At 38.6% G+C, this 60,948-nt stretch overlaps 1 protein-coding gene and 1 pseudogene across 2 annotated transcripts; one reads left to right on the plus strand and one right to left on the minus strand.

Annotated features, from left to right (window-relative positions):
* The first annotated feature begins 21,692 nt into the window (after nt 1-21,692).
* Nucleotides 21,693-60,562, plus strand: UBXN2B (UBX domain protein 2B). Of its 2 annotated transcripts, XM_008000701.3 has the most exons (8): nt 21,695-21,821; nt 27,195-27,298; nt 40,806-40,956; nt 43,418-43,501; nt 44,632-44,741; nt 49,868-50,005; nt 55,007-55,168; nt 56,459-60,562. In XM_008000701.3, exons 1-8 carry the CDS (start codon nt 21,738-21,740, stop codon nt 56,619-56,621), a joined length of 996 nt encoding a protein of 331 aa, XP_007998892.3. In that variant the 5' UTR covers nt 21,695-21,737; the 3' UTR covers nt 56,622-60,562. The 2 variants fall into 2 exon arrangements, with proteins under 2 accessions (XP_037856400.1, XP_007998892.3); XM_038000472.2 differs by lacking the exons at nt 49,868-50,005; nt 55,007-55,168; nt 56,459-60,562 and adding an exon at nt 45,092-49,855 and having other exon boundaries at nt 21,693-21,821.
* Nucleotides 33,632-39,594, minus strand: LOC103237667 (tyrosine-protein phosphatase non-receptor type 11-like; annotated as a pseudogene).
* Nucleotides 60,563-60,948: the final 386 nt, after the last annotated feature.

Genomic DNA, 60,948 nt, shown 5'->3' on the forward strand with positions numbered 1-60,948 from the left:
AAGTTGGTTTTCCCATAAATACTATTATATTGATAGCTTTCCCATTATTCTTTTACTGCCTCATTTTATCTTAGAATAATTAAGAAATAAATTTTTATTAAGTTCTTATGTCTTCTCATATAGATGATGATTGATTGAATTATTTAGTGCAAGCAAGTTTATGTTTCTCATAATATCTCTTCATTTTCTGGCCCATACTTAAAGAAAGAAAGAAAGAAAGAAAGAAAGAAAGAAAGAAAGAAAGAAAGAAAGAAAGAAAGAAAGAAAGAAAGAAAGGAAGAAGTTAGCATTTTTCAACTTTCTGATAGACAACTTAAGACTGTTGGCAATGGTGTGGGAAAAGAAGCTCCCTCATAAACTGTGAGAGAGTAAATTAGTGCTAAAGTTCACTAGTAATTTGATAGTCTCTAACAAAAATTTAAATCACACAGCATTTGGCATGGCAATTCCAGTGTTGGAATCCAGGCTACAGATACTTTTGCACAAATATTTATTGCAGTATTATTGGTAATAGCAGAGACAAATCTGGAAACAATCTGCATATTATTAATATAAGACTGACAAATTATAAGATAACAATATAGAATACTATACAAAATACTATGCTGCCATTTTTTAAAATAACATAGTACTGTGCATACTTAAAAGATAATTAAAGTTATTTAAGGAAAGGAGCCAACCTTTGCTTTATATGTGTACTGTCATTTCACGTGTGTAAAAATATGGAACTTTATAAAAATTATATTTATTTATAAAATTAAATCCCATAATGTCATGTATTAATATACTTTGTATTTATTATATTATAAATAAATGTTTGTGTATATAGATGCTCCTTGGCTTAAGATGGGGTTACATCCTGATAAACCCATTGTAAGTTGAAAATATCATTAAGTAAAAATGCATTTACGACACCATAGCTTAGCGTATCCTACCCTAAATGTGATCAACTTACATTTGCCAAAAGTTAGGCAAAATCATCTGGCAACATTGCACAGGGCAGAGCACCAGTCCTTCGCTCTTATGATAGTATGGTTGACTGGGAGCTGTGGCTTGCTACTGCTACTCAGCATACACCACATATCACTAGCCCAGGAAAACATTAAAGTTTAAAATCAAAGTACAGTTTCTATTGAATGCCTATGGTTTTTGCACCATTGTAAAGTCCAAAACTTGTTAAGCCAAACCATGGTAAGTTAGGGACTGTCTATGTGTGTATGCATATACGCAAACAAATATGCACATTTGTTTATGCACAGAAAGGTCCCTAACATAATGCTTTACACCTTGCTCAGGTTACAACTCATGTACCAAAATAATTATCCCAAACTCTGAGGGTAAACTAGAGGGGATGTAAAGGTATCGATATGAAGCTTGGTATTTTTAAAAATCATGATATTCTCTTTATATTACAAAATTATGATTAAAACCACATAGTATTTGGGAAGATACTAAATACTGATTTAAACTTCTGAAAAGTTGTTTTTAAATATTGATGTATTTCTAAGTTTGCTATCTCCAATATAATTTTTTAGTGGGCGATTTTATTCTACAAATGGCTACATGCAATTTCTGGTCAAAACTCTTCCAAAATGATTTAATTGAAGCTAGGCACAAAAAGATAAATATCAAATGTTCTCACACATATGTCGGAGTTAACAAAGTTAATCAAATGGAGGTAGAGAATAGAATGGTGGTCACCAGAGGCTGGGAAGAGCAGCAGGGAGAAAGGGATAAGGAAGAGATGGCTAATGGGTACAAAAATGTACTTTGATAGAAGGAATAAGATCCAGTGTTCAGTAGCACAATAGGATGATTACTATTAGCAATAAGTTATTGTACATTTCAATATAACTAAAAGAGTTGAACTGGAATACTCCTAACACAAAGAAATTGTAAATGTTTAAGGTAATGGATGTCCCAATTACCCTGATTTGATCATTAAACATTGTATGCTTGTATTGAAACATCACAGGTACCCCATAAATATGTACATCTATCAAGTATCCATTTAACTTAAAAATAAATAAAAATGTTCTTAAAAAGAATTTAGCCTAATTCTTCATGGCCTCCATTGATGCAAAACTTTAATTTGCACTTTTATATAAATTAAAATGTTAATTAACTTACAACTTGCAAAAATTGTAATATAGCTGAAAGTCTGTTTTTTAATTGAATGTCTTTTCTTTCATTGATAAATGTAATGTTAAGCTGTATTAAATGAGTTGAATATATTTCCAACATAATCAAACATTTTCATACCAAGGGTTTCACAATCTAACAAATCTCTAATTTTCTAAAAGGAATTTGCCTTTTTATAGCAGTCATCCTCAAAGTAGTCTGGATGCCCCTAAAAGGGCACATCATCCCCAAAGAGACATGATATTTATGATATAGTGTACTGGGTTAAATAGTGTCCCCATTCCCAAATTCGGGTCCTCCTGGAACCTCAGAACGTGACTTTATTTGTAATATGGATCTTTACAGATGTAACAAGGTGAAAGTGTGAGATGAGATCATCTTGAATTAGGGTGGATCCTGAATCCCATGAGTGTTCTTATAGAGTCAGAAAAGGAGAAACCACCGGGACACAAAGAAGGCAATGTGAACACAGGCAGGGACTGCAGCGACGTGTCTACAGGGGAAGGGGTGCCAAGGATGGCCGGTGACACCTGAAGCTCAGAGAGAGCCATGGAATGACTCACACTCAGGGATGTCAGAGGGGACCAACCCTGCCCATGCCTCAGCTTTAGATTTCCGGCCTCCAGAACCATGTCAATAAGTTTCCCAGTTTGCAGTAATTCGTCATGGCAGCCCTAAAACATGAATACATATGGAGACAAAAATTGGAGGGCCCAGCATACGCCAACAGCCTTGTCGCCTTCTTCCCCCAAAGCTTCTCAGGTATTTGAATCTGGAGCTTTGGGCTTCTGGAAGCTCCATGGGCCCAGGCCCACCAGGGAGTTGGAGGCCTATCTGCAGAAGCCAGTGCCAGGACCACAGAGGTCTCAGTCATGCTGCCCTCCTGCTCCTCTTCATCTTCTCTGGGCCTGCACCAGACCCCGCCATGGTCAGATGTCTCCAAAATGCCCCAGCCTGGAGGTTGCAACTTGGGAGCCTCGGGTGCCCCTTGCACTGAGGGAACAGGGACCTGTAGGGCCCTGTGACTCTTCTGTGACACTCGGTAGTTATTTATGGCATGTGGGCTTGGTGTGCCCTGCACAGAGAGAGAGAGGATCCTATTTTTACTTTATTCAGTCTTATACTGATTGAATAGTTTTAACCATCACCATGTATTTCATAGCTTGAAAAAACTAGTTTATATATAATATAAAAAATTAAAAAGATATGTCACATTTCAAGGGGGAAAAATGTCTCTTTCTTCTGTATTCTCGTGTCCCCATTCCCTGACTTCCCTGGATGTCCCACACCATCCCTGCTCTCCCCTTCCTCCTGGATCCCTTGGGCTGCTGGCCCTTCCACAGCAGAGAAGCTAAGCTAGAGGATGTGCTGTACTAGCAGTTTACAGTGTGGAGAAAACGGCAAGGAGTTTTGGCCAGTCTGTCTCTTTCACGCAACTATATGGCCAACCTTGGCCAACACTCCACTGCTCTAAGCACGTTTCCAAGTGTGGACATCGTGGGGATGATGCTACTCACCTTACAACGATGCTGTGAGAATCTGATGGCACGACGCATGCACATGTGCCTGCCACAAAGGGACAGGCAGGGACTGGAACTCGCAAGTGGAAAGATGTCAGAAAGTAGAAGGTGCTGTGACTACACCTCTGCTTCTCCCTGGAGGTCTGCTCCCTTTATCTCTCTCTGTCCAGCAGTCCTTTGGGACTCCATGTCTCCGTGGCAGAAAATGTCTGCCTCATGGCTTGCATGTTCCCATTCCAGCTTCTGAGACATTGTCTACCTGACGCATCTGAATCTTAACTCCATATTCTGGGAGAGAGAACCAGACTGGCCAAGCTTGGGTGACAACCACCAACTCATTGATCCGTATTCAGGAGGCAGGGTCCTATGCATGTTTGCCATAACCTATCTCCAGGTGGGATGCAATCCTTGGGAAGGGGAGATGGTTTATGAACTAGGAGGCACCCCAAAACTGAGCTCTGTTACTGTGCTATCTGGTGCATGCCTAATCTATCTGTTTTTTCCTCAGCTGTTACATAAAAGAATTGCACTATGATTGCTGAAGTTTCTTTCAATTCTAAAATTCTATGGCCCGATGATTCAACCAGAGGAATTTTAGGAAGCACAGGTGATCAACAGAGGCTGAAGGTTGGGAGAATAGAGATGCTAAGACCTAGCATTCTTTGAATGACACAATAGCCACCCTATGAATGACAAAGTAGCCATCCTATTCTATCTGAACATAAAATCAGTCTCTCCTGAAGAAAAACAAGCCAACGCACATTTGCTCAAGGATCCAAATAGCCTTAAGAAATACGTAGATATGTATCCCCAAGGTACTTCAGGGGTTGGAGCTTAGCATCTCTCAATCAACCAAATATCCATGATGTCTATTCGTGTGTGCTTAGGACTGGGCTAGGGGTAGTGATTCAAAAGTAATTTAATTTCTATAATATAAAAATATTTACACAGTATCACTTCTTTAATAGCACTTATATTTCTAAAAACTTGCACAAATCAATCTTTATAAATATGTTTATATTATATATAAACATGCTATACAATGTTTCTAATTTATAAGGCCCATAGAAAATATCCTTTTGAAAGTAAAAGATCCTCCTGAAATTATACATAATTATTTCCTTATTCATCTCTTTTGTTTGTATGGACTTTAGTACTTAAGTATCCTTAAAGCAAAGAACCCTTAGAATATGTTTTTTGGAATGAATTACTACCTCCTGATCTCTCTGGGTGATACTCACAGTAACCAGTGATGCTCTTTGAAAATCTAGGACTTGTGACTGGGCCGAAACAAAGGGAAATAGCCGTGACTGCCACTTCATAATACATCCACTTACAACCGGCCATATTTAGTTAATTACTTGTCTGCCTAAGGCTGTTACCCCATAGGGTGGCCACGGTGCATATATCATTATGCTTTGTATGAAGGCACTCACTGATGCCTCTGCTGATGGCTAGTGAACAATGGGAGGCTGAAACCTAATTGATATCAAATTAATTCATATTTACCTGGAAAAAATGAAAGAGAAACACTTAAGAAATCAGAAAAAGTTTCTTCCTTTTTTTCTGTACTATCAAAATCAAAGAAATATAGACAGGAATAATGTTGAGGCTGTTTAACCTTGGACATAGTTTTTCTTGGCTAAAGTCAGAGTCAAATGGCAGCAGGCCCAAGCCAGTTTCATCCAATTTCAAAGGCCAGATATATCATTATAATTAAGAATCAAATTAAGGCAAGTATCTCATTATTCACTCAAACATGGCCTGTTTTTGTTTTTGTTTTTGTTTTTGTTTAATTTTACAAGACTAATGCTTCACTTGGACAATGACGAGTAAACTCTTGGGTTCTGTGAAATGTGCATTCAGCTGTAAGGCTCACTTCTCTAGGCAGGGGAGCCCTGGCGTAAGAGTAGGGACTCGGGGTACAACTTCATTTGTTGCATTCTTGTTGTTCCTATTCACTGCCCTGCCTCTGGCTGGTCCTTACTTCTGAGGACAGTGAGTGGCTGTCTTTGTATTGAGGCTGAGGAAGAGGAGTGACGGGTGGAAATTGAGGGGGCCCTGGGAAAAGGGAGAATCAAAAAGTCAGACATTCATTATACCACCAGCGTTTCTACAAAGAGATGAAGATGTAAAGAATCATCTGCCTACAATTTTCCATCAAATCACTTAATAAAATCAAAATCCAATTATGCTAGGTTCTTTAAAGATTGCTTTTAAATGTTGTTTCCTAGGCTGTTAGAAAATGAATGAAAACAGCAGCCAGAATTTCACATCAGCAGTCATTCTCTCTCTCTCTCTGTCTCTCTCTCTCTCTCTCTGCCAAATTCAACTTTACATTTCTACATAACAGCAGTCACAGTCATGTAGTCAATCCTCTACTAATGTATATTTTAGATAATACTGTATTTCTGAGGATTTCATCTTCTAGTGCCCAATAAAGATTAAAAGGAACCTGGGACTGGGACTGAATTCTCAGGGCACATTACACTGGAACTCTGTGGCCTGCTGCTCCCTCTGGTGGAAATTTGCCACTTTGCAAATTTCCTTCTTTCTTTTTCTTTTTCTTTTTTTCTTTTTTTTTTAGTTGCGAGAGCATTTCATGGCCCAAGAAATATCTCGCAAAGCCAAGAACAATCAGGAAGTAATTTCAAAACATCTCTGCCTGGTCAAAAATGTATGTTTTTAATGACACTGAGTTGATTGTATTCACCAGAATTCTAAGAGAATCTGTGAAGGAAAAAATGACTTCATAAAGCTGCAGGAAATGGCTCGTTTATAATAGTTGATTTTTAAAAAGATTGTTCTACATGGACACGTGCAGGGGAACAACAAACACTGGAGCCCAGCGACAGGAGGGAGAGGATCAGGAAAATAAGTAACGGATACTAGGCTTAATACCTGGGTACTGAAATAATCTGTACATCAAACCCCCATGGCACATGTTTATCGCTGTAACAAACCTGCACCTCCTGCACATGTGCCCCTGAACTTAAAATAAACGTTAAAAGTAAATAAATAAATACAGTGTTAGTTCTGGTTCATAGAGGATGGGGAATTTAGATTTGAGAGTTGGGGAGGAAGAAATTTCAACCTTACCTTGGGACAGTATAGCGCAGAACAGTAGGAACCACAGAGAAAATATATGTTGAAGAGAGAATATTCTAGTGAAATGCTTTGTGCAGTCTAACATGTTGAGCAGTCCCTGGCACCTTACAAGTCTTCAACAGGTATGTGTAGGTCCTACCACGGAAAATGGCAGAGGCTTAATTCTATGTCTCGTGTAATTTGAGGGGTTGCAATGTTCTGACCTGTGTTCTCCCAATACGCGTAAATTCAACATAAGAATCCCTAATCCCAAAGGTGATGGTATTGGGAAGTGGGGTCTTTGGGAGGTAATTATGTTGTGAGAGTAGGGTCCTCATGATGGGATTAATGCCCTTATAAGAAGAGGCACCACCTCTCTCTCTCTCTCTCTCCCTCTCCACCATGTAAGGGCACAGCAAAAAGGCAGCCATCAGCAAGCCAGGAAAAGGACCCTCACCCAACCCAACCATGCTGGCTGGCATCTTAATCTGGGACTTCCGGCCTCCAGAACCCTCAGTAAATCTTGCAGCTGTTAAAGCCACCCAGTGTGTGGTACTTTGCTGTGGCGGCGGACTTAGCCAGGGGCTGAAAAGGGTTGGCTGAAACACAGATCCAAAGGCTGAAAGGACAGGTGAATGCAGGAGACCAGTGTTACCATACAAAGCACCATAGTCCTTCATCGGAGGGATTTCAGAATCCAGAAAGCTTAAATATCTCTGGATCTGCACTATGGAAGCCGCTGAGAAAAGGCAAAAGCAATGCTATAGGTCACTGTTAAGCAATCTTTTTCACAAGAAGGTAACCACAGGAAATGACATGTATGCGGCTCGCTGACAGAAGTAATGTTAATAGCGTCTGGCCACCCTGTCCTTGCACTGCGTCTTAAGCACTGAGAGGCGACACATCAGCACAACCGCGGCCGACTCCAGGCACACCAACAGGAGGTCCTGCAGTAGGTGGGCTGTGTGGGACTGGAGTGAGAGGAGCAGCAGTAAGCCTCTGGGAAGCAGCCGGGTCTCAGGAGTGCGCCTGGCCTTGCTCATCTTCTAAAATCCTCCTGTCTGAGCTCTCCTGTTCTGTACCATCCTGTCATACTGGAATCTAGTCCTGCATTGCCCTCTGCCTGGCTAATTTTCACAGGGCTTTTAAATTCCTTCAATGGCTCTATACTTAGATAGTGATGAATAGAAACGCTGCCATTCTGATGTCTGTTACTCTTTCTTTGTTTTTATCCCCGCTCTATCTGGTAATTTTTCTATGTCTGAACACTTCACTGACACAGACAAAGACAGTAACACATTACACAACTGAGAACTGGGAAGTAAGCAAAAAGGGAAGAAAAATGCCTCTGAACAGCCAAACTAGATATTGCAAAGTCCATGTGTAAGATTGATGTGATGTTTGTATAACTCTGAAGCTGGGAACTGAGAACAATTCTAACTCCTTTTACTGGTATGACAGAAGGAAGACGTTAGTGGTGTTAGAGATAAAAACAACAGTTTTCTGGGAATCTTTTAGGTATTACTACTCCCAATTTTGTAAGTATGGACTGTCCCCAACTTACCATGTTTCACTTTCAACTTTACAACGTTATAATGCTACTTATACAACCATTCTGCTTTTCACTTTCAGTACAGTAGTCAATAAATTCCATGAGATATCCAACAACTTATTGTAAAATAGGCTTTGTGTTACATAATTTTGCCCAACTGCAGTCTAATTTAACTGTTCTGAGCTGGTCTAAGCTGTAATGTTCAGTAGACTAAGGGCATTCAATGCATATTTGACTTAAAATATTTTCATCTGATGATGGGTTTATAGGAACATAGCCCTGTTGTAAGTCCCAGAGCATCTGTAGTTTTTTCTTAGGTGCATTTTCTAGTCGGCCATGTAGTATCCTTGTTACAACTTCAGAGTAAGATGAAGTCCCAGGACCAGTGCTTCAGGACCACTGCAGGAAAAACTTTTAACATTCCCCTGTTCTCAATGTGTAGATTACACTGAAATCATTGTTGGTGCTACTAACTGACATTTCCCATTCTACCTTCAAGAGTCCTTGGGAGGGTTGCACTTCCCTAATTCCATGATTATTAGGTATGCCCATGTGACTTGCTCTGGTCAAAGAAATAAGAATGGAAGTAATGTGTCCCTTCCAGTCAAAAACGTCAAGGCCTCAGCATAATTTGCCAAATTTCACCCCCGTGTGGCATCAGGGATTGTCCCTGGAGGGTGTAAGTGGTATCAGTCTCCATCTCTGAGTGAAGACAACATGGGACAGAGCTTCCCATCAATGTATCAGCATCTCTGTTGCTTATAAGACACTGAGATTCATGGATTATTTGTTACCATACTATGCTTTCCTTACTGATACATATGCACACCCTAATTGCACATGGAGAAGAACTCCAATATCACTCCTCAAAGGGTGTCTTATCTTCACATGGTCATGCAAACCTAGATTATCTAATACACAAAATTCAGTAAATTATAAGGCCCTTACTTCTGTAGGTAGATCTACTACATATCTTAAAAGAAAACAGCTGATGGCCAAAATGAATTTATATAAACTATAACAGAAGGGAAATAAATTATATCTATCAGGTTATTTATCAGAAGCCCACAGACCTACATACCTTAGTGGACTCTAACATTATCCACGATTTTGGTGCACTGGTCTTGAACCATCCAACCCCCCAAATTTTCCCCAGTCAAATTTCTAATGGAAGTGGTTTTACCTTGTATTCCTTTATGCCAATAATGAAATTTCAGATTGAAGAATATGTAAATATCTAATCATGTTTTTGGAGATACTTTTTAAAAGATAATTCCACATGTTAGGGGTAGAAAGGGAAGCAAATCAAATGACAGGAAAATAGCAGTCTTTGCATTAATCCTAAAGTATATGTAATAAACATAAACCTAGAACTTACATCTGCACTCTTCTGACATTTTTGAATATGTAGGAGGTGAGGTGCAAGTAAAAGAAGATGATGGCATTTGCTTTGGCATGAAGTCATGGTGGAGTTTTGAGAAAATATTTTTGTATTTCTGCAGAGTTGAGGCTTTCTGAATAAATTTTACTCAAAAATTTGGATCCCAAGTGTATTAATCCGTTCCCATGCTGCTATAAAGAACTGCCCAAGACTGAATAATTTATAGAGAAAAGAGCTTTAATTGACTCACAGTTCTGCCACACTGGGGAGACCTCAGGAAACTTAAAATAATGGTGGAGGGGAAGCAAATACATTCTTCTTCACATGGTGGCAGGAAGGAGAAGAATGAGTGCTGAGTGAAGAGGGAAGCCCCTTATAAAACCATCAGATCTCATGAGAACTCACTCACTGTCATGAGAACAGCATGGGCAGCATGAGGGTAACCACCCTGTGATTAAATTACCTCCCACTAGGTTATTCCCATGACATGTGGGGATTATGGGGACTACAATTCTAGATTAAATTTGGGTGGGAACATAGCCAAACCATATCACTGAGCTAACAGTAAGTCTTGAGAAGTTAATTTATAACTCTGTAGTGAGAGGACTCCAGAGATTCTCATGGAATGTGTTTACATTTCAAGGGAAAGTGAGACCCAAGACCCTGGAGCCATCTCTAGGTCATGACAGAGACACCAGGGCTCCTGAGGCCCCTGAGAGATGTCTTTCTAGTCCAAAAGGTTAAAGTGAGAGCCCAGGACCCTTCCATCCCTTCTCCAGGGAACAAACATTTCTCTCCCTCCTTTCAAGATGGAAACAGGAGGTCCTGTACATAAGCAAAGAAAATCCATTTCCCCATCCCTCACCTATGGGGCATCTTGGGCCATCGGACATCTCAGGAGTAAGCACTGGTGTGTGCAGGGGAGAGGCTGGCACAATTATCATAATATAAGAAATAATAACTATTCTGCCTCTGATACAGAACACTCCATATGTGGGTTCAGGATAAAATTATGAACGGATATGAAAAACCCAACACTCATCCTAGCAAAGCTAAGGCAAAATGTACCCAAATGCCATGCAGGGTTACCTGAGTGCTTAAGATCCTGATATGAGTGGCTGCAAATGTCCTAAACTCCTTTGGAAAGTCAAATGTTCTTTTCAAGAGTTTGTGAACTGCCTGGGTGGGACGTGGAGACAAACGTGGGTTATGTTCTCAGGGTGTCACTTGGCATGGGTTCCAGGCTCTACTGAAATTGTTTTCTACTCTACATACTACAGTTCTTGCTTTGTCTCCACTCTAACTTTTGCTCACATGTGAAACTGAGTCCCTACATTTTTTTATGATGTAATTTGGTTGTATTTCACTAGATAAAAATATCTTTGATGGCTGAAATGAAATACAACTGTATTTCTCTTTCACATAAGATCTGAAGCAGGACCATTCTTAGAAGGAAACTTATAGCCTTAAATGCATATAGGAGAAATGAAGAATGGCTGAAAAGTCAATAAATTAAGCATCTTTCTTAAGTTAGAAAATAGTAAACTAAATGCAAAGAACATAGAAGGAAGAAAAAAGCAAAAATTAATGAAACAAAAAGTAAACATAAAATGGAGAGAATAAAAAAAGTCAAAATTTGATTCCTTAAAAATAAATAATATTTATATAATTCTGGCAAAGCTAATATAGGGAAAAAGAAAGAAGACAGAATTAACCAAAATTGAGAATGAAAATGGGGTATCATTATGGTTCTTACAGATAACATAAAGTCATAAGAGGATATTGCACCCATCTTATGAAAATAACACTTTCTAATACCCTGAAGCTGAATCTAATATTGTTTCAGAGGTAATCTTATATTCTAATAATTTTAAGATTTCCTATGTACTACTTATAATTTTTCTAATGTAAAACTTATAAAAATGTGTTTTAACAAATTCAGCTTAGCTTAAAAGCATCTACTGTGGGGTCACAAACCATGTTTGCTCATTCGAGTATAAGCAATAAAACAAAATTACTATAGGAACTATTGTTGGAGGTTGTGTTTACAAAAGTTACTCCTTCACCCATAAACAACAAAGACCATCTCAATATCCTGTCACCGACCTATAGGTGACTGTCCAGAGTGCTAGCTCAAGTATCTCCCAACCTAGAAAGAGCTTAACAACAAAATGTAAATTATACATAGAAGAGAATAAAATGATGATTAATAGGCAATTTATGGGGATAAAATAATTTCAGTGGATTAAATTCTGGTACAAGGAAACAGAATGCATAGGTTTCATGATTAACCAAGCAAAGCATTTGAGTCAGGGGTGGATAATAATGCAGACGGGCTTAACTATAAACACAAGAGATACAATTTGAGATTTAAAGAGAATATTCACAGATCCAAAGATAGAAAATATCATCCTGCTAATAATTTAGGAGTAAACCTGGCACAATTCAACTAAAGCCCCGAATCCATGTGTCCCCCTCCATTCTCACTGTCACTGATCTTGTTTATGGCCTCATAGCTTTTACCCAGAAGTTGCCTCAGAATGTTCCACTGGCATCCACTGACTTCCAGTCTCCTACTCCCCTACTCCATCTGACATACCAAGTGCAATTGCTAAAATAAGCAGATAATATTTTCTTTGCATCAAAAATATTTTTCACAATGTCTAGAAATGAAGGCCAAACTCCTTAGCATTGCATTTATGACCTGTCTTGATCAGTCCAAGTCCTTTTTCCACTGCATGGATCCTCCACTGAAGCCGAATCTTTTTACCATTCCCCAAACATGCTCCACACATTCTCCTCTTTGGAACTTTGCTATTGTCCCCTGTGCCTAGAAGGCCCTCATGTCATCTTCGTCTATTGAAATGTCCCAATCCTTTAATGGTCAGTTCAGATGCCTCCATCTCTACTACCAACTCTCAATCAGAATTTCTCCCTGTTCATTTCTATAGTCCTTTTCTTAATAGTATCAAATTTAACTTTAGATTTTTACAAGCATTATTTCTATACAATGAGATTAGGAGTGTGAGAACAAATGCTAGATTATTTAATTTTGAATCTCCCCACAGCACAAAACACATTTATTTAGGTAGATGAGTAATAAAGATTATTGCAGCTAAAATTTAGAAGTTTTCATACTTAATGAAATTTCACACAGTAAACTTCTAATCAGATAATAGAGCCTATCCTTCTGACTCAAGTATAAGTGCCCTACAGACTCTTTCTGCCCAGGAGACTTGAGAGGAATAATTTCATTTAACCAGAAAGAGCCCATTCCTGCTTAGGCACCACAATTAGTGAACATGCTGCTGGTAAATTTCACCAGAATTTAGGCCTATTAATAACAACCTGTATCCTGTGCATCTTGAAGTTGGAAATAGATAACCAAGTGGATTTGAGAAAAAAATAAGAAATTTATGTTTAAAATTTAAACTTACATATACTAAACATTGAAAATAAGCATACCCAACTAATTGCATTTGAGTGTGTGTTATTTATTCAGTACATATTATCAAGCCTCTATTATAAGCCAACCACTGGAGATACAGAGGGAATTAAACATAATCCTTGCTCTTTGAAAACTTCATAGTGTAGAGACACCAGACAACAAAACATACACTGAAAAACTGTCTCACAAAAACTGTGTGGAAGTTCTGCAGTTACATAGGCAAGTTGCCTCAGGAAGGTGGTAAAGATTTGACAAAATATCACATTAGAATTCATGATCATGAAAGATGAATACACGCTTACTGGGTATAAAGAGGACAAGAAAGTTCCATGCAAAGGAAACAGTAATGAAGTGTAAAATGACATGGCATATTTGCAAATCCATCAGTGGCTTCGAACAGCTAAAGCACATGGGAAGGGAATGAGGTAAAGGTGGTAAAACAAAAAGTGTACAGATTAAGAAGAGCTTTATGTTCCATAACCAAGGAGTTGGTTTTTATCCTCCTCCAACTGGTGGGGTTATGGTCAGAGCAGCAACATCATAGTCTTTGTGCTTTTAAAAAATAGTTCTGAGAGCGATACAGAGGGCAGAACGAAAGCAGAGGCCCCAGCTGGGAGGCAGGGTGACAACCAAAGCACGAAGTCTGAAGATCGTAAACTGTGCCAGGGGAGGCAAGAATGAAGAGGAGAGTACAGATCGAACAGAGATTTTGGATGAAAAATGGAAGATTTGGTAAACAATAAACTGTAAGGTTAAAGGCAAAAGAGGAATTTAAAATGACCCTGATTTCTAGCTGAAGCTAGGTGTTGATCTAATAAATTATAGACTGAAAAAGAAGTGGGTTTGTAGGACAAAAACAGAGGATTAGTTGGAGACACAAATGTTTTTGAGACATCCAAATGAAAATATCAGTTGAAAAGACAATTGGAAATGTAGATGTGGGGTAACAGAGGGACCTGGGTATTGGAAGAAGAGATTTGGGAATCTTAGATACAGTCCATTCTCATTATTCACAGATTCCATATTTGCATATTCACCTACTCACAAAATGTATTTGTAACCCCCAAACCAACACTTGCAGTGCTTTGTGATCAAGCCCAGACACAAAGGAGCAAAATATTTCTGTTGCCCTGTGAGCACATTCCCAGCTGAGCTCAAACAAGGTGACACTCTGCCTTTTTATTCCAGCTTTTAAACTTTAAATAAGTGTCCTTGCACAGGCTATTTATCACCATGTTTTTCACATGTTTGTGCTTTTTGTTGGTGATTTTGCTGTTTGAGATGGCCCCCAAGGGTAGTGCTGAAGTACTGTCTGGTGTTCCTAAGTACAAGAGGCTGTGATGTGCCTTATGGAGAAAATGCATGTGTTAGATAAACTTCCTTCAAGCAGGAGTTATAGTGTTTGGTGGCTGTGAGTTCAATGTGAGTGGATCAATGATCATATTAAACATGGGGTCTTCAACAGAAATAGACATAAAACAAGGTTATACATTGATCAGTTGATGAAAATGTAGGAAGTTCACAGGAACCTACCCTCTATTTCCCCTAGCAGCAATGATTCAGTATTCAATAACTCAGTGTTCTTGAAGACTTTAAAGAACATAACTACTGTAAACAATGAGAATTGACCATGTGTAAATAGTAGGTATGAGAGCAGAAGATATTGAATAGCGAAGGCATATACACAGCGAGCAAATAAGAGTGGCAAAGGCAGAGCCCTAAAGAACATCATTATTTAGAGGATGGATAGAAGATAAAATGTTAGGAGAAGCTCAAAAGGAATGGTCAGGTAGGTAAGAAGAGCAATATTAAGAAGTATCATGAGGAAATTTCAGGAAAGGTACAATCACAGGAGTCAGAGGCTGCAAAAAGCTCCCAGGAGACACATAGATGGTATGTTTTAACCAAAAAAAAACAAAAAACAAAACAAAATGAAACAAAAAAAGCATATGCTTTTGAGTGTAATGCACCTGAATTTAGAATTTAGTTCTGCTACTTAATAGCTGAGTGACATAAGGAAATCCATCTTATTTCTCTGGTCCTCAACTACTTCTGTAAGATGGAGACAATACCTATCCCAGAAAGTTGTTGTAGATTACATGAAATAATGTGCAATCCATGAAAATTACCAACTGTAAATATTCTATTTCTAGTTTTAGAATGAGATAAAAATGTTTTAAAGGATGAAACAAGGCCATTATGTATTACAGTGACCACTGATCTTGGTCTCAGTGATGTCCAGCATATGTAAAATTATACAAATGTGAGTTTCATTCAGGTTGTGAAGTCAGAGTTGGATGTGGTTTAGAAGTGCAAAATAAATAGGCCTGCATTTTATACTGTCTGTCCTGTCTGTATCTAATTAAGATATCTATTGATAGATCTTATTTCTTGACTTTCCATGAATGGAAAATAGGCTTTGGAGATAGTCAAATATGGTTTGAGTTATGGATCTGAAGTAGTTTGGATCTGTGCCCCTACCCAAATCTCAGGTTGAAATGTAATCACCAGTGCTAGAGGTGGGCCCTGGTGGGAGGTGATTGGACAACAGGGGCTGTTTCTAATGGTTAAGCACCATCTCCCCAGTGCTGTTCTTGTGATAGAGTTCTCACAAGATCTGACTGTTTAAAAGTGTATAGTACCTCCCCGCACTTCCTCCTGCTCCAGACATGTAAGATGTACCTATCTGCTTCTCTTCCCCTTTGCCTTCTGCCATAATTATAACTTTCCTGAGGCCTCTAGAAGCCAAGCAGAAGCTGCTGTGCTTCCTCTATAGCCTGCAGAATGATGAGCCAATTAAACCCGTTTTCTTTATAAATTATCCAGTCTCAGGTATTTCTTTAAAGCAGCGCAAAAACGGACCAATACAGGATCCCTACCACTTTCATTCATTCACTTATGCAAATAGTTATTAAAAGTACATATTATGGTTCCAGGTTCTATGTTAAGGCACTAGAGATGAAGTCCTTGCCCACATACTCCATGAACTTAGTCTAATGGAAGGAGAAAATAAGTATAATAAAATGCTTAACATTAAGTTTCCAGTTTAAGCACCCCATAATATATATGATAGGTCAAAATGGGTGTGAAAAAGATGCTCCTGGAGAATGTTTCACAGACGATGAATATCATGATTTTTGAACCTCATCACCCACTTTGAGAATAGAAAACAGAGAATCAAGGAGAGTGAGGTATGTGGTCATAGTTTTTTGAAGAAGAATGGGGAAAGATGTCACTTTCATCATAAGCCAAAAGAAAGGAGACTTCAAGGGGACCACTTGAATGTTTGTTGATATTTTTGTTCACATTAACAAGATACACATAAGATGCAAGTGAAACACAAACATCCACAGTAACTCAACGACGTGAGCAACTTCTTCCAGAATCAGCTAGTAATTTTCAAATAGCAGAGGAAAATTCACATTTTTTTAATTAATTTATTTTATTTTTTTGCTATTCACAGCATAACAGCTGCAGGCACAGCATACTTTTAAGTCTTATCTGCCTTGTAAACATTTTCTCTAACAGATCCTTAAATCTACAGTGGACAATCAACAAAACAAGAAATTGCACTTTTATTTATAGCACTTACCAATTTCTGAGGTGGGAATACTTACACCATGGTAGACTTCAAGCTACTAACATGTTGTCACTGAATGTGAATTGGAAAGAAGTGTGCAATAGCATCTCCACCATATAAATCCAGTAGATGCAAATCCCCTCAGGAGCATAGATAATAGCAAAATGTATTCAAATAACTAGGAAATGATGAGATTTGAATATTTATTGCATGAGTTTTTAGTATAATTTAGTTGTAAATTTACATTATTTAATTTTTAATAATCCCTGTTTAACAACTGCCTTGCAAAATTCCTAAAAATTTCACATTAGGCTCTCATAATGCAGTGCACGGCAACTTCTGCACACCATTGACATTAAGTTCATTGAATATGTAGCCTTCACTGTCCTATTTGTCACTCTGAAACTAGTAAAATATGGATTTTCTTCACGAACTATGAAATTGGTGGTAACTTTTGGGACAGCATCTCCTTTTCCTTTAATCCAGTGGATACTTTTTAGTCCTAATCTTTCTTGATTATCTGTAGTAAATGACATCATTGGTCTTCCTGTTGAAACTGCCTCATCACGAGTTTTTCCAGTCTCTTGTGTTCCTCTCACCTCTCTATTACTCAGGGCTACATTGAAAGCTTTCCTTTTTCCACTGAGTTCTTCGATGTTGGTGTTTCTGAGAGTTCTTAATCCTCATATCTTCTCACATTTCACGCTGCTCCTGCGAAGCCTTATCTACTCTGCTATCATTTACATACAGTCAACACCCAAATCTGTATCTCCAAACCAAAATTCTTGCCTAATCTTCTAATCTTTAGACCTACATTTGCAATTGCTCCATGATGCATTTTCACCAGAGTGTTTCACATACATTTTGAACTCAAAATGTCCATAACAAACTTGTTTATTTCCTTTGAAATTTGCTTTCCCCTTTCAACTCAATAATTTACAAGTAGCACCATTTACCAAATCACCTAGCCAAATCCCCAGATGTCATTTTTTATTCCTCTTTTTTTCATGTATTCCACATTGAAGACTGCAGTTCCTGTTGGTTCCGATGTTAATATTTCTACCAAGTATTGCTGCTTTCTGTTCTCACTCCCACTGATAAAACTTGAGTCCTAATTACTTCTCATTGTTGTAATAATCTATTCCCTAACTTCGACTAATCATACACATTGATGCACCTGTAATCTTTGTAAATCACAAATCCTTTAATGGCTCCCAGTTGCCTTAGAGCAGTGGCTCTCAAACATAGCTGCACAACAGAATCAGCTGAGCAAGGATTTTGTTCAATCAAGTTTATACATGAATAATTTACATGTAATAAAATGCATGCATTTTAAGTGATACAGTGTGTTTTTAACAAATGTATTAATATATACCTGTGTAACTACCACCACAATCAAGTTATAAAACACTTCTGTCACCTCAAAAAGTTCCTACATGTCCTACAATTGGGGAATTGAATCCTTACCCCAAAAGACAGTCAGCCCCAAGCTACCACCAGTTTTTAGTCCTTAAAGGTGTTGCCTGTTCTAAAATTTCATATAAATTGAATCAGACAATATTTACTCTTTTGCACCTGGCTTTTTTTTTTTTTACCCAAGATAGTATCTTTGAGATTCATTCAAGACATGTGAATCCATAATTTCTTCCTTTTTACTACTGAGTAGTATTCCATTGTATGAATTTTCAAAATTGTATCCATTCATTGGCTGATGGACATTTGGATTGTTTCCCATTTGCAGGCTATTATGGATAAAGCTTCTAAGAACATTTGGGTAGAAATACTTTATAAATGTATACTTTCATCCCTCTTGGGTCAATATTTAGAATTGCTGGTTCTTATGATAACGGAATACTTAACACTAGAAGAAACTGACAACCTGTTTTCCAAAGTGGCTGTACCATTCTAGGACCCACTAGCAGTGTATGAGAGTTCCATGCAGAAAGCCAGGGCAACAGCTACTCGGCAGGCTGAGGTGGGAGGATTGCTCAAACTAGAGAGGCTGAGGCTGCAGTGAGTTGTGATTGCACCACTGTACTTCAGCCTGGGCAACAGAGAGAAACCCTGCTTCAAAAAATAAATAAATAAAAATAAAGAGCCTGGGTAAACAGAGTCACCTTGTTAGTTTTCTCTGTTTCAGATATCAAAGACCTGTACTGCCTGTTGCTCAATGCCTTAAAACTGTTGTTTTTAGTTGTTAAGAGTGTGAGGACAAGTCCAATACCAGGTATACTGTCATTGCCAGCAGCAAAATCCACTTTGTGAACATCTTAAGAAACATGATGCTTCAGTCTCACTCTGTACCAATTATTAATAAATCTGAGTACCTGGAGATGAGAGAGAAGAAGTGATCCTAAAGCACAAGAATGTTAGAGAATCACTGGTTCACAGGATTCCATCCCCAACCTAAGGCAAGATCTTTCAGAATCTGTCTCAAGCCTCCAGTCTAGATCTGTCTCCTCCCCACCATTCCATAACCATCTTTTGTCATTTCTAAGTTGCAACCATATAGCAGTTTGCTGACATGAATATAATATTTCAAATTTCAGTGCCTTTGTAAATATCTTTGCCTTTACCAAGATTCTTTCTGGTCCAATACTTCTACTGGAAGTACTTTCCTTCAAAACTCAGCTAAAACGTCTTTGGCTCTATGAAGCATTTCTTGCTAAAGAGCCAGAGATTTCTAGGGCAGAATCTGGTGCTAGAAGAGCATTAGGTGCTAAAAGAGTTTGATGCCTGGCACTGCCATTTACTACAGGGTGAAGTTAGTCTTTATCATCTGGTTTCCTCAGGTATAACAAGATAATATAACTACCTAGTAGAGGGATAAATGAAATTACACAGGGAATGCACAGCTAGGGGGAGAAAAATTTCTCCTTTACTCTCTCAGAGTCTCCAGCTGGGTCTAAGAATTAAACGGACACAAAACAAATTAACAGGGAAAAAGCATACAAATTTTATTTAATAAAACTTTACATATAAGTGGGTGTCTACACAGGAAAATAAAGACCCAAAGAAGTGGCTAGGCCTAAGTGCTTATATACTGGGTTGAACAAAGAGAGGCAATCGTGGAAGAGTATCTAGGAAGATATCGGTTAGTTTAACAATATCTGTACAGATGTCTCTCTGCCTCCACTCCCCTTGTCTGGTGATGAGTATCTTTCCTCTTGGTATAGAGAGGGCATCTACCACACGGTAGTTTCTTTTCCTGCTCTCAGGAAGAAAAGGTCACAGTGCTCTTCTTGCAGCTGCTGTTTATCAAATGCCTGTTTTGTTTTGTTTTGTTTTTTCAAGATGGAGTCTCTCTGCTATACCCAGGTTGAAGTGTAACGGTGCATCTCTGCTCACTGCAACCTCCGCTTCCCGGGTTCAAGCGATTCTCCTGTCTCAGCGTCCCAAGTAGCTGGGACTACAGGCACGCACCACCACTCCAGGCTAATTTTTGTATGTTTAGTAAAGACAGGGTTTCACCATGTTGGCCAGGCTGGTCTGGAACTCCTGACTTCAAGTGATCCGTCTGCCTCGGCCTCCCAAAAAGCTAGGATTACAGGCGTCAGCCACCGCGCCCAGCCTCAAATGCCTTTATATATCAAAACGATCAGTATGCCAAAGCTCGGGTGGCAAGCTGTCAACTCCAGCACCTAGCATGGTGCACACAGCGGACACCAACCGAGTATATCCCCTCACGTGGCTCACATTTCCTTTGTAACTCTCCCAGCAAAGCTCTACTGCAGGCTATATCTTACCCGTTTACATTTCTCTTTTCCTCCCTTGACTGAGTTTCATAATCACTGGGACTGTTTCTTTTTACTTTTGCATCCCTTGGGCATAAAATTGCCTAGGAAGCAGGGCGCGGTGGCTCACGCCTGTAATCCCAGCACTTCGGGAGGCTGAGGTGGGCAGATCATGAGGTCAGGAGATCAAGACCATCCTGGCCAACATGGTGAAACTCGGTCTTTACTAAAAATACAAAAATTAGCCGGGAGTGGCGGCGCGCGCCTGTAGTCCCAGCTACTCGGGCGGCTGAGGCAGAATTGCTTGAACCCGGGAGGTGGAGGCTGCATTGAGCCGAAATCACGCCACTGCACTCCAGCCTGGGCGACAGAGCGAGACTCTGTCTCAAAAAAAAAAAAAAAAAAAAAAGAAAGTGCCTAGGATAAGAAGACCCGAGTCTAAATCAATCTCAGTTGAATGACGAGGGCTTAATAGTCTCGAGTTCTGCGGGTTTTTTTGTGTGTGTGGTTTTTTTTTGAGACGGAGTCTCCCACTGTCGCCAGGATGGAGTGCAGTGGCGCTATCTCCGCTCACTGCAGCCTCCGACTCCCTGGTTCAAGCGATTCTCCTGCCTCAGCCTCCCAAGTAGCTGGGACTACAGGCACGCGCCGCCACGCCCAGCTAATTTCCGTATTTTTTTTTTTTTCTTTAGTAGTGACGAGATTTCACCACGTTGGCCAGGATGGTCTCGATCTCCTGACCTCATCCGCCTCGGCCTCCCAAAGTACTGGGATTACACGCATGAGCCACCGCGCCCGGCAGAGTTCTGCTTTTAACAAATTATTCCAGGCACTTTTTACGGTGTTTTTTACTCTCAATGCCAATTCACGCTGTGGTGACGATGTACCATCCAATCCTTGATAGGAAAGATGAGAGAATCTGACCAAGACTAGAAGGAGAGGTTGCAATTTTTCATCAGATGAAAAATCCAGAGGATGTTTTCATTGTTGAGCTGAATGAACCTGCAAGTCTACGCTGCCCTCTAGGGCGGCCTACAGTGCCTTTAGGCGGGTAGCAGGAGCAACACAAAACTTAATAGAGGTTTCCCTGCGGAGAAATTCCCCGGTCCAACTTACTTTAATGGAAAAAGGGAAACCCGACGGGTGGGTCAGCACCGGATATGGGGGCGCGGGTTCGGGTAGCGAGGACGCGCACGCACCTTGCACGTTTCCGCCCCTCCGGCGGTTGCCAGGCAACCAGCTCCGGAAGTTGCGGGAGGTGCGTCCGCTGCGGGCGCCGCTAGCCAGCGGAAGATGGCGGAGGGCGGCGGCCCTGACCCCGGCGAGAAGGAAAGGAGGTCTTCCGGACCGCGGCCTCCGAGCGCGCGGGATTTGCAGGTGAGGCGAGCAGCTCGTGGAGGGAGGGCTGCGGTGGATGCGGGCTGGTGATGGCGCGGGCTGGTGCGAGTCGGAGGCCGCTTCTGGCCTCGGCGGAGCCTTTCCCTGACCCAGTCTGGGGATGCAATCGTGACTCCGGGGCCCGGTCTCCCGAGGTCGGTGCTTAGCACTGTGATGGTCGTGGACACAAGTGCCCGAGCCTCCAGCGCTGGTGCTTCGTCTCCCTTCCACCCCACGTACGATGTAAAAATAGCTATACGTTTAGAATGACATTTTGCGGGGTCAGTTGGTTGGTTCACGGGTTGATGCTTCCTTCTTGAGACTTACTCCAGAAGAAAGGTTGCTGTGGCCGCAGGGAAGTGGGCAGTCACCTGAACAGTAGTGATACGTGATTTGTTCTTTTTTGTCTTGGATGCTGTTTCTGACTTGCTTACTTAAATATAAAAATGGTTCCATTTTATCAGGTGGCTTTTTCTTTTAAAGGGGTGAAGGAAAGCGATGCACGCTATGCCCATATCAGCCTAGTTGTCTAAGCTCTGGTCTTTAAAACATTGCACACAAGAAACAGGGAAATAAAACTTCGTAATGTCGTGTAGGACACTAGTATTAGTTAGCTAAATACTAGTGCACCAAATCTCGTTTTATCAGATACTAACGCCGCTTTTCTCATTTTCGGCTTTTTTTGTGTCTCATTATAAGATTATTGATAAAAATTTAACAAGTAAATATCAGTAAGGAGATACTAAGGAGAATTTTGGTAGAACAGTTTTACTGTATTACTTTACAACCACACTTCATTCTGATGTGAACAAACCACCATCCATTGTAACATACTGCTGAGCTTTGGGCATGTGGAAATAAGGACATCAAATCCTTAGTCGGTGCTGAGCTCTGTTGATGGGTATGTAAGTGTAAAAGACATTTCTACCTTTTGGAAACCTACAGTTCTCTTCGGAGAAATAGGATATGAATACATTTAGCATAACATTTTAAGATGGAATATGATTGGGTGCCAAAATAAGCAGTGCGTAAAGCGAGGAATTTGGAGACTGCAGAGATCAGTGTAAGTTTAGGAGGTGAACTCAATGTAGAATAGTTCCAGCTCACATAGTTGGTTCAGTAGTAGTAAACAGTATCAAGGGTTAGAAAGCTATTGTGTACCTCATCTTTCCTATTATAAACCCACATCACTGAGAGGCAGCATAGAGTTAGTAGTCCCACCAATTTTGGTTTGCCTCTTAGTCCTGCTACTTAGTAGTTTTGTGAACTTAGGAGAAAAGTCTTAACCTGTCTGATCCTCGTATGTCTTCATTTGTAAACTGAGGAGGGTCAGGGTGCTGATGGTGGTGTAAGGATTAAATAATGTTGTAAAGGGCCTATGCAAAATTCCTACATTATCCTGGTCAAGTTGTTGCTGGGCAAATATTTGGTTCCTTTTTCCTCAAAGGAGAAAGATGCTATAACTTTCCCTGGCTAGTCACTTCTAATATCATTAAAGTTAATGCAGTATGTAACTTAATGTCCTTTCCGTAATTTAAATCCATTTCTTCTTTTTATATGAAAAGTGAGAACAGCTTGGTTAATGACCACCTGATTCTTGGCAAATTATTTGCAGACTTAATCCAGTGAATCAAAGTATGATTAATGTTTGGAGATACTCTGGTAGATGTTGCTAATCATGAGAATACCTTCATTTCCACCCTAAGTTATGATGGGGATTTTTTTTTCATCTCCTGTCTACTTCTGGTAGGTTAGGGCAGTAGGAAGATAACTGATTTCTTTATGAATGTGATTTGGTGTATCAAGTACAGTATCTAAGTATTGATAATCTTTCCTTTAGAACTTAATATGAATGTGAAGAACTTGCAAAGAAACTTGAAAACAGCCAAAGGGATGACATATCAAGAAATAAAGTATGTATCAAAAGTTTAAAAGAATTAAATAATGTTCTTCCCAAATGGTATCTTGGATATTGATTATTTATAGATTATCTTGTTACGTTTAATCTAGATATGCTTATCTTAAGAGTTACCCAGTTCGTGCAGCTTTCAGTAGATATTTCTTTCTTCTCTAACAGCTTGCTGTAAGAGTCTTTCAGAGTGAGTAAAGGGGCAACATATTACTAATTGGAAAAAGCAGAATTACCCCTAAGTAAGTGTATCTTAGCCGCCATGCAGCAGTGTAGGGTTTCTCAGTATCTAAATCAGGAGGGAGTGTTCCAGGTACCACCAGAGAAAAGCTACATAGTTGCTTCCCAAAAGGCTTCCCAGCCTTGGGAGCCCCCAAGTTACAAACTGCAGACTCGGAACTCTTTTTTTGCATATCAGAGTAGATTTTCATAGCTCCCTTCATCCACCTCAAATAAGGAAATGGTCAGTGGGAAAGTCAGGGGTGGGATTGTTAGTGGCAAAACTAAGCCCAAAACCTCATCAGTGTTCAATAGTATTTCCGAATTGCTTTCTCTTCTGGTGTCCCTCAGCCCATCCACACACAAGTTCATTAAGGTATTTAGTTGTATACTCTGTCCCAGTTTTGCTCCACATATTATGTGTTTCTATATAGGTTGGACGGGTAGGAAGTGAGAACAGGGATAACTTCAGTATTACTAGGGTTAGGATTGGATTTGTTAGGATGGACTCAATAGTGGGCACTATAAAGGAGAAGAATTAAAATGCCTGATAACTGTTGCCACAAGGACCCTAATCCTATTGAATATCATTATTCTGTGTTGTTGATTTTCTAGTGTGCATCTATGACCTGGGAAGGCCTGTCAAAGATTGCTGGGCCCTACCCCAGAGTGTGATTCACTGGTTCTAGAGTAGGGTTTACCTATATGCATTTCCTACAAGGTCCCAGGTGTCTGTATAATAATCATTTATTACGGCTTCTAGAATTGGTTACTCTAAGGCTGAGAATTCCAGTACTTTTAATGCTGTATACTTGATTTTCTTACCCAATTCCTTTGCTTTCAGGTTTCAAGTTCTTCACATTTCAAATTCTGGAGGAAAGATTATCAATACTTTACTTACATAGTTTATCCTCTGCATATTATTGAAACATTTTCTTAATAATGTTTTGAGATTTTGTTGTGTTAGTTTTGACCAGTACTTCAATTAATATTTATCAATTTAAATTATCATTTCCTTTTTTGATGTAGTATCATCTGCTATGTTAAATAATATAAATTAAATTTCTTTGTAGTATTTACTAATGAACTTATGCCATATGATGCCATATGGCATCAACTCCCTCTAAATACCACTCATTTTCTTCTAAGTTTTTAATGATGTACCATTAATAAGTAGGCTCTTTCAGCCAGGTAGACTCTTCAATATCATTTTTCTCATATTCCTCTTTTGTTAATGTATGTTCCACATTCCATGGGGTCAGAAGCATTTTTACTTTTTTAATTTATGTCACCAAAGAAAATTGTTATTTGATTGGAAGTATTTATTTAAATCTTGTTAAAGCAAAAAACATATAGCAAATATAACCCCAATTTAAAATCAATCTGTCTATATCTATTTCTGATTTGTTTATATTATATTCTTTATATAATTCAACGTGAATTTGTTGCCTTTTAGGTACAATATTAGAAACAATTTGAGAAACTTAAAATCTACTTGGGGAAATAAAACAGCAAAAGTACACAAGTAATGACAACATAATGCTTAATATGAATGTCACTGGGGTTTCACGTGCTATGAGTATTTGAAAAAAGACATTAAGAAAATTAGAAAAGGTTTTGTGAAGGAGAGCTGAAATGGGCCTTTGAAATACAGATGACATTTTCGTTGATGAGAATAGTAGTATCATAAAAGTAATTCATAAAGCTGACATAATCAACTCAGAAGGAAATCCATAAAATAATACTACTTTAAAGAAATTTCAGGGAGGTAAAATTTCTGAAAAGTTTTGTCCCTAGTCATCAGACTTTGTATGTGCATGTCTGTCTGTCTCTCCTCTGTCGTTTGTTTGTTTTTTGTTTTGTTTTTTTGGAGGGGATGGGGTAATAAAGGACCATAAGGAGATACAACACTGTGGGAAGAAAAAAAAATCTTGGGGAAAAGGAAATACTGATAAAATCATTGCCAAACACTTAAGAATAATATCTTCTAGTGATGGAACACATGCTTTGTGCTTTCCATACATTATTTAATCCTTCAAATGACTCTGTGGTGATTTTTTTATAGACATTTGAAGATGTGGTAGCTAAGGCTGAGAGAAATTAAATAATTTGCCCAAGATCACACAGTAAGTGCCTAAGTTAGGATTTAAATTCAGTCCTTTTAGATTACCAACACTTTTATGATTCAGATTTCTAACAAATCTGGTACAAATATGAATGTTACTGAATGTGAGAAGGTAGGGGGGAAAAATTAGAAGTCTTTCATTTTGTTTTATTTGTGTATATTTTAAAAGTTGACTAAGAGAATTTTTAAAGAATTAATGTTGCCCCAATGCCCTGTTCTTCTTGGAGGTAGTTTTAATATCATTTATGTGTCTAAAAGGAGCATTTTAATCTATTTTGTTTTTGTTTTGGGTTTTTGTGTTTTTTTTTGGTTTTGGTTTTTGTGTTTTTTTAAAAAAAAATAAAAAACAACCCAGAGATTATGGTAATGCCAATTGTAATTGAATAGCCACAAGATCATTAAGGAACATTGTTGAGTTATCCAAAGATGTAAAAAGTCAGAAAAAATTCTATACAATACTGAAATATTGTATTACTTTTTAAAATTCCATTTCAAGAACAAATATAGTTTTATTTCATTTTGAAATAAGCTATCCAGACAATATCTAGAATGTATAATTTGGTAATATTACTTTCTAAATGGTGTATAAACCATATAAAATTTATGATCTTGTATTGTTCAGAAACTTGTTTTCCTAAACAGGTTGAAATATATATGTTTGGTAGACTTTTAAATAGAATACTTCTGAAGTTGTTTTATGTGCTTGGAGTTTGAAAACTTGAATAGCTGAATGAAACTATTTTATGAGATCTGATGAAAGAAGCTGACATTAGTGTGAACATCTTCAGGAATTCTTAAAAGAATTGCACATGAATTTTAGGTTTAAATTTGAAAATGGTTTGTTACCTAAAACAGATTTTGACACTGTTGAATAGTTAATTGAAAATAATCAAGTAATTATTATAACTTAAAGTTATTCTAATAGATGTGGCATTTTGGTTAGTTCCATAAAATGAGATGCGGTAAGTTTATCTCAGAAAGGAATCATCTGAAGCAGCAGCTTTTTTCATGAAAAGTCTTTACCACTCAATTTTAAGTTAATGTTCTATACATAACTTCTAGTTGTAGTTAAGAGGTTATTCCTAGTGTTATACTTTGTAACAAGCCTGTTATTATGTAGTTGGCCTTGGCAGAATTGTATGAAGATGAAGTGAAGTGCAAATCTTCCAAGTCTAACAGACCTAAAGCTGCAGTCTTCAAGAGCCCACGGACACCACCTCAACGGTAAGTTTTATTTTGTTTTGTTGTAAAAAGAAATTACAATTCTTTCTAAAATTTTACTAACTTCAAATTGTTTTAAATGGCCTTTTTCAAGGTTTCTTCAGTAATTTTTAAAAATTGTTATTCCAAGGGCAAGGCAGATTTGGATAAAAAAAGAAAAGATTAATATCATTTAGGTACTATTTTAAGAACTTTTACAATCAGAAAGCTAAAAGAAACTTATGGAAAAATTACCTTGAAATACCTAATATTTTGGTACGTATCATATGAAATTATATCCTGAATACTATTTTTGTTGGGCACAGTAGTTCTTTAATATTTTTTGAGTTGTAGGACTCATTAAGGGTCTGATGAAAGCTGTAGAATTCTCCTCTCAAAACAACTTTCATGTGCAAGTTTGTCATTCGTTTTTAAGAGTTTGTGTGTTTCTTGAAGCCACTCCATGGAGCCTCTGCAGGTCTTTTGTCCTCCATTTAAGAATCTATGATTTTTGAAGTCTGTCTTTTCCTCCTTTGGGTGATGATTCCTCCAGTGTGTGACATCCTAAATAGTATTTGTTGTTATTAAAATCCCCGAAGTATAAAAACAGCCAACTATGAAGATTTAAGAGATGAGAATCAGGTGTATTTTATTGCTGTGAGTTTTCTTGTTGCCAGGAATATTTTCATTTACATCTTTTTAGTACTGTAAGTATCATCCCTGGGGAAGAAATGTCAGTTTTCCCATTATATCTTATTCTCAGAAAGTCCATTTTATAAGTTTTCAATTCATCAAAAATCAAGACTAGTAAATACTGTGTTTACTTCATCTGTATTCATCAAGTTGTTAAAATGTTACATTGAACTTGTGTACACATGTATTCTCTCTCTTTTTTACTCAACTGTTTGAAAGGAAATTGTAGCTATCATGACACTTCACCTCTAGATACTTCAGCATGCGGCTCCTAAGAGGAAGCACACACTTAAAAAATTGATAACACAGTACACCTTACAAAATTAATAATAATCGAGACGGGGAGTGTTGACTTATGCCTGTAATCCCAGCACTTTGGGAGCCCAAGGTGAGCAGATCACTTGAGGTCAGGAGTTCAAGACCAGCCTGGCCAACATGGCAAGACCCTCTCTCTCCTAAAAATACAGAAATTAGCTGGGCATGGTGGCTGAGGCACAGGAATCACCTGAACTTGGGAGGCAGAAGTTGCAGAGAGCCGAGATGGTGCCACTGCACTCCAGCCTCAATGATGGAGGAGGACTCTGTCTCAAAAAAAAAAAAAAAAAATGAATAGTAATTCTATGATGCCATTTAATGTATAGTCTGTAGTCAGATATCTCTTACAGCTTTTTCTTTGGATTTAGGATTCAACCAAGGACATTGCATTGCATTTAATTATTCCTGTTTCGAATTTCTGAATACAGAGAATTCCCCCCACCTTTTTATTGTTGTTTTTAGCTCAGCTGCATAATCTAAAATTTATTATGTTGACTTTTTTAGAGAGTCTAGGCCAGATGTCTTATAAAATTTCTAACGTTCTAGATCACTGTTTCCTCATGATTCGATTTTTATTAGAGTTTTTGTCAAGGATGCTAGATAAGTGATATTGTCTGCTATTTATTACGTGACAACAGGGGTCATAATTTCAGGATTTTCCACCATTAGTGATATGTTCATCTGGTCAAGGTGCTGACCACCACAGCACTCCATTGTAGAATACTGTTTGTCCTTTGTAATCAGCAGGTTGGTATCTTGACACTGTTTGAACATCCTATTCTTTAATTCTTTATACATACAAAATACTGTGTTTTTAGCTGCTGCTTTAATTTGTATGTTCTCCCAAGTCTTGAAAGTACTTAATATGTATCTGCGTACTTACATTTTACTCACCATTTGGCTACTGTTTCCCCAGTTTGAACATAAATTGAATGAATTAATATTCAAGTTCTTATCATAAGATTGCTGTATTAATATTTTCCTTGCTATTCAAATATAATCACTAAGATATTTCAGTGAAGGGTTTTCTTTTATGCTGTCTGAAACAATGTCATCATTAATAGGTATAATTCAGTAATCCAGTTTTTAAGGATTTTGTGCCTCACATTTGATCTCTAGGATAATTTATCTATCGAAAGAACTGAGCTTCCTTAAAATATATAGGTTGAGACGTAAACTGTGTTGAATCTGTTTATAATACAATGTATAGCAAATTGTTCGCAATCTTTTTTTCTAAGTATGATTTTTTCTAATGCTAAGTGTACACTTCCTTTGATTTCATATTCAATATCGAAATTTTCCCAGTTTCATTGTATCTCTACGAATCTGTTTGGTATAGAAAACAGTGCTTGTTTTCATGATCCACCTCCTTGGTCTGTATTTGAAATCAAAACAGTTATTGTCTCATTGTCACTTTAAGACAAGATAGTTTCATTATCTGAAACTCTGGACATAAGATGGTCTGTGTTTTTAATTCACAGGAGGAGTTACGTAATCTACAGAAAGACCCTTAGGATACAGTCTGATGCCTGTTTTGACATATTCATTCATGAAAAGTTACATATCACAATCAGAACCTAGATATGTCCTCTACAAGTCATTATGTAGTAGTATCACTTTGAGAATTAAATGAAATAAAGTGGATAAGATGCCTAGCACAGAGTTGATACTTAGCTGGGCCTTAAGAGGATTTAAGATATTAGGAGTTAGATAAGCACAGAAGACAAGGGACAAAATTCCAGGAACAGAGAGTCACATAGTCAAAATGACCAGAGGAACCAGAAAAGGAACCAGCAGAACTTTAGGAGCTTAGGAGCAAATAAAGTTGGATAGATGGGGGTGCAGCCAGGAAGGCTTTCATAGGCACGTGACCTGTGCTATTGCACAAGGCCCCATGCTTAGAAGGGCCCTGTGCTTGGAGTAATGCTTTACTGTTACTGTTTTGAAATTCTTAATTGGTTTTGAACAAGGGGACTCGCATTTTCACTTTGCACTGGGTGCCACAAATTATGTAGCCAGTTCTGGATACAACCTTGAAGACCAAGAAGATAAGTTGCAGCTGTGTAGAAGGCAGTGGAAAGTCAGTTCCTCTTTTAATAAAAATTTAATGACAAAACTATAGTACAGTGTGTTAAAAGCTTTGACTCGAGATAGACATATCTCAGTTGTAATTTTTTTGTTTTCGTATAAGAAAATGGTTTTATTCCTAATTTTTAGTTCCCATACGGTTTACAAATACACTTTTACTCTGATAATACAGCTTTGCAACTAGCAAAGCAGTTGCTCTAACACCCATAAATACAGGTGGGGAGACAATTAACATCCACTAATGTTTCTCTACATAAAGTATTCTTTTAATGTCATTTTTTAAAACACAGTTGCAAATAGGCTACATAATATACGTGGGCAAAAAGGCAATTAAGTGAATCTCTTGAAACACTAAATGTATAATAAACAGCGTATTATCAACATTTACATGATTCACATCAAAATGATAACATCCTAAAACATACTCCTTTTAAAGGATAGATTTATCAATAAAATATTACATATCTTTTACTCTTGTACAGTACTTCATATACTGCAGGAAAATTAATTGTAGGTCTAGTCATCAGCTTAATCAGGGATTCTTTTTCCATTAGCTTTTATTAATAAAAGAATCACAATTAGGTCATAAACAGGCAAATTATTAATTACATGATTTGAGGCTTAGGATAAAAACTGTCAAAATTAGTTTGATATACAGCAAAGTTACACGACCCACTAAAACCAACTGTTCAATAGTTTTTGCCTCGTGTGAACTGCCTGTAGTGAAAAAGGAACAAATTTTTAATGATAAAAGATACAATAAACTATATTTTGGAACTTTTTAAGAGGAAGAAGGAAAAAATATTTCAACAAAATTAAGGGCAAATACAGATCCTGACAAAGGCATTCTGACATCAGGGAGGCCATGTGCTTGCTGTATGTAAAACTTGATTCCCCCAACAACATACAGAAAATAAAAACTGCACTGGCTTTGTAGTTATGTCTACAGTCTACGTTTCCCTTATAGATACTAAGCTACAACAAAACACTTCACAGTTGCAAACCTTTCCACATCCCCCTGTACTAAAAATAACTCAAGAAATTATTAGTTCTTAAAATCTCCAATAAAATAACCTCTAAAAACTGTCTTGACCATTTTCATGACTGTTTCCCCGAAGCAACTGGGCTCTTTAAAGAGTGCACACACACCAAGAAAGTCCTACACGTTTTCTCGTCCCCATTTAGCCACATTTGAAAAGACCTTGATTTCAGTGGGAGAGATGACTGTAAGTTTCAGGAGGGCTACACACTAGACATGAAGTGCCTTTTAGTTTTTGTTTTTTTTTTTTAAGTTATTAAGACTGTGAAATGTCTTTTTAAACCCCAATACCTTGTGCCAGATAACTCTTTCACCCCAAAATATAAAATCCTATGCTTATAATTTTAAAATCCTCAGTGAGCTCTGGAATATTGTGGATATTTAATACCTACCAGCTACCTAGAAGTAGACGGCATCCATGTATTTGTCACACCGACTTTCCAAATAACCTGATTCACCCATCACTGACTGCTCTGGCCCTGGGCTCTCTTGACTTCTTCAGAAACCACCTCTTTGGAACTTTAATATCCACAACTCTTTTTTAAACCTGCACCTTGAGCTTTCTCCATCATCCCAGCCTCCCTGCCTGATTCCATCCCATGTAAAGTAACCTCATCTGAGAACTTGCAATCACCTTTTACCAAACACATGATAAGCCTTAGCAACCTAGGGACTATGATAACTCTGGCCTTGGCCTGAGTTTACATAAGAACATGATAGTTTGCTGACCTCATGGAGGGAAATCTAAATGAAATCAATATAACAAACAAAGCTGGCCAAGATCAGTATTTCCATTATGAGTATAAAAGCAACTGATCTTAAACAGCAGGCAGAGATGTTAATGCAGGAGATATATTTGTACAATCAAACTCTTGTGTACTGGTGAAGGACTTTACCCACAAAGTCAAGTCAAAACAAAACCAAAACAAAATGGAGAATGAGGTCAGTGTCACAATGCAATGAAAAGAACAGGATTCAAGCTTCTTGCTGCAAGTACTGAACTGGAATCTTTTTCTTTACAAGTTTGACTGGAAGACAGCAGTCATGACATTTCCCTAATAAGGGAATACCTTTAGGCCACACCTGTGTTCTGAAGCAATTCAAAGTTCAGTGAATATTGGGGTTCGGGGGTAGGGGCTGATATACATTTTGTCAGTGAGAATAGCAGCCAAACTAACTCAGAGTCTTAAGAGACTGAGAGACCTCAGAAAGGAACTACTACCAAGGCTGGATCTAGGCCTTCCTTTCAGGAGCCAAAGTCAGAAGAATCCAAGGAGACCATAACTTCACGGCAAAGATGCCATAGCATTTCATTACTGTCACAAAAGTCAACCAATGATATTTTCATTGAAATATCCACACTGAATGATGATTCAACACATGAGGCAAAGAGGGATGTCTTTGGAGAAGGCACTTAAGGTGGAACATTAGCAAATCTTACCGTTTGGGTAAAACAAAAATGAGCTCTTTCAACCTTGCTGGAGGCCTGTTAGGGCTGTTCCTTCTCACTGTGGCCTGACTAAAAACCAGTGGCATCAAGAAAGAGTCACATCAAGAAAGTGGCATCAAGTTCCCAAATCTGGGGGTGCCCCAGTGGGTGGTGCTGCTCTCAAAAGCCCTGTGTCCCTAAACACATCCATCCTCACAAGATCAGTTTCTGCAAGTGCTGGTTCCAAAAATAGGCTCAGGATAGGCAGAAATCATTCAGGAAGCTTCTTGAAGCTTTATTTCTCAGTCTGACTTTCAGCTTGTCTCAGCTACTGTGAGCAGCTTCGGCTTCCCAAGGTCACTAGCAACTTCTACTTTTGCTAATATCCTTGGTTTTCCATGGCACTGGTTGTGACTGTCTGTTAGACTAGTGGCCCCCCAATTAACTGCACCTCCACTTCACACTCTTTTTTTGAATCTGGGCTGGGCATGTGACTTGTTTAGTAAGTAGAGGGCATACTCCAGCTCTCTTCTGATTAGAAAAAATCATCATCATCATTATCATCAATAGAGGGCAGTAGAAGGGAAGCTGCGACAATTCTGGACTTCAGTCTTCAGAAGGCCTGGCCACTTCCGCTTTTGAGCTCTTGGGAGCTCTGAGCTGCATGTCAGAGGTCTAGCTACCTGCCAGCCACGCCGCTGAAAGATACTACACGAAGAAAGAGAGACTCAGCACTGCAGGCAGAGAGAGAAGCCCAGCCATCCCAGTCTCTGCGCCAACCTGCTGACCACATGAGTGACAACCTGCAGGCTGGCAGGAGAACAGCCCAGCTGAGCTCAGCTCAGATTGAAAACAGTTGGGGGTGCAGTTTTTTTTGTTTTTGACACAGAATCTCACACTGTCGCCCAGGCCAGAGTGCAGTGGCGTGATCTCAGCTCGCTGCAAGCTCTGCCTCCTGGGTTCATGCCATTCTCTTGCCTCAGCCTCCTGAGTAGCTGGGACTACAGGCGCCCAGCTAATTTTTTGTACTTTTAGTAGAGACAGGGTTTCACTGTGTTTACCAGGATGATCTCGATCTCCTGACCTCGTGATCCACCCGCCTGAGCCTCCCAAAGTGCTGGGATTACAGGCGTGAGCCACTGTGCCTGGCTGGGAGTTGGTTTTTTTTTTTTTAAGACACTAAAGTTTTAGGGTAAGTTTGTCAGCAACATTTGACAACCAAAAACACTGGTTATTCATAGATACCTTTTTCCTAAGAAGAAGACAGTTACTCAAATGCAAAGAAAATATGGCAAACATTTTCCCACCACAACTTTCTCAGTCAACAGCCTAACTATAATTGGTCATCGGCTGGGGAAAAAAAAAAAAAGCCACACCTCTTAATTCATAAATATCCAGGATTCTTTTTCTGTGACTCTTTAATGCCAGTGCAAAGGTAGACCAGTCAACTTCTGACAGTCTCAGGCACTGGCTTAATTCTCATTTGGCCAAAAATAGAAGCCATCAAAATGAATTATCCACTATTGGATACATGATGGTAAATGAGATTGTTCTCACTTTTCTAGGACATTGTTACTTAATTTTCCCAAATCATTTCTTCTTATCCCCCACAATGAGGAAAAAAAATTAAACTGGTTAAGGTTATAAAAAGAAAAAAAAAAGCCTATTACTAGAATTTGAATCCCCATAATCCGCAAAATATAGCACACAATTTAACTGCTTCCTCAATTTAAAACAAAATTCTATAAAATGTTGTCTACATTGTAGAGATGATTTCTTCTTGTCTGAGGAAATGAGTAATTGGGAAGCAGGTATCGTTGAGTTAAAATACAGTGATCTTTAAATGGTTTCAAATTTTGCTTATCAAAAGGTAGTCAACCACAATGCAAGCCTTCCAAATCCAAATTCGGTCTTCACATCAACTTTCTTGCGAAAGTTTGATCTTTTTAGAGTGAGGGTGAAAGTCCACATCTATTTCTGTGCTGAAGTTCTGGCAGGTTTTCTCATCTGAAACTCTACTGCTGTTGCATCAGGCCCACGTGTTCATGGACTGTCTTCTCTTTCATGGACTTTTCATGCGCTGTCTTCTCTCGTTTCTCCACAGCGTGGCATTGGAGTACAAGGCGGAAGGGGGCTCTGCTCTCCACTCGTCTGGTCCGCTAGAGAATACTTAATGTTTGTATATTCGTGCCCTTTCTTCTTGCTTTTCTGCTCTTCTTCAATCCTGCGCTGTAGTGTTTCAATATAATGCTGGACTGCCATATAGATAAATCGGTACTGTGCTTCTGTCTGGACCATCCCTGACCTCTGAGACCGCACCATCTGGATGGTTTTGGGAACGTGAGTGTCGCAGTCAACACCTTTCTCTCTGATGATGTCAATCAGAATATCAGTCACAATGTATGTCCCTGTCCAGCCAATTCCAGCACTGCAGTGCACCACGACCAGCCCTGCATCCAGGATGCTCTCCCGCTTATGGTGCACCTCGTCCAGGAAGTCCAGCATGCTGCTGGGGTCAGTGGGCACTCCGTGGTCTGCCCAGGTCCGAAAGTGGTATTGCCAGACCGTTCTTTCCATATTCCCCTGTCTAACCTTTGAAAGTTTAAGTTCTCTTAGCATATATTCATGAACGGCGCTTTCTTTGACGTTCCTAACACGCATGATGCCATATTCTTTTAGAGCATACTCATCAGGCCAGTATTTGACACATTTACTCTTTCCTCTCTCCACTTCTTTCATTATCATGACAATCACTTAGGGGTTTTCTTGGAACAGCATCCGCCAAAAGTCGTTCACCATGTTTTGCAGGCTGCCTTGTGTGGCAGCGTAACTCTTTGTGGGCTTTGAATTGTTACACTTGGTTTCAAATTCAGGCATGATGGTATTTGCATTGATGTCATCTCAAACAGGCTCATTGGGATCACTATGGTGTAGGACAATCCTGGTATGATCAAAGGGCAGGATGTTTTTGTATCTGTTTTTGTTTTTGTCTTCTTGCCTTTGACCCTCTTTCGGCTGTAGAGAAGTTTGCACTCCTGTTGTTGTAGTGTCTCAAATTCTTCTCAAAAGCCTTGTTTGACTTTATCTGTGGTCTCAGCTAATTTGTTTAGTTCTCAAACTCTGCTTTCTATTTCAGCAGCATTTATACGAGTCGTGTTAAGGGGCTACAACATCTGTCAAAGAATCAAACCATTGTCCTCCACCAACGTTGTATTTCAGTTCCTGACAGCAGATCATAACATGGGTCACTTTAGTCTTGCTGTTATTGCTCTCCCCTTTGTCATCACCGGTGCGCACAGAGAGAACAAAATCTCCAAGGTGGCTCTGGCTCTCTCGTACAAGAAAACTACCATGTTTTTCTTTTTCAGTTAATAATTTCTCTGCTTCTTTCCCAGAGAAGTGTCCATGAAACCACCTTTCAGAGGTAGGATCTGCACAATTCAGAGGATATTTAAGCTCAGTAATATCTCCATTCTTCTCTTTTAATTGCCTGTGATATTCTATGTAATACTGGACCAACTCAGCCAAAGTGGCCAATTTCTCCCCTCCATACAGGTCATGGAAATCACCAGTGTTCTGAATCTTTTTATTTATTTGTTTATTTATTTATTTATTTATTTTTGAGATGGAGTCTCGCTCTGTCGCCCGGGCTGGAGTGCAGTGATGCAATCTCAGCTCACTGTAAGCTCCGCCTCCCGGGTTCATGCTATTCTCCTGCCTCAGCGTCCTGAGTAGCTGGAACTACAGGCACCCGCCACCATGCCCAGCTAATTTTTTGTATTTTTAGTACACACGGGGTTTCACCATGTTAGCCAGGATGGTCTCAATCTCCTGACCTTGTGATCTGCCCACCTTGGCCTCCCAAAGTGCTGGGATTACAGGCATGAACCAATGGCACCTGACCCAGTGTTCTGAATCCTGATGTGGGTGACAGCTCCATTTCTTCTAACAGAAAGTGTGTAGTCTCCAGGGTTACTTTTACTAGCCTTTGCCGAAAAACTGCCATCAGCTCCTCTTGTCAACAGTAGGTTTTCTGCCTCCACCCCAGTGATATTTGAGTGAAACCATCTTTGCGATGTCGTGTTCCTCCCGCCCTCCGGCTCTGTGACGGACCCACTCCTTGCTCAGGCTCCGCTGGGCTTGGTCACATCAGGCTGGCCTGAGGGAGACCCGCTCAGGACCAGACGTGGGACAGAGCCAGCTGGCTGTGCACAGACCTCACTCCAAGCCTGGGGATCCTGGAGACTGCAGCCGCCCCCCAGGCTGACTCACTCCTCCTCCCTGTAATTTTTTTTTTCTCTGTCTTCTGATAAGGTTTTGCCAATTGGCAAGTTATTTAAACTTCTTCAGTCTTGGTTTTCTTACCTGTAAAATAGGAATAATACCATTGTTAGGAGGGTTAACTAAACACATAGTCATCCCTTGATAAATGTGAGCTATTACTATTCATTTAGGAAAATAGGACTGGCAATACTATATAAAGTTAATGATGATGGGGAGAACAGGATAAAGAAGGAAAGAAATCAAGACAGAAACAATTGAGGTAAACTAAGGAATGAGGTAAACAATTTTGGATTCAAGGCCAAGGACGATGGCTCACGCCTGTCATCTCAGCACTTAGGGAGGCTGAAGCAGCGCACATCGCTTGAGCTCAGGAGTTTAAGACCAGCCTGGGCAACAGGGCTTAAACCCTGTCTCTATAAAAAATAGCCAGGCGTGGTGGTGCACACCTGTATTCCCAACTACTCGGGAGGCTGAGATGGCAGGATAGCTTGAGTCCAAGAGGTGGAAGTTGTAGTGAGCCAAGATCACACCACTGCACTCCAGCCTGGGCAGTAGAGCCATCACTGCACTCCAGCCTGGGCAGTAGAGCCATATGTTGTCTCAAAAAATATATAAATAAAATAAATTTTGGATTGAGGTAGTGTCAGTGGAATGGAGAGAAAAGGGTGAAATTAATACAGGATATTTTCAAGGTGTTTATTATAGAAATGTAATGACATGGGATATAGGAAGTAAGCCAGTAGGAAAGAGAGAAGACTTAAATGTTTTAAATTTGGGATACAGGAAAAAGTGTGATTGTTAGTGGGAGGGCTTATGTGTAGAAATAGCTTCAGTTTTGGAGATGAACTTGATTAAAGTAGAACTATCTGGCAGGTGCTTTTAAATTCAACACTGGACCATAAGTGAATGGTAAAAGCATATATTTGAGAGTCATCTGTATAGAAGAGGTTATCTTTGGCAGTGGATAAATATTTTGATGATCAAATGAGCTTAAATAGAGGGGAATTGAAGTCAAGGATATAGGCATATTTATGTAAGAGGAGGAGGAAGAAATTCAGTAAAATAGAGAAGGAGATGTTGGATCCCACTGGGCAAAGAAACAAGCAATTTTGGTATGATGGAAGTCCAGGAGAGAGTTCAACTATGAAACAATGGAAAGGAGAAAAAGAATAGGCTCAAAAGGATCAAATGTTTCAGAAAGTGGGTAATAACTGAGGAAAGTCTTTTGTGTTTGGCAATGAGAAGATAACTAAGAACCTTTGAGAATTCAGTAGCAAACCTTGAGATTCAGTAGCAAAATGGGAGCAAAAATCTTACTGCAGGGAGTAAATGCATGGGAAATATGGGCATCAGTCACAGTCAATATGTTTAAGGTTTGGGTAGTCATCATTAGGAGCTAAAAAGATTGAAACCGCCCAGCTCTTCTGAAGTTGGGAACATTATCAGTGGGTAACCCCTATCACTATTTTCATTCAACTTGTACTGGAGGTTTTAGTCAGCACAATGAGATGAGAAAAACAAAAGTATACAGATTGGAAATAAATAGAATAAAGCTCATTACGTGCAATGACATAATTGCATACAAAGAAAACTATGAAAGACTCTGATTCTTTTTCTGATTCCTCTGGTCATTTTGATTTTTTCCTCCTGTGTACCTGTTCTTCTTCATTCCTAGAATTTTGTCCCTTCTGTGCTTATCTAAGTCCTAATGTCCTAAATCCTTTTAAGGCCCAGCTAAGTACCAATTCTGTACTAGGCATCTTTTATTCCTTTTCATGTATATTTAATAAGTTAGTTTGAATGAGTATAGAGAATTACTTCAGCAATCAATAAATGTCATTGCCCCGAATATTCATGAAGAATTAAAGTTGAGGACTTACACTGCTGTATGCAAAGACTTATTATAAAGCTGAAATAGTTAAGAGAGTAAGAACTGACAGTAGACCATGGACCAAAATAAGAGAACTCAGAATCATAGACACACATAAATAGCAACTTGATTTATGACACTGCAAAGCAGTGAGGGACAGAATTTCATTATGTGGTACTGGGACAAATGGACATTTATATGGAGGAAAAACAGTTCTTGTCCTCTGCCTTATACCACCTACAAATGTCAGTTGCATATGGGTTGTGGATCTAAATACAGAAATTAAAACAATACAATTTCTGGAAGAAAATAGAATATCTTTATGACCTTAGAGTAGGCAAAGATTTCAAATAATAAAAACCATTAACCATAAAGGAGATAGGAAATCATTTGCTATGACTGATTTTTGCAGTAAGGTCTTTCTCACTAAGACTGAAATAAAAAGGAATGATTATTCACTTTGCCAGATTAGAGATGTGGAAAGCCTTGAAGGTGACTTCCGTTCCTCGTTTCCAGGGCACTCCAGAGAGGGGAGGAGTGTTACAGCAGCAGACAGCTGCAGCAGGAAGCGTTGCTTTGCTTTGTTTTTCTGTGTTTGTCATAGCTACGTAAAATAATCTGCTTCTAACACTAAGGCTTGTCTTAAAAGCCAACTAGGGCAGTGTTCAACCTTGCTTGCTACCCTGGACCCTTGAGTGTAAGCTTGGGAGGAAGGCTTCCATAGGCTCCTGCTCTAGATAAATTTGGACCCAGTGTACTTCTCCAGAGCTGGCAGGATGAAGCCCCACCTCCACCTTCTGCAGTTTGTAGGGTTTAGTAGGGTTCTCCTGGTGTCTTCTTGTTCTCCATCCTGATGGATCTTTTCCTTCCTTTACTACAAAGTGAGAGCTGGTCTGTTCTTTCCTCTATCTTATTCAGTTTTGCATATATTCTAATTTAGGAGAAAGCCTTGAAGGTGAATTCTGTTCCTAGTCTCCAAGGCAGATATAATTTCCCCCCGTTGTTTTGTTCTGTGTGTCAGTTCAATGTGAATTTGGGACTGAATTGGAGAGTTGTAAGTATTTTAACAAATGAGGTTTGATTGTCTTCTTACGCTGGAAATCTCCATGTTGATACTTCATTGGTTATAGTTTCTGATATTCTTGATAGAAAAAATCTTGAAAGATGAAAGTAGGTTATTAATCTTATGTAAAGGTAATTTTTATGTTTCCTAGGACCATTTATGAAGTTGGAGTCAAAGTAGAAATTGATCGCCAAAAAATTAGTCTAAATTATTTACTTTTAACAAACACAGGGGGTTATAAGGGAGTAGGTCTCTTTTAAATCCAAAAATCTCTGAAAAATAAATCCTCTATAGATAACCCTTTAGTTTAGAATTAGCTGTTTATACTGTCTAAAGCTAGAGATCTCGTCACTAACTAGGTCTCTACTGAGTGTGGCCTTCTTAGGGAGAAGGGACTATCTTTTGATTGTTGACACTGCTTTCCCTTCTACATCAGAAGTGCTGAATTAGTGAATGAGATGTATGTGATAAGCAGTTACAGAAGGCTGAGGGATCAGCAGGCAAGCCAGTTATCACACTGGAGCCTGAACTTGCCCTTAGAATCAATCTCTGCAAACTCAGTGAGAAAATATGTGATCTGTTTCTTATTCTTTTCCTTAATCCCATTTTAAAAATTAAATATTCTCATAGAAGTCAAAAGAATGCCTTTTTTTAAATAAAATACTTTTATTTTCATAAGAGTATGTAGCTTTTTACTTTAGTTTATGTCTGTTATCCTAAGTTTTTATTGATGAACTAAAATGTTTAAAGGTTTTACTCAAGTGAACATGAATACAGTGGATTAAATATAGTTCGACCTTCAACTGGGAAAATTGTGAATGAACTTTTCAGAGAGGCAAGGGAACATGGGGCTGTCCCTCTGAATGAAGCCACAAGAGCTTCAGGTGATGATAAATCTAAGGTCAGTGAAACTAAATACACTGTTTCTATATTTTACCTCCTCTTTCATTTTTATATTATTTGCAAACATTGTTTTTCTAATTGTATATTTGTTTTAAATATTTGTTTCGTTTTTATAAAATTCTATTAATGATTGAAAGTTGAGACAATTTCTTACATTTCTGAACAACTTTTTAATTTACCTTTTAATTACGAAATAATTAGTAGAGTCACAGGCATTTGTAAAAAGAATACAGGGAGGTTTCATGTACCTTTCACCTAGTTTCCCCCAACAGTTACATTTTACATGATTATAGTATAATATGAAAGCCAGGAATTTGGATTTCTCTGTGTCTGTGTCCTTTTATCACATGTGTAATCACCCAACTGAAGCTCTCCTTCATAGCTTACCCATTTGCACTCATACCCACCCCGTCTCTCCTACCGTCCCAAACCTCTAGCCAATACTGGTCAATTGGGTTTTCATCTCTATAATTTTATCATCATATTAAGAATGTTACACCGGCCAGGTGTGGTGGCTCATGCCTGTAATCCTAGCACTTTGGGAGGCCGAGGTGGGCAGATCACAGTTCAAGACCAGCGTGGCGAACATGGTGAAACTCCTATGTCATACAAATGGAGTCATACAATATGTGACCTTTTGGAATAGCTTTTTTCACTCAGCAGAATGCCCTTGAGATCTATCAGAGTTATTGCTTGTATCACAACTTTGTTCCTTTTTCCTGAGTAGCATTTTATGCTCTAGATATACCACAGTTTAACCATTCATTTATTGAGGGATATTTTCGTTTCCAGCTTTTGAGTGTTACAAATAAAACTGCTGAGAGCAATTGGGTACAGGTTTTTTTACTGCCATGTGGTTTTATTTCTCCGGGATAAATGCTCAGAAGTGCAATTGGTAGGTCATACATTAAGTGTATGTTTAGTTTAAGAAACAGCCAGACTGTTTTCCAGAGTGGTTGTGCCCCACATATATGAGAGAGCAAGTTTCTCTGCATCCTTTTCAGCATTTGGTGTTGTCACTATTTTTAATTTTAGCCATTTTGATGGGTGATAATATACAGTGATAACACACTGTGGTTTTATTTGATTTCTCTAATAACTAATGATGTTAATTTGCATTTTCCTAATGGCTAGGGATGAACAACTCTTCATGTGCTTCCTTGCCATTATCTGTATTGTTCTTTTCAAGGAACTATCTCTTCATTAACTTTTCCCATTCTCTAATTGGATTATTTTGTTACTGTCGAATTTTGAGAATTCTTTGTATATTTTAATAGGTGTGGGTCCTTTGTCAGTTAAATGGTTTGCAAATATTTTCTCTCAGAATGTCATTTGTATTTTTATCCTCTTAGCAGGGTTTTTCACTAAGCAACGGAAATAAACTTGGATAAAGTCCAATTTATTCCTTTTTTTTCTTTTATGGATCATGCTTTTGCTGTATTGTCTAAGAACTTTTCACTTAACTGTAGGTCCCAAATATTTTCTCCCTTGTTATCTAGAAAAATGTTACAGCTTTACATTTAAAGCTGTGATCTCTTTGAATTTTTTGTATAAGGTGTGAGGTTGACACCCCAGTTTATTGTTTTGCTTATGGATATCCAGTTGCTCCAGCATCAATTCTTGAAAGGCACTCCTTTCTCCATTGAATTGCTTTTGTACCTTTCTAAATTTCTTTTTTTCTTTCTTTTTTTTTTTTTTTTCTTTTTTAGACAGTCTCACTCTGTTGCCCAGGCTGGAGTGCGGTGGCGCAGTCTCCGCTCACTGCAAGCTCCGCCTCCCGGGTTCACGCCATTCTCCTGCCTCAGCCTCTGGAGTAGCTGGGATTACAGGCGCCCGCCACCACGCCCGGCTAATTTTTTGTGTTTTTAGTAGAGATGGGGTTTCACCGTGTTAGCCAGGATGGTTTCAATTTCCTGACCTCGTGATCCGCCCGCCTCCGCCTCCCAAAGTGCTGGGATTACCGGCATGAGCCACCTCTATACAGCTTTTATAATTATCATCTGACACAATATTGATATACTAAAGACCAACAGTTATGTGTCTTTTGTGGTATAATTTCATACATTCTTGTAAGTAGCATTTCTCATCCTGGAATTTCTCCTTCAAAATCATTTGGGGAGGTTATCTAAACTACCTGATGGCTTCAGGTATTATGGTTCAATAGGTTTGGGATATGCCTAGAAACATGACTTTTAAAAAAGCTTCTATGATAATTTTGACATCCATTGTTGAGAACCACTGCTCTAATGAAACTTAAATTTTGGTTTTCATTTCATTATTCGTCAATGGTTTGAAATTATCTTTTAGTCAAGTCTTATGGCAGTTTTGGTTCTTGAAGGTTCCCCAATATGAGCCACTTTGGCTAATTAGAATTCATGTAGCTTTAAAATACATATCACATAATGACTTTTTGCTGAATAATCCTCTGTGAATTTTAACTCATTTGCTATGTATTTTAGTCATTTACAGGTGGAGGATACAGATTGGGTAATTCCTTTTGTAAGCGATCTGAATATATCTATGGAGAAAATCAGCTGCAAGATGTAGGTACAATAATCAAAATGAAAAATAGTTGTTTCTAGTTACTAAAACTGTTGGTTTTAAAATTAAGAATTGATAATAAAAATATAATATTTTTGTTACTTTTTAAAACAGGGGTTAAAAGGACCAATGATGTGTGAGTTTCAGTCTGATTTTTATGTTTTGTATCACAATTATGCCTTGCACTTAGAGATATGTAACTATTTGTTGAAAGAATGTGTGATTCATTGTCCAAATGAATTTGCAGCCAGGCGTGGTGACGTGCATCTGGAGTCCCAACTACTCCAGAGGCTGAGGTAGGAGGATCACTTGAGCCCAGAAGTTCAAGGCCAGCCCGGAAAACATAGCCAGACCCTATCTCTTTCAAAAACAAATTAAAAAAAAAAAGTGTTTAAAAAAATGAACTTGGGCCAGGCACAGTGGCTCATGCCTATAATCCTATCACTTTGGGAGTCTGAGGTGGGCAGATTGCTTGAACCCGGGAGTTCAAGACCATCCTGGGCAACATAGTGAGACCCTGGCTCTTTAAAAAATCAATTAAAAAAAGAAAAATGAACAAATATATAGTTATTATTATAAATGACATATTTTCATAATCTAAAATGAGGTGAGGTATAAATGTAGAACACCTAAAGTCATTCTTTGTTTCTGTGGCCTTTTGAAATTTTGGAGTTTTAATTTTATTGTAGACATTTATAGTTTCTTAGAAGGTCACTGGAAATTCTGTTCCCCTTGTCATGGATATTTAAGCTCTGTAGCAAAGAAGAGTATGGGTGCAGATGAAGGAAAATGGTGGGAATCGTGGGGTGCAGCTCTTCTCATTGCTTTCATTTTCTAGTGAACCATCCACCAATAGTACTTCAAGGCCAGGGTCCAGCTCTGGGACCTTTGGTATTTGCAACCATTGTCAATTTGTTAAACTGAATGCAAACTAGCTAAACAAATGCATGTGGTTTCATTAATGTCTTTCACTGTGAATAATGGAAATAACTCCCTGTTTTAAATTAAGTAAATACATTTTGCGATATCACATTTGGAACTTAAAATTGTTTGGGGGGAGATGTATTCTTTTATATATATATATATATATATATATATATATATTTTTTTTTTTTTTTTCTATGCCCAAAAGGTTCAGATTTTGCTTAAACTGTGGAGCAATGGTTTCAGTTTAGATGATGGAGAATTGAGACCTTACAATGAACCAACAAATGCTCAATTTCTGGAGTCTGTTAAGAGAGGGTAAGATGTATTATTTGTATTCTATTTGTTATGTAGAGTGGGACTTATTTTCTTAACAGACTACTAATTATTAGTGCACTGCGGGTTTTCAAGAAGTAGTTCCTGGAATATATTAAATAAGTGGTTGCTGGGGGTGTAGGTATTCTTAAGTTTTATAAAGGATATACTGCTATCTGTAAGTCACTGGTTCTTAACTTTGTGGGCCAGGGGCATTGGACATTGGCCCATTTTAAAATGTGATGAAACTATGAACCCAGCTCCAAGAAGAAACATCTTAATGTGATAATCAGTGAATTAATTAGTATGTAGCTACCCACCCACTAAGCCACTGTCCTGCTTACTGTTGACAGGGTGACTCTCATTGCATGTATGCCTGAAATTCAGCAACTTATGTTAGAAATCTTTTAATGTGGCATTACTGCTGGCAGAAGATTTCAAAAGGTTACTTTGAAGTTACAATTTGTGAAAGTAAACTCAGATATTCAGTGCTCTGACCCATCCAAAGAACATTGTAACTTACCAGCTCTTCTTGCTAAAGGATGAGGAATCAAGTGATTTTGCTATGATGATAAAAGCTTTTTCTGTGTTATGATTAAACTAGCTGAAAGTGAGGTTATTTCTAAGTAGATATACAACTAAAGACATAAAGTTGAGCATAAACTGAGAAATTAAGTCGTAGGAAAGGATCAGAGTTATACTGTATATAACCGGAGTTATATATACAGGGTTATACTCCATAAAGGAATAGCAGGTGGAGCATTTCCAAATGTTGAAATATGTCCAGGATGAGTGGCTGACATGGAGTGGAGGTTAAATTCACTGGAGTTGAAGTAGTAGAGGAACTCCAAAGGAAAGGTATTTTAGAAGACTCATTAGCATTAATTTTGAATTTAAATTTTATGCAGATACTGTCAGGATACCAAACAAAGGCAACAAATGCCGTAAGAAGTATGCTGAAGTCTTTGCAAGAGGTGGGAAGCTGTCCTAGGAGGCACTATATGGGGGTGACAAATATAGGATATAATGGTTTAAGTCAGTGCTGTGTACTTGGAAACCTGCAGAATCACTGGGAAGAGCTGTGAGCAACTAGGTGGGGGAAGTTTTGATTGGCTAAGTGAAGACCAATATAACTATAGAAATTGATACTGATTTCAAGATAGTGGAAACAACATATTGAGAATGAATGTGCTATTAAATAGATAAAAACTAATTTATTGTTAAATGAAAATAAACCATAAACTTTGTAGGCTAATGTTTAAACAAATGTGGTGTATTAAAAGAATTTTAAAATTTGAGCCACACCATATCTGCAAATATAAATTATGATCAAGAAGAGTTTTAGAAAAGACTCCTTAAAGAAAATGAGTAATGTCAGGTAGTGGTTCTCAGCTATGTAAGATCCATTGTCTCCTTTTTATAAGAAATATTTTGTAAAACCATCTACACTATCTTCAAAGAACTCATAGCTAATATAATCTATGTACATGATTTTCCAGAAGAAATTAATATTCTACCTTAAATATATTGAAGAAATAATTTATTATAAAATGATACATGTTTTAATATATAAATGCCCTGATATGACCACACGGCACGCATAAGAAGCAGTTAGTTTGTACCTCTATGCAGTCTAGCACTTGCCATGTAAATGTGACAGGTATAAAAACAGAAAAATGAAGCATATGAGGTTGTCAGCTTAATTACTGCAAGTAGCTTGCATTCAAGGACTTGGTAAAGGTCCAAACAAAACAAAGTACAGTGTTCCCTCACTTTACATGGTTGTACATTCCTGAAGATTTCAAAGTATATTAATACAATAGCCTAAAAAATGTGTTTTGCTTGTATATGAGACAGACTTAGGTTTTAGGATCAGACAGTATTATCTCATCCACGTGACTCCCTGGAGGGCGCATAATGATTCTTTGGAACCCAAGACGAGTCTTTCTCTCATAAGACAGATCTCCTGTTGCAGTGCATCTGACATCCTTGACACTGAATGACAGCAGTGCCCTCAAATCACCCCATGTTGTTTAGATGGTTTAGATGTTTTGTCCTCCCCAAATCTCATGTTGAAATGTGACCTCCAGTGTTTGGGGTGGGCCTGTGGGAGGTGTTTGGATCATGGGGTGGATCCCTCACAAATGACTTGGTGCCGACCCCATGGTAATGAATGAGTTCTTGTTCTGGCAGTTCAAGTGATACCTGATTGTTTAAAAGAGCCTGGAACCTGCCTTTCTCTCTTGCTTCCACTCTTGCTGTGTCATACACCAGATCCCCCTTGGCCTTCTACCATGATTGTAAGTTCCCTGAGGCTTCACCAGCAGCAGAATCTGGTACCGTGCTACTTATACAGCCTGCAGAATCATGAGCCAAAATAAACCTTTTTGCTTTATAAATTACCCAGCCTCAAGTATTCCTTCATAGCAGTACAAACAGACTAATACAGAACATTGGTACCAAGGAGTAGGGCATTGCTCTAAAAATACCTGAAGATGTGGAAGCATCTTTGGAACTGGTTAATAGGCAGTAGTTGGAAGAGTTTGGATGTCCTGGAAGAAGATAGGAAGACAAAGGAAAATTTGGTACTTCTTAGAGACTTCTCAAGTGGTTGTGACTAAAGTACTGATAGAAATACGGATAGTGAAGGCCTGATGAGTTCTCAGATAGAAATGAGGAAGTTACTGGGAACTGGAGTAAAGGTCAGCCTTGTTACACCCTAGCAAAGGATTTGTCTGCATTGTGTCCATACCCTAAGGCTTTGTGGAAGGTTAAACTTAAGAGTGATGATCTAGGGTATCTGGTGGAAGAAATTTCTTTTTTTTCTTTTCTTTTTTTTTTTTTTTTTTTTTTTGAGACAAGTCATGCTCTTGTCACCCAGGCTGGAGTGCAGTGGCGCGATCTCGGCTCACTGCAAGCTCCACCTCCCAGGTTCAAGCAATTCTACTGCCTCAGCCTCCCAAGTAGCTGGAATTACAGGTGCTTGCCACCACACTTGGCTAATTTTTGTATTTAATAGAGATGGGTTTCACCATCTTGGCCAGGCTGATCTTGAACTCCTGACCTTGTGATCCACCTGCCTTGGCCTCCCAAAGTGCTGGGATTACAGGCATGAGCCACCATGCCCAGCCCTGGTGGAAGAAATTTCTAAGCAGCAGAACATTCAAGAGGCTTTTTGGCAGCTTCTAACAACCTGTGGTCAGACATAGGAACAAATAAATGGCTTAAAGTTGGAACTCATATTTAAAAGAGAAGCAGAGCCAGTGGAAGTTTGGAAAATTCTCACCCTGGCTATGTAGTAGAGAAGGAAAAAGTGTTTTCAGGAGAAGAATACAAGCAGGCTGTGGAGCAGCCACTTGATAGAGAGATTTGCATAAATAGAAGAGAGCCTAGCTTAGTGCTACTAACCAACATGATGGGAAGAAAGCCTTGAAGGCATTTCAGAGACCTTTAATGCAGCCCCCTCATCCCCCATCACAGGCCCAGGGTCCTAGGAGAAAAGTGGTTTTTGGAGGCCAAACCCAGGGCCCAGCTGCCCTGTGCAGCCTCTGGACACTGTTCCCAGCATCCCAGCTGCTGCAGCTCCAGCTGCAGCTCAAAAAGCCCCAGCTATAGCTTGGGCCTCCACTCACTCTGAAGGGCACAAGCCACTACTGTAAGCCTTGGTGGCTTCCACATGGGGTTAAGCCTACAGGCACACAGAATGCACAAGTGAAAGAGGCATGGGAGGCTGCACCTAGATTTCAGAGGTCCATGCCAAAGGGAAATGTGAGGTTTTAGCCCCCAGAGACCCCACTGGCACACTGCCTAGTGGAATTGTTGGAAGGGAGGTGCCACTCTCTAGACTCAAGAATGGTGGAGCCACCAGCAACCTGAGCCTGGAAACGCCACAGGTACTCACCTCCAACCCATGAGAGAAGCCACAGGGCCAGAGCTGCCCAAAGCCTTGGAAACCCACCTCTTGCACCAATATGCCCTGTATGTGGGACATGGAGTCAAGGATTATTTTGGAGCTTTAAGATTTAATGTCTGCCTTGCCAGGTTTCAGACTTGTATGGGGCCTGTTGCCTCTTTCTTTTGGCAGATCTCTCTTTTGGAATGGGAATGTTTAGCCAATGCCTATACCACCATTCTATCTTAGAAGTAAATAGGTTATTTTTTTATCTTACAGGATTGTAGGTAGAAAGAACATGGCTTGAATCTCAGATGAGATTTTGGACTTTTGAGTTAATGCTGGAACGAGTTAAGACTTTGGGGGACTATTGAGAAGGGATGATTGTATTTTGTGATGTGAGAAGGACATGAAATTTGGGGGGCCAGTGGTGTAATGATATGGTTTGAATGTTTTGTCCCCTCCAAATCTCATGTTGAAGTGTGACCTCCACTCTTGAGGTGGGGCTGGTGGGAGATTTTGGGTCATGAAGGCAGATCCCTCATGAATGGCTTGCTGCCATCCCCATGGTAATGAGTTTTCACCCCGGTAGTTCACTCAAGAGCTGGTTAATAACCGGGAACCTCCGACTCTCTCTTGCTTCTGCTCTTGCCATGTGATATGCTGGGTCCCCTTTTGCCTTCCACTGTGATTGTAAGTTTCCCGAGGTCTCACCAGAAGCAGATTCTGGTACCATGTTTCTTTTACAGCCTGCAGAACCATGAGCCAAAGTAAACCTCTTTGCTTTATAAATTACCCAGCCTCAGGTATTTCTTTATAGCAATGCAAATGGACTAATACACCCAACAAGCAAAAACACCCATATCAATTTTCAGAACTTTCTCCAAGGAGTTTATTAATAAATAGCCACATTACCTTTTTATCCTCATAGGAATTTTCTGGTGCTGATTTACATATAAATTGCTGTCTTAAAATTTAACTTTCTAAATGCCAGAAGCTCTCCAAGATAATTGTGACTACCAAAGCATCCCTGTGTTGAGAACCAGTAAGGAGTAATGTGAAGTGACTTTTTAAAAGATCTACAAGGACTAATCAGCCATCATGGAAATTTTTATGTTATAATTTAAGCAAAAATTTCTGTTTTCCAGTATAGCTCATGAAATAATTACAGTAATCTCAACAGTGTAGTTTAATTCTTGAAAAACTTAATGATAACTTTTTTCCCCCTTTTTAAAAGAGAGATTCCTCTGGAGCTTCAGCGCCTTGTTCATGGTGGCCAAGTGAATTTGGATATGGAGGATCATCAAGATCAAGAATACATAAAACCTAGATTGAGGTTCAAGGCTTTTAGTGGAGAAGGGCAAAAACTTGGAAGGTAAAAAATCCTAAAATGAGAAAAACACCTTTGTTGAACATGAATTTTTCTTTGAGAATAAGAAAAGCAAAATGACCTATGAAGTAAAAACAAAAATATGAACCATGCACATTAGATATATAACTCTGTTAATAGTATTATATTATTATACCATTGTATCATTATATTAATTGTGATATTAATACTATAATTAATATTAATACTTAGATTGCAGTTACCATGTTCCTGGTCCTCTAAGCCCTAATGTGTTAGTTAATCTTTACAACAACTCTTTGATGTAGATACTGTTATTACTTCATTTTGTAGATGCAGTAATTTGCCCAAGATTATTGAGCTAAGAAATGACTAGCTTGTGTGATTCAAACCCAGGCACTCTGACTCCAGAATTTGTGCTTTTCACCACTATATTATATGCCTCTTTCAGATTAGCTGGTTTCAAAGGAGAGAATTGTAAAGGGTTGTTGATGAGATAAAATAATGGATACCTTACATCACAACTTAAGCATGCATATCTGCCATCAGTAATGACCAAGCTCTTGCAGCAGGAGCAATGTGCTTAGCTTTGTGATTTTCAATAGTTTTTAAACAGCCAAACTCTTTTTTCAAGTCATGGAAGCCCAATATGTAAAATCTGAGCTCCTCTGATTGTTGGTGAAGGAAGGCATTGTGTCTGCGACATTTCCGAAGAACCTTAGCACTGAAGAGCACAATTTAAAAACTAATGCACGTGGCAGAATGTATGAGTGGTTTCCTTTATAATAGCCATGGCTTAATGTAATCTTAGAAATTGTAAAATATGTTGGTAAAAGTTACCTTCTACTTGTCCACACATTGTTGCAGGTGATGTGGAATTGCCGCATTGGTGATGTTTCCGGTGTATGCTTTGGTACATCCTTTGCTTCTCTTCATGTGATTTCCTTCCCTTCCAAGCCCCCTCCAGTTGCCTGGTGCACACTGGTTGTCTGTTCTCCCCTCATATTTCAAGATAGGAAAGAATTCAGTATTGCTTCTTTATACTTTGCTATCTCTAGTCTCCCTTTCTGTATTCTCTTCTGATAGAGACTGGTGCTGGGGTCATAGAGGAAATACAGGAATTTATGTTCACCTGTTTTTCTTAGGACACAAACTCTTCAATTTTCATTCACAGGTTTACTTGGAAATTTTCTCCCTCGTCTCTTTCCTGTCAACACGTGTCAGGCTTCTCTTTCTTTTTTTTTTTTTTTTTTTTGAGGTGGGGTCTTGCTCTATTGCCCAGACTGGAGTACAGTGGTGCAGTCATAGTTCACTGCAAACTTGACCTCCTGGGCTCAAGCAAGCTTCCTACCCCACTCTCTTGACTAGCTGGGACTATAGGCACTGCTGACCCCAGCTAATTTTTTTTCATTTTTAGGTTTTGTAGAGACACGTGTCTTATAATTTGCCCAGGCTGCTCTTGAATTCCTGGCCTCAAGCTGTTCTTCTGCTTTGGCCTGCCAAAGTGCCTGGGTTACAGGCATGAGCCACTATGCCTGGCCAGGCTTCTCTTGAATTGTATAATACTATGTTTTTACTACTCTTGTTGTGATCAACATATATATATATATACTTTTTAATTTTCTAGCACTTCCCATTTTTATTTGATATTTATTGAGATTATGATTTTTAATTAGAATGCGGATAAAATGCCTAGTCATCTCTTTGCTATATACATATTCCTTCTCTGTTATTTAAATGTATGACCAAGAATTAATGTTAGACTGCACATCCTTGTTGGTAGACCTACAGTAAATCTAGACTTGGAATTGAAGAAGGTAGCATAAAGGGAAGGCAACTGAGAAGAGTCAGTGATTATTAAACTCATGAAAATAAGAATATTATCTGATGATAGTATCTCACAAAGGCCAATCATTTTCCTTATAAAGCAAATAGAGAAAATAACAGAAAAGAAAGAAACTGATGGAAGAAAGTGACAGAGATCAGTGGTAATAATGCCATGTTAATTTACTAGCCATATTGATCAAGATTTTGATTATAGAAAATAGAATCTACTTGCCAGTAGTAATAGGTTTCTTACAGGATCTTGTGTAGTTTATAGAATATCTGGAAGAGACAAGCAAACCAAGCTTTCTTTAGCCAGGAGAAACAAACACCATAGAAGAGTGTTCCAGAGACAACACCTATGTCCCCCAGTCGGGTGCTCAGTGCCCATGAAACTAAGGACTAGATACTAGAACATTCCATCATAGAAGAAATAAATGCTTCCACCACCTTAGTTACCAGAAGAGCTACAGACTTTCCACTTTGCAGTGCTTACTTCCACCAAACAAGTATATGTTTATTTGCTTGGTGGAAGGGTAGAATCATGAAATCCTAGCTGCCAGAGAGTCTGAGAGATGTAATCTTTAGAATTTTCAGCTTCTAATAGAAGGAGATGGCATGATGTGAGCCTGTGTGTACACAAACCCAAATGTCTAATAAGCAAATATCATATATTCTAAAGTGAAGAATTGCGTAGAACATTTTATATTAAAAATTTACATTAAGAAAGATATTGAAAGTTCAATAGTTAACCTTCATTTAGAAAGTAACTTTCTAAAATGGCTTGGTTCTCAAGAGTTCAAGACAATTATTTACTGAGCAGGAAATAAAAAGAAGTAAAACAGAAATGAAAATAATCTATTGTCTTCCATAGATGGCAGTCTGATTACACACAGAATGTTACATAGATGGAAACTAGATCTTTTTATGTGATATACAATTGTGGTGGAAACCAAAATGCTGTAAAAATATTACATAGTACCCTCACATAATAGAAGAAGGCAAACCATAGGTGTAAAACTGCAAATTTGCAATGGTAGAACAAACTGTTATTGAATAAAAATTAGCTTGGTGAGCTAGAGTAGTGCCTAACAAGTAAAAGACCTACAAAATCAAGGAGTCATTTTTAATAGGGAGGACTAGCAAGTAGGCATTCTTGGTAGGCTTTTGAGCTGGCGTGTATAATGATAAAAATCATGATTTAAAGCTGAACTTTCTGCACAATAGTCACTGCCTATTTGTCCTACTGTTCTCTTCAAAAGATTTTGCTTAACACTCTCACTCACCTGAGATTTGTCTTCATCTGGGGCCCTAGACCCTGAGGGCTCTCTTCTCTAAAACTTCAAAGCCTTTCCTTATCCCAGCTCTTCAACAGCTGTGGCCTGACTGAAGCCTGACTGGGTTGTCCGCTGGTGCGGCTCAGTACTTCTGGGGACAGTCTCAGCTGTGCTGAGCAGGCAGTGCTGTACCTCGCCAATCTCACAGGCCTGAGCTGCTTTCCTAAACCCCCTCCTTGATCCCTGCCGCTCACTCTCAGCAAATCTCTTTGCTTCCAGCTTCATTGAGAAAATAGAACCTGACAGGAATTCACATTCTTATTGTGTTCCCCTCCAGTCTTCAAGCTTATTAATGATCATTTCCATTCTCCTCTCCCACCATAAGTTTAAAGAAGAGGGTGTTTCTCTTCCTGTCTCAGGGAATTACAACCTACGTCCTTTCTTGCCATTTGCCTGGAAACCTTGTTGTACCAATTAATTTCTCTTTTCTTTCTTAAGAAATTTTCTTTTTAATGTAAAAGTTTTACTATGGCTTGATCAATTGAATGATACAGAGAAAGTTTTAAATAGCAAACAGATGTGATTTTGACAGCTAAATATTAGAATTAACATAACTCACCTGGGGACAGTGGCTCACACCCGTAATCCCAGCATTTTGGGATGCCGAGGCGGGCAGATGACTTGAGATCAGGAATTCAAGACCAGCCTGGCCAACATGGCAAAACCCCATCTCTACTAAAAATACAAAAAAAGAAAAAGAAAAAAAAAAGGCCACATGTGGTGACAGGCACCTTTAATCACTCCCAGCTCCTTGGGAGGCTGAGACAGGAGAATCACTTGGAACTCAGGAGGCAGAGGTTGCAGTGAGCTGAGATCACACAACTGCACTCCAGCCTGGGCAACCTAGCAACACTGCATCTCAGAAAAATAAAAATAAAGTAAAATAACATTACTTTTTAGGCTGATTTTTTAATACCACACTACCAGCTTGTCCAGCTATCTATCTGTGTGGTTCTGAACGTATCTTTTAGTCTCTCTGTGACTCAGTTTCTCTTGGATGAAATGATATGGTTGGCCTAAATTATGTTGAAAGTCCATCCATTCCAGTTCTCAAATGTTATTATTCCATATACAATAGTTTCATTGTGATATACACACATTTTCTTACCTAGCTTCCCCATCCTGTATTTTCTGTTTTGAGAAAAAGCACACCTGGTCAGAATCTGCCTTAAACAGAAAGCAGTAGATTCCAAAAACAACAGGGAGGCAACCTGATGTGTGGAAAGAGCCCAAGATAAACCTCAACTCTCTCCCTTACCAATAGGAATATTGGGGGTAACTTTTTTTTCCCCCAGAGTTGTTAGGATAATTATAATGCTAATAGCCAACTTTTAGTAGTGCCAACTATATAAAAGCACCATTTGAAGTGTTTATGTGTCCTCATTAACTTCATCTTTATGACACTGCTGCTGTTGTCTGTCAGGCACAATAAGGGTAAGTGACTTGCCTGGTGTCACAGAGTACGTGCAGAGTTGGGACTGAAACCAGGTAATCCAGCTCCGGGAACCATGCTGTTAACACTGCTTTCCAGGCTGATGTAAATGAAATAATGTATGTGTCTGCTCTTAGTCATTCTTTGACACTAACTCAGAGTTGCTTATGTTTCTAAATAAAACTGGTTTGCTAAATCTGATGAAATTGCAAACAGTTAAATGAGGAAAGGATACAAAGTTAGGCTTTTAAGAGAGATTAGATAAACCAAATAGGAATCATAGAATCCAAAATAACTTTAACATAATGAAAGAGGTTGAAAGAAATATAGGAGACTCAAATGAAGCCATGTTCTAAGTGTTTATCTGCTTTCTTCAATTTGTCATATTTTACATACTCAGATTTGTGTTCTAATTCTTTGATTCTTCTTTTTTAGCCTTACACCTGAAATAGTCAGTACACCTTCCTCTCCAGAAGAGGAGGATAAATCAATACTTAATGCAGTTGTTCTTATTGATGATTCAGTGCCAACAACAAAAATTCAAATCAGGTTAGCAGATGGGAGTCGTTTGATACAAAGATTCAATAGTACACACAGGTAAGCTTCTTTACCACCAGTGTCCTGTTTGCTGTTCTATACACTGGGTTGCTTATCTAAGTAAAACTGTATGTGATGTGAGTAATGAAGAATATGATATTCTTTAGGTTTACTTTTGAAGTAACTTTTTGACAGAAGAAACATTCTTAAAAGGACAATAGCTGTGTATAAGAAATGAAATATATGGTATTTAAACAGTCTTTATAAACTATCCAAGTACTAATGTGATCTCAGATATCATACAAAAATAAATTAAGAACTACAGTTTTACGTTGTTACTAAAACTATATGAAGTAGAGTCAGATTTAATTTAACATAGTGAAACCTTTGAGGACTTTATTCATTTAAAAATTTGTGATAATTTTGATTGGGATTTTCTGTATAGCAAATACGTAATGTAAATGTATATTGTAAATCAAGTTTAATTGTACCATTTTCAAGAACTTCAGATAGTTTTAAATTTTTCTTTAATATTGATTTGTACATCAACATTTGATTTGTCCATTGAAGTAAGACCCTAACAGGTATATTTATGATTTCGGTTGAATTAGTGTGTTTATGTGAGAGTAATTTTTTAAAATTATTCCTACGACAACACATTTCATAGTTTTAAACTCACCTTGCCACAGGTCAATCATAGTTACCTTTTTCAGGTCCTATGCTGCTAACATATTTTATACTCTGAAAAAAGTAGGACCTGTACTTTTTTTTTTTTTTTTTGGAGGCAGAGTCTTACTCTCTCCCAGGCTGGAGTGCAGTGGTGGGATCTCGGTCCACTACAAACTCCGCCTTCCAGATTCACGCAATTCTCATACCTCAACCTCCTGAGTAGCTGGGATTATAGATAGCCACCACCATGCCCAGCTAATTTTTTCTGGTTTTAGTAGAGACAGGGTTTTCACCATGTTAGCCAGGCTAGTCTCGAACTCCTGGCCTCAAGTGATCCACCCACCTCGTCCTCCCAAAGTGCTGGAATTACAGGTGTGAGCCATTGTGCCCAGCCAGACCTGCACTTTTAAAATAACATTAGTACACTTACTTTATGCATAACTTACCTGAAGATTGTTTCCGTTTTACAGGAAAAGTAAATGTTAAGTACACACTAAAGTTACTTTACATTTTAACTGAAGCCTAAGATAAATCCTTCAATTGAAATACTATGCATTAAAGAAAGTTACAACACCTTTATATGAAGATTAAAATTTTGTGATTTTTATTATGATTCAATTTTAAGTTTACATGAAAATACGGTTTTTTATGTTACAAATTTTTTTTATCTCATTTCTTCAGGATCCTGGATGTCCGGAACTTTATTGTACAGTCTCGTCCTGAATTTGCGGCTCTTGACTTTATTCTTGTGACTTCATTTCCGAATAAAGAGCTAACAGATGAAAGCCTGACACTGCAAGAAGCAGATATTCTTAACACTGTGTTACTCCAGCAACTAAAATAATATTGTTCCTGTCCATGCAGTAGCATGTGGGAATAGATGATGTGCCATATTAATAAGAACAATACTTCCAGCACTAAAAACAACTAAATTATTTTTATTATTTTTACAGATAGATTTTGGTTTTATTGTTATTCTGTCTTCCAACCTGAATATAGACAAATTTGGATTAGGAATAGACCTTGAGATAAGTATGTTTGAGTTTTTAGTGGAAAGACTGGCTTTATGTTGATAGTTTTTGGATTTCTAGGCAAATCAGTTTGTTACATGCTTAGTGTGAATGTAACATTTGTTTGCAGAAGAAAATGAACAAAACCCCTTTTTGATAAATGCGTTTGGTAAAATTTGCACTAAAGTTTCTTGATGCAGCATTGACCAACAGCCATTAAGAAATCTTTTGATCAAATAACGTTGAAAATTTGTGTGTAATATATACTGAAACGTGTCTATTTTGATTTTGAAATTGTTTGATCATACAATAATTATTTCTCCTATTAAGATTTTACACATCCTTTTTACTTACTGATTTAGATATATTACTAGTATCAGAAACTACAGTTTTGCCTTGTATTTTACAGAATTATGACTGTTGCGAACTTAAACAGAAACACATAAAAGGTCAGCAATTCTTTTGGTTTTGTTTTGTTTTTTGAGATGGAGTTTTGCTCTCGTTGCCCAGGCTGGAGTGCAATGGCATGATCTCCGCTCACCACAACCTCCACCTCCCAGGTTTAAAAGATTCTCCTGCCTCAGCCTCCCGAGTAGCTGGGATTACAGGCATGCGCCACCACGCCTGGCTAATTTTTGTAGTTTTAGTAGAGACGGGATTTCTCCATGCTGGTCAGGCTGGTCTCAAACTCCCGACCTCAGGTGATACACACATCTCAGCCTCCTAAAGTGCTGGGGTTACAGGCATGAGCCACCACGCCCAGCCTAAATGTCAGCAGTTCTTAAGAAGATATGGTAAACAGCAACAACATTTTTAAATCAAGTAATTACAGTTCCTCCCAGAGCTTGCCTTGATCACATTCATTTGTTCATTCAACACATTTTTCTAGGAAACTCACTATATACACTAAACACTATTCTTATGTGCTCAACCTAGAATGTCTTCTCCAGAACAAGACTAGTGTAGAAATATAGGAATGTAAATTCTGTCGTACAGACTAGATCTAAAGAATTACCAGCATAAATGTTTACATTTCTGCTGAAGCCAGAAGCTTCTCCTTCTTCCCAGACACCATTTCATCCTTAGTTATCACTCCTGGTTAGTTTTCCATTGCCACCATAACAAGTTACAAAATGTAGCTTAAAATAGCACAAATTTATTATCTTAACAATTCTATAGGTTAGGAGTCCTAATGGATTTCGCGGTGCTAAGATCAATTTGTTGGCAGGGTTGCATTCCTTTAGGAGGCTCTATAGGAGAATCATTTCCTTGTCGTTCCACCTTCTAGAGGACATCTGCATTCCTTGGCTTGTGGCCTCCTTCCATCTTAAAAACCAGCACTGTTTCATCTCTATGACCCTTCTGTTATCATCTCTCTCTGACACCAGCCTGGAGAGGTTCTCTCCAGGACTAATGATTAAATTAGGCCCACTGGATAATCTAGGCTTATCTCCTCATCTTGAAATCCATAGTAACCTTAATTACATCTGCAAAATCTCTTTTACCATCTAAGGTTACATATACGTTTGGAGATTAGGACATTAACATTTTACGTAGAACATTATTCTTGCCTACTACAGTTCGCCCCCGCCCCCAGCTCCACCCCTGTGTTAAAGATTCAGATTCATCACAAATAAATTTACCTCACTCATAGGTGCTCAAAAGTCACAAACCATTATTACAATATCAACTCTAAATCCAAAATCTTACCTGAGTCTCACCAACTCAAAAGTCTCAAATCTCACATTAAAGCCATCTAAATTAAGTTTGAGAGGATCGGGGTGTGATTTCTGGGGCATAATTCTCCTCCCTCTGTGCACTTGTGAACCTAGAAAACAGGTTATCTGCTCCCAAGTATGCTGGCATGACAGGCATACAGTAACAGTTATACACATTCCTCTTCAAAAAGCAGAAATTTGGATGAAAAGAGCCGTGAGCACCAATCAATTTACAAAACCAGCCAGGCACCCTCCTTTAAGTTTCAAGGTCTGGGAGTAATCTTCAGCTCACTGCTCAGTTCTCTGGGCTTGTGACTGTCTCAGAGTCATCTTTTTCACAAAAGGTAGCACACGTTTGCAACTGTGTATCAGCTTCTCAGTTTCTTTTATATTTTCTACAGCTTTCTGTTAAAAATGGTGGTGCTTCTGCTGCTATAACGTTATCAGGAAACTTGTGGGTCTCTTACATATGTCATGGGGATGCACTCATTTAGATAGGAGGCTCCTCACATATCTTTCCTGGAAAATCCTGTCTCTATTTTTGGCTTTTTGTGAAATAGCTGAGAGGATCTATGATTCACACCCTTAATGTCTTCAAAGAGCCTTTTGTGTGGCCTGATACTCAGACCTTTTGATGTTTCTGAAGTATTAGCAAAAGGTTATACAGCCATACCTTCATCACTTTCTCTAGAGAAGGCTGGCCTGACTAAATCTCTTAGTTTTAGTGGCTTTTGCCATTTGAACAGGCCACGAATTTCCCAAATCATCAAGTCCTGGGTTCTTTATATTTAACATTCTTCCCTTAATTTATCTACCTCCTTCCACATTTTACTATAATCAGCAAGAAGACAGCAGGCTGTACCTTCCACAGCTTGCTTGGAAATATCTTCGGCTAAATATTGAAGTCATCACTTAAAAGTTCTGCTTTACACATAACTGCAGGACACAATTCAGCTTAGCTTTTTGCTGCTATGTAACGAGGACCCCTTTCCTCCAGTTTTCCAATAACATATTCCTCATTTTCTACCAACAGTCTATTCATGATGATTTGGATACTGTATGGCAATCGAGGTATTGTCTGTTATACTCCTTTCTTCCTTCAAGGCTGCCCTAGCATTAACATTCCATATTTCTACTAACAGTCTGTTTAAGGCAATTTAGCTTCTTTCTGGCATGCTCCTCAGAATTCTTCCAGCCTCTACCTACTGCCCAATTCCAGAGCCACTTTTCCATTTTTAGGTATTTGTTACAGCAGCACCCCAAGTACCTAGAGAAGTCTTTTATGCCTGCTTCTCTGCCAGATGACTTGAATGTGCTACTGGATTTGGAATTCACCTTTCTCCAGGGTCATTACTGATTTTAAAGAGGTGAATTTACCTGTGCTAGGGTGTTCATACTGGGAGTGCTACCAGAACTACCACAGGATGAAAGTGGTGAGCCCACCACTGCAGAGAAGTTTTCTCAGTGCCATAATTGAGAGGAATTCTTCTCAAAATAAGCTCTACTCGTTTTCACTCATTGAAAACAACTTGGATAATGTATAACAGCCAGCCCCGTTTTAAAAAGATTACCAGGGGTAAAACAACTTTTTCATGGATCAAAATCATCTTCTGAAGAAAATGATTTCTTAAAAGAATTGAACATTGTAAATCAAAGGGCATTGTCCTGTTTTGGATTAACAAAACAGGAAAAACAACTAAACCTTGTAAAATTATTTGAAATTTTCTTGTTTTTATCAGTTGAGTGCCTATAGATGCACATACAAAAACAACTGCCATTTTTGTATATAATAGTCTTCCAAAATAGAGATTTACATTAGGAGAGAATTAAACATCCAGGAGGGATGAACAGTATTTCATGTGTGCTATGTAGTGTTTTGCTTCATTGAGAGTCATTTTCATGAATTATTTTTACTACTGCAGTCATCTTAAATTTATAATCATCTCAAAAAAGATGTCACAATGAACAGACAACCATGTGTGAAGTCATTTTGCATGATGTATGTAATCAGAAAGTGTGAAATGTCTGCTTACTAATAAAGAGTGTTTTCACTGAAACTCATTGGAAAGGTTTTTCCAATTTGATTTGTAGTTTTGAGTGGCTGAATAGATTGTTTTAACATGAATAACATTTCCTGTGGTTTAATTTCCCTTGGTGCACCTTTCAGGGACAGAGAAGGAACTGGTGAATTTCCTGTTACTGTTTCCATTTTTATTCTACCCAAACAAAAAGGCTCAGCTGCTGCTTTTTTGCCACAATGAATTTCTGAAAACCTTGTCACCACTGTGAAAGGAAGGTACATCTTGGGATTCCAGAATCACTCAGCTAAAGGGAAAAGTCAAGCTGGGAACTGCTTAGCGCACACCTGCCTCCTATTCATTCTATTCAGTTATCCCTCTGCTCACTGAGATAAAGGCCTGTCTGATTGCCTCCTTTGGAAAGG

This window comes from Chlorocebus sabaeus, chromosome 8, assembly GCF_047675955.1.
Source record: "Chlorocebus sabaeus isolate Y175 chromosome 8, mChlSab1.0.hap1, whole genome shotgun sequence".
Taxonomy (NCBI): domain Eukaryota; kingdom Metazoa; phylum Chordata; class Mammalia; order Primates; family Cercopithecidae; genus Chlorocebus; species Chlorocebus sabaeus.

Coding starts and splice junctions, on each gene's coding strand:
- UBXN2B (XM_008000701.3), top strand. CDS start 21,738: ATGGCGGAGGGCGGCGGCCCTGACCCCGGCGAGAAGGAAAGGAGGTCT. Junction 44,742..49,867: donor CTGGAGTCTGTTAAGAGAGG/GTAAGATGTATT, acceptor CCTTTTTAAAAG/AGAGATTCCTCTGGAGCTTC. Junction 50,006..55,006: donor GAAGGGCAAAAACTTGGAAG/GTAAAAAATCCT, acceptor CTTCTTTTTTAG/CCTTACACCTGAAATAGTCA.